This window comes from Pollicipes pollicipes, unplaced genomic scaffold (genome assembly GCF_011947565.3).
Source record: "Pollicipes pollicipes isolate AB1234 unplaced genomic scaffold, Ppol_2.1 Scaffold_6138;HRSCAF=7277_pilon_pilon_pilon, whole genome shotgun sequence".
Classification (NCBI taxonomy): domain Eukaryota; kingdom Metazoa; phylum Arthropoda; class Thecostraca; order Pollicipedomorpha; family Pollicipedidae; genus Pollicipes; species Pollicipes pollicipes.
The window spans coordinates 21817747-21886561 of NW_023596818.1; the positions used below are offsets into that span (position 1 = coordinate 21817747).

The window sequence follows — 68815 nt, forward strand, 5'->3', positions numbered from 1 at the left end:
GCATCATATCTTCCCTGCCCGGATGAAGGTTGGCAGCACTAAGCCTGCGTTGCACCTCATGCGCCAATCCAGCCTTTAACGCATGGGCATTGCCCAATGTGTGTCCCCATGGCGTGTTCCCAATGTTTATTTTCCGCCCCCTTTTATGATCACATTCATCCCATCCCCAGATCGCATACTCAATGTGCGTTTGTATTTCTCCCAGTCCTCCCTCTATCCCGCGTCCAACTGGGCGTGTGCATATATGCACACCGTGCGCGACAGCTGATGGCGCCTGCACTTCCAGCCCGGAGACGCCGCCCCGGCGCTGTGCCACCTGATCTCCGCCAATCACCTGATCCGCTTCGATGGCACCGCCAGTCAGCTGACGCGGGCCGGAGACCACGTGCTGCTGGCCGACCCGGCGGCAGACGTGCTGGTGAGGGGCCCCGGGCGGGGTCGCCGATGGCGCCCGGCCTCGTCACCAGGCTGGTGGCCAACAGCCGGATCCTACGGCACGCGATGCTGGAGAGCAGCTGGGGAGCGTATGGCCCGTGCTGGGGCCTCTAATTTAGCCAGCCATGTTGGTGTTCGTCAAAGTCACATTGAACACCTGCCATAAACAATCACCAGCTAGATGGAAATTTGGTGATTTGGCATTTCTTGGGCGGTTAGATTCACGACGTGGATTTTTTTTAGCCCAAAGAGGGCAACTTTCCCAGATGAGTTGCTCCCAGTGTTGTCTTGTGTCAACACGTATTCCCGCTAAATACCGCTCTGATGGGGACCGGTTAAAAGACGTTTCCAAGAAGTCTCCCATAGTCCGCGGCATCTTGTCGTACTTATTAAGCTTCCACTAGCCCGCTCGCATCGATTCACTTCTATGCTTGCACGAATCATGTTTATTTTCAGGTGCAGATTCGGTCGCGCCAGTGCGGCGGCTCTGACCGGCCGGTGTTCTGCACGTGCGCGCTGACGCTCCGCTGCCAGGGAGACCTGGTGACCGTGAACGCCTGCGGCACCGGGGAGCATGGCCGCAGCACCAAGCTACAGGTGTCCTCGGTCAGAGGGCGGCCGATCACGCGCGTCCTACAGACGCGATCCGACGGCGAGTGGCTGGTGAGGCGCAGACGGCAGCTGCTCGCGGGCCGCCGGGGATGACCAGTGTGCCGGTGGCGGCAGAGCAGATATCAGTCGTCTCGCCGGTGTCCAAACGAATTCGAAGTGGAGGAATGTGAATGCCTGTCTGATGCGGGCATCTAAACTACTTTGTAACTTCGAGCGACATGGTGGGCTCAAAATAGTTGGCATTGATACACATGACGAGCTAGGAGCCTGGCCCAAATGTCAAGAAAGTGAGTTCCATTTACCGACGGTGCGATTGTGTCCGCAACCTCTCTGCAAGTCCATGCATGCGTTAGGGGCGCGTTTCTGCCATCTAAATACGTTGGTAACCTGTGCCATTAAGAACGAGTCCTGAACAAAACCCGGCGCCTGCATGAGTCGTAAAACTCATGTAAGATTTATAACGCAATCTCGTCGGTGCCCTGCCTTGAGGCGCGTGCATCACTGCGCGCTTCTGCTGCCGTCGTCGCGGCTGGAATGTTGGAGTGGTCGGCTAATCTTACCATCAGCGGGTGATTTACTTTCATGTTTTAAAACGAGTTTTGGGGATGTATGACACTAGTCCCTGGGGGGCGACACGATGTGGGCGGGCGGCTCCGGACAGGGGTGGGTGCGGCGGTATGGGCACTATGGCACTACCGAAATGGACGTCCATATCATGATGTGGATGCCGACCACACCATGATGCGCGGGTTGAAGACGTCGGCTACTAAGCAAGATAAACGATGAAAAACGTGGGCAGCACATCAAAGCATTTTAATAAGAAACCCACCTGGAGGGATGTGGGAGAAATATAGGACAGGCATAGGACAGGCAGGGTGGGTGGCGATATACAGTGAGCAGGGATAAACGGGAAGAGATGGTAAGTGTACCGGAAAAAGATGAGCCTATTCAGGGGCGGGTCCAGAGGGAAGGTACGGGGCTATGCCCCCCCCCCTTGGCTCACTAGCGCCCAATTGCCGGCCGAACAGGTGCAGTTGCTTTAATCACAAAACGCAACGAAATTGGACGTCTTTGGACTTCCAGGCGACCAAGAACAGCTGCAAGTGAAAGAGTAGACAAAACAATTATCCAATGACTGAAAAGCTGTTACCTGGGAATTTTAAGCCTCATTACGCTGTCCAGGGGCCATGTGCTGTTTCTGAGAACTTACATGTCCACTTGCAGGGACATTCCGATCGCTAACGTGCCCTCCACGTTGCCCTTGATTTTTGCATTTGCTCGGATGGCGCTGCGCTGCCGCTGAGCCCTTCGTGCTGGCGTGCCGAGGCGCTCTTGGCATTCAGGGGCCTTCCGCGGACTCTTTCCATTCGCCAGAAAGGCTCTGTACGCTGTAGCCGGGGCCCCATATGCTAGCCTACCGGGTATTCTTGGTCGCTCAGGGGCCCTTACCTTCGGTCTCGGCTAGCCTGCCGACACACTCGATTGCCGACGGCTTCTCTCCATTGGTCTAGGGGGCTGCCAATTCTCTGTGACTTGCTTAGGGCCCTACGCTTTTGTCTGGGGTCTAATCTGTTAACCTGCTTGGGCGTACTCGGTCGTTCAGGGCCCATCAAAATGGGTCTTGGGTGCTTTCTATTTGAATAGAAAGCACCCAAGGTTTTGAGTTGATTTGTATTCTAGTTGAAAATTCTTTTGAATGGAGGGCCCCTACGCACTTGTCCGGGCCCATCTGTTAACATGCTTGGACACATTGGGATGTTTGGGGGCCCTGCACATTGGGTTTTCTAATGAAGGGCCCCACGCTCCCATCGGGGGGCCATCTGATCATCTGCTCGGGTGCACTCAATCTTTTGGGGTCCTACACACTTGGTTTTGGGGTACTTCTGATTGTGAATGGGGGCCCTACGCTCTTGCCGGGGGCCTACATGATAACCTGCTCGCGCACATTCGACCGCTCGGGGGGCCATTTACAATCGTGTCGCGGGTATCCGATATTTGAACGGAAGGCCATACACTTTTGTCGGGGGCCCCATCTGTTAATTCGCTCTGCCGCTCTGGATTGTTTGGGGGGCCCTGTACATAAGGTCTGGTATTTGGATTTGGGGCCCCGCGCTCCTGTCAGGGGCCATCTGATAACCTGCTTGGGTGCACTCCATCTTTCCGGAGCCCTCCGCATTGGGTATTTAGTCCTTTTTATTTGAATAAAGGCCCTTACGGCTCCTGTTGGCCCCTTCTGACAAGCCCTTGGGCATATTCCATCGTTCGGGGGCCATTTACATTGGATCTTGGGTGCTTTCTATTTGAATGGATGGTCTTGACGGGGGGCCCATCTGTTAACCTGCTCTGGCGCGTTCCGATCATCCGGGGTCTCTTCTCCACGTCGTGTCGTGGATATTTCATATTTGAACGGAAAGCCCTACACTCTTGACGGGACCCTATATGTCAGACCTGCTTCGGGCATACTCGATAATTTCGGGGCCCTCCATACTGTGTCCTGAGTGCTTCTTATTTGAATGGATGGTCCTATGTTTCCTGCGGGCTCATCTATTAGAGCTGTTCGGGTTGGTGGCGATACAGAGTGGAGGCGGGAGGGGGGGGGGGGGGGGGGGGGGGGGGGGGGGGGGGGGGGGGGGGGGGGGGGGGGGGGGGGGGGGGGGGGGGGGGGGGGGGGGGGGGGGGGGGGGGGGGGGGGGGGGGGGGGGTGGGGGGGGGGGGGGGGGGGGGGGGGGGGGGGGGGGGGGGGGGGGGGGGGGGGGGGGAGGCACCGGACCATGGCTCCCATGAACCACCCCTATGGACCATACCATGGGAATCCATAGGCTCCGAAGGGGGCCCATAACCGTCCGAACGGACGCAGTTTTCTAGCAAACAAAAAACTGGACGTCTTAGGCCTACAGACGGCGAAGAACAGTTGCAAGCGAAAGTGAAGAGTTCACAAGGCAACGAATTTAACTATTCGCCGATTCAAAAGGTGGTAATTTGGGGAATTTTGGGGTTCAATACGCTGTCCAAAGAACTTACGCTGTTGCCCCGGCTCTATATGCTTATTTGCCGGTCAATCTGATCGCCATGGAGCCTTCCACGTTGCCCTTGATCTCTTTGCGTTCTCTCGTGGGTGATCCAAACGCTGGTGTTGGGACATTGTCTTCTTCCATGCCTTAGCAATCTTGATCGATTAGGTTTTCCTCCACGGAATCTTCCATTCGCCCGAAAGGCTCTAAACGCTTTTCTTGGGACTACATATGCCAGGGTACACTCAGCTGCTCAGCGGCCCGTCATATTAGTCTCGGGTCTTTTTCAATTGCTGGGAAGGCCTTGTGCCGTTGCTGGGGCTCATATAAGATAAGGTACCGAGCTACTCCATGCTCGGGGGCCCTCTTATTTGATCGAGGACTCTTTCGTTTTGATCTCACTTGTGCAGGACTCTTCACGCCTATCGGGGCTCTTTCTTCTAACTTGCCCGAGCACTTTTAATCGCACAGGGGTATTCATTCATGGTCTTGGGTAATGCCCCTTTGCTCAGAAGGTCATGTGCTTGCCAAGACCGTATCTGTCAGCCTGTCGGGGCGCTACGGATCGTTTAGGGACCCGCAGCGTTGGTCTCAGATTCTTTTTGCTTGCTCTGAGGACCCTTTACTTTTTGACGGGAGCCTCTTCGTTAGCCTCCAGCAGCACCCATGATCGGTCAGGTTCCGTCCATATTGGCCTTGGTGCCCCAAAACATCAGTCGGATATGCGCCGATGAATTCTTACGCGCAATTATCGAACGTAATTTTACATGCGGCCGACGACGTACGTGTCATTGCCCTCGGTCTACGAGTATGTCACATTTATTAAACGTTTCCATCACGCTGTTAACATATGTTGAATACCACGCATTTTTTACTCCTCTGGAACGAGTAAAAATTTACGTATTTCTTATCAGCCATCAGCTGATTACATCACCCAACCGGCTTCCCGTAAATAAGCTAGGAATCGGTTCCGTACTGGGTTTGATGGTATTTAGCAGCCAGCTTGAGTTTATTTTGCCTGTTTTTTCGAAGCACTTCACCTCAAAATCACAGGCTGGGTATTTCACAGAATTTGTGTTAACATGTCTGGAGAAAATAATTTAGTCTCATGTATGTCCATACGTGGCATGTCTACCATTATAGGGCTGCGCTCAGCGAGATGGGCTTCCGCATTTATTATGCGTATATATATATATATATATATATATATATATATATATATTATAACCTATTCATTCTAAAATTTAATGGACGGAATGCGAGGATATTTTTGGGGGGAGGTGCCAGACTCTAGGGGTCCACAATGCTGTGTGCCCCCCCCCCCCCTCCCCTGACAAAATCCTGAATCGCCCCTGAGCACCTTACCGCGTGTGGTGGATCGAATACAGACAGTAACAAGGTGACGGTGCTGACACCGACAGGTGACGTGTGAGTCGGGTCATGAGGCGAGGCTGCACACGTTCACGGTGGTGTACCCGGGCGCCGAGGGCGATACCGGCCTCGCGGTCACGCTCTCCGTCCGGGGCCGGGTTGGCCCAGACCAGGGCCTCTGCGCCGGTGGAGGCGGCCCCCGCGGCACCCCTGCTGACCTCAGGTGAGCGCTGAGATTGGCCACGCCGGCCAGTCGGCGCCAGAGACGCAGCCGACACTTTAAAAAGAGAGAGACTTCCATGAGAATTAGCAAAGCGCGGTGTCAACGTTTTGAGCACAAAATTTGCACGCCGCAGCTGCGTTTTTTCACGCGCACCATGGTTTCTCTAAAAGTCATGGTCGGGTGCATATGGGTGTTAGCACGTGGCCCCCAGTTGGAGGATCTTTTGCACCTACAAACTTGATTTAGGAGTCAGATACAGTAATCACGCGTCGTTCTCAAACGATTTAGTTGAGCAGGGATATATTACATACAAATATCACAAACAAATGTGATGTATTATATTGAGGCCGTGGTGAAATTTTGGCGCCGCCACACGTAATTAATCCTTTCTCGGTTTTCAATCGACCATCATGAACCAGTTTTTGACATTGCTGATGACGCAAAAAGCTTATACTGCCACTTCCGTTACGATTTAGCTGCACATTGACGCGTGCAAGTGTCGATTTGTGATGTCAAAACCAAACCCTAGTTTGTCTTCATTGAGAATCCCATCTTTTAAGCCTGGAACGTCCTAGACGTATGGTGCAGGCTGGGTGTGTTTTGTTCCCAGAAATATCGCGAATTTCAACACGTATGGCCGCAACACTTCCACGGTGCGCGGCGTACAACTCAGAGACGCCTGTCGTTTTGTCGCTCTCAGCATGCCTCCTCCCGTGCAGGATATCGGCTGAGGGTGGCGGACGGTCGGCGGCCTCCTCTGATGACCCGCCGCGCTCGCCGGGCTGCCTGTGCCAGCGCGGGGCCTGCGTCCGACCCCCGCCAGTCGTCCGCTCCCTGCTGCCGACCCGGGACGTGACGTCATCACTCCTGGAGCGGAGCCCGGCGCCCCGGACGAACGTGACGTCATCGCTGCCGGGGTGGAGCGTGGTGCCCCAGCAGGAGCTGCCATCCTCACTCCTGGAGGGTATCGTCAGAGCCAGGAGAGCCGTACGCACGAGAGCGCCGGCTGAAGGTGGCACGCCCGGAGAGCCGCGCCGGGTTACCAGGCGGCGGCGCGACCTGCCGACGCAGGACAACCTGCCGGAGCTGCCGTTCGACGACCTCTCCGACCACCTGTTCCGCCAGGGGCTGGCGCCGGACCCGACCTCCGAGGCGGAGGCGGCCTCCGAGCGCGTGCCAGAGCTGGCAGACGCCGAGCAGCCGGCGGCACCAGCTGACTGCCGGGGGGTCGTGGCTCGCTCGCAGATGGTGGCCGTCTGCGGGCTCTACCTGACGCCTGGGTTCATCGACACGCTGACGGATATCTGCGCCGCGGGTGAGCACTGCCGTGGCGAGGTCGTGGGTCGTGGTGCTCGGGCCAGACTTGAAGTTTTTGATTTAATGTGAATTGGCGCACAACCACTCACGTTACCTGTAATGTGGAATTGGAGATCCGATGAGAGCAGATGCTAGAAAACAAATGGCATTAAATAAGCCAGCAGGGAACTTTGAACGTCTGTGCTATGAATATGTGCGTATTTGTGTAGGCATTTATGTATTCTAAGATTCCTTGATACCATGACTTTTCCGGATTTGTGTCCAGCACATCACGGTACAACATTACCGGAGCTGTTATTTGATAATGTTACGCATCTTCAGTTGCTATCAAAAACCTTAAAAGCACGATTTGCGCAACCGAAAATGCCGACAAGATGTGAAGATAAAGACGAAGCACGAATATAAATGTGCATCAGGCGCAAGCTTACTGCACGTCAAGTCTCCACCCAGCTGTCCTCATCACTGAGAGCACTTTTAAGGGCAGGTGGTGAGCGTCTCTCAGCCGCGCCGACCGGCAGCTGGCTCCAATGGGACCGCGCCCGGTGGCAGCGAGCCCTCTGCGAACGTGCTAACCGGCATGTTCACAGCTCCAGCCGGCCTGCGTCGGCGAGTGGCACGGAGGAATACCGGAGACCTGGGGCGGACCTGTGGCGTGGTGCGGGGCCCAATCCGACGCCGCAAAGCCTTCGGTACTTCGGTCATGCCCGGCGCTTCGATTCTCCGCTGTATTTGGCTCGATCCCAGACCCGGACTACCCGACTGATCCTGTCCCGACGCCGCATCCCCGGCACAAAGAACTATGGCAGCAACACACCGAACTCTTTTGCTCTTGCACAGGATATTTGTGGCGGCACTTCCCCATACTAAACGACGATGCACATGAGGGAATGGGCGGGTTTCGGCGTGAAATTTCGAGATATTCCGGGTGAAGTGAGCCCACAGGTGACAGAGGGACATTGGCAATCCATTGTACCTCTTGACCACTTCACTGACGTAAACTCATGGGTAGCCACGTCATTGGTGAGGTGCAAGGACAGCCAAACAACGCTTCGTTTCGCTCAGAGGCACGCCGTTGATGCCGACTGCGCCCGACTGCATCCGAGGCGTTCGTATCTCTGCTGTTGTGACCCAGCTCAGCTCCGGGGACGGGATCGGACGCGGCTGGAACGCGACGATCGCAGGTCCGACGCTGGGCTGTCCCGTCGCCATGTCACCCGGCGGTGGCGGCGGCGTCGCCACACCGCTCAACTCGGCTGCGATGTTCCAGCCGACTGAGGCGAAGAAGTCGTGGAAGGAGCAGAGCCTGTTGTGAAGACCCCGAGCCTCTTCGGGTGCGGAGCAGATACTGAAATGGCTGGCGTCATGTAAAGGCGCTTGAGCTGCCGGAGGATGTCGCGTCCGTCAGATCAGCGGAGCCGCTGTTCGAGAAAGTCGCGGCGCGCTCTCACCAGCAGACTCTTGATAGAGTTTTACAAGCGGCAATAGTCGGCTTTGGCTTCGGGCGTGCGGAGATCTCTCCAGGCTGAGGATGCCGCGTCACGCCCCGCTGTGGCCTCTCTCCGCTCAGAGTTGTTGGTTAGCTATGGACAGTCTGCTCGTCCAACCCTTCTACTTCAGACAGGGCAGCGACGGTCCGTGGATGCAGTCCAAGGTTTCATGAAATAGGTAACCATGTCATTGGTGTCATCGCCGTTGCATTTTGCTATCCCAACAGAATTATGTAGATCAAGACACTTCAATGGCTCTTACACATTTCATCACATTTCGGCGTATGCCAGGGGCGGCGCAGCAAGAGAGGGGGGAGGGGGGGGGGGGGCGGGCAGGGAGGCACTGCTGTTCCCCCCCCCCCCCGCTGGCAGGCAGGGAGAGTATGTTTTTGCCTCTCAAAGTTTTGGGAGACCTATTTTTCCGAAGCGAAAGGGAAAAATAGGCCTCCCAAGAATTTACACTGTATATAATAGCTCCACAGAATTTACCAAAATTTACATCAATTTACATCAAGCATAAATGAACTAGAAAGTAGTAAAACTCAATCAGAAGACCCTTTCTTGCATCGGAAACACGTTTTCTGGATTATGAGGCTACCTTTATGAATTGGCTTGCACCTCATGCTCTAGACCAGAAGGTCTTATTTGGCATTCGGGAGACGCTTTTGCTGGCTTGGAAGATTCCTTATGAACTAGGCAGCATTCATTCTAAAATAGGTGGCACCGTTCAAGCATCCTGTTCTAAACTACGAGGCGTTTTATGCATCAGGAGATACTTTCCTGGAACTGGAAGTCCTGTTCTGGGGTAGGGTGTCCGTTCGTCGGATCCTTGTAACGGATTTTTAATGGTCAAAATGGCACAACCCCCGCCTCTTGAATATCACACTGCGCAGGGGATCAACCTGCGAGCACCCCATTTTGACTAAAATAGACCCCGAACATCCTATCCGACACAGCCATGTCTACAACACACCGTGCTCGGCAGACGCCGGCGTGGTGTCCGACTCGCCGTGGCCGTCGCTGCTGCTGCCGGCGCTGGAGGACCGCTGCCAGGTGGCAGCACTGTCGCCGCCCTCGGGCTGGCCGGCGGCGGCGCGGGCGCGTCTGCGGGCGGCGCTGCAGTGTCCGGAGCGGTGCGCACCGGGCGGCCGCTGTCGCCGCGGTCGCTGCCTCTGCTGGCCCGGCTACAGCGGCTACATGTGCCATCGGCGGCCAGGTACGGCCGCGGACGGCTGGACGCCGGGCGACGCACGGGCGGCGGCCCTGCTCGGCACGAGCTGGTCTTTGATGGCGGGAGCTCCTCTGGGGAGCACACTCAAAACAGAACGAGCCAGTCCCGTGAGCCGAGCTTACCTACTGGGAACTTCTTAGAGCTAAATGTGGAAGCCGTGCACATTGAATGATCAGGTCCAGGCTACCAGTAGGGGTCCTGAGAGGGGTGTTTGACGTGCTGGGGACGATATGGCCCTCAGAAATGTTCCTGGTCGGAAAACACTTGTTTCAGGTTCACTGACAGTCGGTCTTGGAATGGCCTCAGGAGAGAAGATGGGCTTTGGGCTTGATCTAATCGGGCTTGGTCTAAGGAGTATCTCTAACGTAATATACAGGGGCTTGCATTAAATCCTTTTCGTTCGTCAATGGCCATTTCAGGGCCATCAGATGAAGGAGATTTATTGAGAATTGTGGAACAAGAATTCGTTGGCGGTGGCATTCCGAAGGTGCATGACTATGATTAGTTCCAGAATTCAGGATGAAGTGTGATATGAATGAAAATATTGGTGCCTGTTCACTCTTGACGGTAGGCGAAGTTTGCCTTTAATTCGCAAGCGCTGACCTAGGGCTGTGTAAAAAGTCATGTCCTTCCTCGCCTCGTCAAGATTGCTTAGATCGGTGCTTGGTGATAACGCTGTCATTCCAGGAGCCCCGCCGCTGCTGACCTCCGTCGGTGAGTCGGGTCTGTGTGACCTGGCCAGCTCCTCGTGCGCCTCGGTGCCGGTTCGGGCACTCCATTTCCGGCCATCGGTCGGGCTCCGGTGCCGGGTGCAGCGGGGTGGCGACCGGCCGACGCTGGTTGCCCCTGCCACCTATCGGTCGGATGCAGAAGTACGGTGTCGTCTGCCGGCCGCCTTCCTGCAAACACTGCGCTATTCGGATCAGGTCGAGCCCTGGACCATCCAGGTGGGAGGTGGCGTCAGCTGGGCGTGTGTGAAGAGATCTGCCTGCTTCTGAGAGTGGAAATAAGGCTCAGTGAGTCACGTATCTGTAACTTGCTCCCAGCTCGTCAGCGCTTAACACGATTTTGATAATAAGTTACGGCACTTTAGCTCAGTGCAGATGTGGTTGGATGCTGTGGCCTACGACGCCCTTCTTCAACAATTCCTAACGGTTGCATTGGCTCAGATAATTTGCCCCAAAACCAGCCAAGCAGTACAAGTGTAGCCACTGGAATGCCTCTACCATGCGGACGGACGACCAACAACTACGGATCCGGACGAGGACGGAAACGGCAGACGACCTTCTATTTATCGACAGAATACGGTGGCACTGAATACCCGTACGTGTATGACCGGTATCGCCGTTCCTAATTCCCTGGATATGCGGCCAAGGTGTCTTACAACGGTATGAACTGGAGCAAGTCGATTGACCTGACCTTGTACAACGGCGCTTGCCTGCTCTGCCGCGCCGGACAGACCAACGTCACGTGCCGCGCGGCAGACGGCTGCTGCGTTATCGCCGGTGAGGCGAGAGGCTGGCGCAGCGCCACGCTGATGGTCGGTCGGTGACTGTAGCTGGAAGGTGTGTCGCGTTAAAAGCCAGATTTGCTAGTTTTTGTCACACGGGTTGCATTTACCAAGCACTACCACCATTACCACCAAACACTTTTTTTTCCTTTTGCGTTTTCATGACATTGCATATGGGCTGCATTCTTAAATAGGCTGCAAGTAAGGTGTTTATTCGGATTGCTGCTAAGCGTAGCTTGAACTGCTATCTGGGCACCTTGAGCTGCTATCTGGGACTGCTGGCCAACTGTAGTTCTACGGGCGATTTTTGACGATCGATTTTAGTGTGCCACGCACTGGTGTGGCAAGACCGTCCCTGATTTAACCTAGCTCTCTTGGCTACTTGCCAAATAGCAGTCACCAACGAGTTTCGTTACCAAACTTACGAGTCACCTTGCTGAATCGATGAGCCACATCACTGAACCGACGGGTCACATCACCATACCGACGAGTGATGCAAACCCACAGCTGGCCGCGGGTCGGTTAGTAGCCTACTCTTTACCAGCCCACCTGCTGTACAGTAAAATTCAGCCAAGTTGCCGTCGCCGCAGGCGTGGCCTGCACGCAGCGCACATGTCCAGGGTGGTGCATAAAATAGACTAAGGCTTCAGGGCGGGACGTCTGCAGCCAGGCAACATTGCTGCCGTTGTTCTGTTCACGACCAACACTCACGCTTGTCGTACGCCAAGGGGAGACACGGGGGCAGACGAGCATGCCATTTGACCGCGCCACGCGCCAGTGTTACCGCACGCTCTGCCGCCAGGTCGCTGTTACCGATCCGGAGATACGAACCCGAAGGACCCGTGCCTCTACTGCGGCTCCAGTCGGAGTCGGTGGACGGCCAGAGACGGTGAGGACCAGAACAGCGTTGCCGATATGCCGGCATGCAAGCACACGAAGGACAAGCCAAGTGCATCTATGCTATGTCTAATGGACATGACACCTGTGCGAATTCGGGCGTAACGCGCATGCTCCTATGTGTAGTGATGAGCGCCTTACGCTCAATTATCCAAAATTAGGTCGATGGTAAACGTCGCTGACGTTAGGAGAGCACAATACAAATGTTCGAATTCATTGCCAACGCACTTGTGCTCCACCCATAGGCCAGCAGCTATCTGGAGACTTTCTCTTGCCATCACCTAGTCCGTCAGCCGAACAGGTTTTCAGCTGGGCAGGTTATCAGCTGGACAAGTTATCTGGAGACTTTCTCTCACCATCCCCTAGTCCGTCAGCCGGACAGGTTATCAACTGGGCAGATTATCTGGAGACTTTCTCTCGCGAGCACCGAGTTCGTCAGCCGGACAAGTTATCAGCTGGACAGGTTATCGAGACGGCGTCACATGAAGGGTGAGTCGTCAACATCACGGACTGGGCGGATGACTGGTGCTTATCTCACGAGTCCGGATGGACTCCAGAGCGGCTGACCAGAGGCCACCCCTGCAGGTGCTGACTGCGCCGCCCCCAGCCCACCAGTCACGTGCCAGACGGCCGGCTGCCGGCACGGCATTTGCGTCGACGACAGCGGTGGCGCCATCTGCGTCTGCAACCGCGGCTACATCGGCGCGCGCTGCCAGGTCAGGTCATACCGCGGTTTTGCTGGCATAGACTAGGGAACCATCGAGGAGAGGACAGAAAGCTTCCGTCAATAACCGCAGCGGTGCCCAGTCTCTGAAGCTGAGCTACGAGGTCGCTTTAGTTGTGATGCGCCAGAATATGTTATGGCGCAAAACAAGACATCGGGGTCATTCGTGAGCCCGTTTTGGCGCCTCTGCAGTGGTTAGGTTGTCTGTGGTACAGGAAAAGATTTGAGCTTTGTGCAGATCACGCATGACGCATGACCAGTGCTTGGTGCGGATTAATACGCCCATGCCTTAACGCTTGCTCCTTTTGGAAATGACCCCTCATCAATCACGAGGGAAGTTTCTAACGGGTTAGCAAAAACTTGAGAAATCTATCGATATTGACTTGAGCTCTTATCTCTTCCATTTTTCCCTCAAGATGCCCTTGAAAATTACTTCTTGTGTTTTTTCCTTCCCTCGCGGAGTAGGCATCCACGTAATATTTCTGTAGCGAATGAAGAAACTGGCACCGAGCGGTTGCGCATGCCATCCGTTGCATGTAACCGACGAATGCGGTGACCGCTGCCGTTTTGCGCCAGGTGCCAGAGGATATTACCGACCTGAATGTGATGGAGGAGACGGGCGACGAGATGCTGTATGGACTTCCCGGTGACCCGCTGGAGCGTCGATGAGGACAGCAGGCCGTGTTGTTGAGCCCTTAACACACGTCCGTCAACCGTGTCCCGGCGAGTGCCGGTGCTGGCTTACCCGGGGAGCGCACACTCACTGGGCGGAAGGCCGCAGATCATTGGAAATGTGGCCAAACGTGGTCGAAGGCGTCAGTTGGTGTTAAGCGCCAGGGATCATCCAGTCGTTCGCGATGGTCCTCCGCGCAGGCGTCCCCCCGCCGCCGTCCGGCAGCGCTGGGACGTGACCGTCGCGTTGTTGCGGTGAGCACATCGTCTGAGGCGGGGCGCACAAGCGCGGCCGGCGCCAGCGTCCAATTCCCTCCCCTTCGGGAGCGGATGGGCGGGACGGCGGGCGGACGGGACCGGCCGAGAGCGTTGCTATCGGAGAGCACGGAGGGGCAGCACTGGCACGTGCGCCTCACAGGCGCCAGTGACATGAGCACGCCAATGTGGGCAGCGTGATGACTAACAGACTGGCCGGCGTCATCAGCGCTGCTGCTCTGGCGGAGACGTCAATGGAAGGGGGCGCTGCTTGCTTCAGTCGGCAAGCGTTCAGCCGCCTCTGGCCATCCACTGCTTCTCCCTTCTGTTGGTGCGGCGATAACGCACGTCGTGCTCGCAGTGGTATATTTACATACAAAACACGGATAACTGTCTAGACAGCAGCACGTGTGTGTCATGGCTCCGAGGACTGTTGTACACGCGAGACGTACAAATAAACGCGGCGGCGTGTCGCGTGTTCCATTTTTCCGTTGCCGGCGAAATGTGAAACATAGTTTTACTAGTTGCACATACCTGTCCACCGAATTATCCGGGCTCGTAGAGAGCCGCGGAGACACAGACAAAATGAGAGTTAGTTGCGGGAGACGAACAAACCGGAAGACGCTGCGGCCAGCACGGCTCAGCGAATACACGCCCCAGCTCCCAGATATATAAAGTATTTCGCCTTAGAAATAGCTCAAAAGCTGCGCAGAAGCCAAGCGGAAACGTCCGAGACGACCTTTCTTGTCCGTACCTTTCCACTAAATGGGTTACAAAATGAGCGCAAACAAAATTATAGTAGAAAATAAAGCGCACTGAATCTTTGATTTCATATCATCCTGGCAGGAACACCGCAACGCCGTCAGTCACACAAGCATGGACTTTGATCTGAGGCCGCTTTGCTCGTGATAGCTAGCGTGCTATTATTACAAGCGTCGCCAATGGCACACCACCACGAACCTAACGGACTCGAACTGCTAACATCTTGTGTCTCGTACGAGAGAAAGCGCACATGACGTCACGACCAATGCACTTTCTAAGTACATCGATGGACTGCATCAGGTTTCAGCTGCGCGGCAAACAGCGTTCAACAGTCCCCCTTCAAAAATATCATTCGTTTATCGCAACAGCCGTGCCGACGTGCTACCTTGGCCCGACGGAAGACAGATGTGCAACCAAGGACACAACCAAGCGCGCCGGAGGCAGAGCGCAGCACGCCTATGGCTGCCTCGCTGTTGCTCCTGCCATCGGGGCATGACTATTGAGGGCTGGCTGAGCCTTGCCGGCCCTCGGTGATCTAGCACAAGGTTCTCGACGCCGAGGCGGAACCAGGCCTCGCTAGCACGTCGTCTGGCTCCGCTAGCTTGTCGTCTGGCTCCGCTAGCTCGTCACCCGGTTCTGCTAGCACGTCGTCAGGCTAGCTGTCGGTCTAATTGAACTGCTGCAGCACACTCTTCACCCTGCCAAGACGGAGCCCACGGTGAGCAGCATACATCGTGGGACGGAGCCGGAATACAGCGCGGAAGACGAAGAGAAGACGGTGCGAAACAGTCAATTAGAAACAGAATATCTGGCCTCCCCTCAAATAAGTGCTGGAAGCCCACCATCAGCAGCGCGTACTTAATGTGGGCTTCACAGAGTTCCTCGCGGCTGTGTCACACATTACCCATGCGAACCACGTCTGACAGAGCGCTGTCATCCCGGACATTGTCAAAGCCAGCTCTACCAATGCATCGCCCACCACCTCCACAACCAACCGCATCCCAGAACGCCGCACGGACGGCGGCATCTAGTCCCAGACGTCTCGCGCCGGACCGCTCCGAGGCCGTCTCGAGCGTCCCCTTCCCGCCGGCGCCGACGAGGGGCGTGCCTGGCCACACACCTCTCGTAGAGCGCAGCATCCTCCGTGTGCTGCAGCTGCTGCAGCAGCTTGTAGACGCCCATGCGGCGCAGGCGGGCCTGCCGCTCGCGCGAGCCGTCGTCGCAGCGCCACACCAGGTTGTTGACGGCGAACACGGCCGCCACCCGCAGCCGAACGCTCGAGTGCATCTGATGGCGGCGAGCGCGCAGGGCGTACAGCACAGGCGCAACATGACGGCGCTGCCAGATGGTGCTGGGGCTGTTCAAGTGCATACGTATACCATGGGGAATACGAATTGACATCACATAATTCTTCAAAATTGAGCGTAAATACTATATAATCACAAACGACAGCACACAAACGTAGACACCCTGGGGGTGTCTACGTTGGCATCAAAAGATTGGCAACAGCCACAGTTTCAAACCTGGATCTGCTGTGCCTTCCTTTCCCCGCCACCTCATATGGATCAGACTATGTGCTTCTGGTGGCGCACCCATCGCGAAAGAAATGGTGCAATTCTGATAACAGCTCAGCTTCCCGTCTTACCATGTAGTTCATCAGCTTCTTTAGCACGTCCTCGTTGCCCATGATGAACTCCTTGGACTTAGATCCGTCGGCGATATTGGCCAAGATACAGATGGCCTGCTCCTTGACCTCGGCCGGGTGGTCGCTCTCCAAGGTCAACACGATCGCCTGCCGGTCACCCGAGGTCACAGGGGTCAGCAGAGGTCAGACGGCACCCGGCCACAGGGGTCGAGAGCTGGCTTAATCCACATCCCACCAAAACACGGAAGGACTTCACTGAGCGTGGAAACGTTGTCTCCGTCCGTCACCTGAGCAGTTTGCCGACGTAACCTGGTCGGTGCGGGCCGACCGGTCACGTCTGGCAGCAGTGAGACCTGCCGACCTGAAGTGAGCCCCCTGAGACCCGGACCCTGGCGCCGCCGCCGTCGACGCGGCCGCGTGCTCGGGTCCGGCGCAGGGCCGCCCCGCGCCTCCGGTCGGCAGGACTCTTCACGGACCAGACAGTCCCCACCACAGCGGGCAACCCACCCGGCCCCTCTCCCGCACCTCCCGGCCCGCTGACTGGGTCCGGCGCAGGGCCGTCCCGCGCCTCCGGTCGGCAGGACTCTCCACGGGCCAGACAGTCCCCACCACAGCGGACACCCCACCCGGCCCCTCTCCCGCACCTCCCGGCCCGCTGACCGGGTCCGGCACAGGGCCGCCCCTGGCCTCTGGCCCCGTGCCTCGCCGGCCGCGCCAGCCGCTACCGCCTCACCTGCATGACCTGCGGGCCGTGGCTGTCGTCCATGAACTGGTCGACGTGCGGCTTGGTCAGAAGGTTGCGCAGCAGGCCGAGCGTCTTCATCAGGATGGCCGTGCTCGGGTCGGACAGCAGCCGGAACAGCTCGTTGGTGCCTAGCCGGCGCAGGATCAGCCGCTTGATCTTGTGGTCTGCCTGGTACGCCATGTTCTGCGGGCGGCGCCGGGCGGGGCGGCCCGTCAGCAGCGGCTCACCGCACTCTGGTCATGGCTGGATCGGGCACAGGAGTTACCCCCATCCCCACTGTGGCGTACAGACAAGCGCAGCAGCGCGCGAGGTCATGGTCGGCGCCGGATCAGTACTAGAACGGCGAGCCTCAGAGTCCCAACGCCGAAAAGGCTCGCTTGCGGAGACTCCGATATAATGATATCATAGACAACTGTCTTGCGACAAACAAGTTTTCAAACAATTCAATGCACACGGGTGATAAACGGGAAGTAACGACGACTACCGGCTCCACTAGATCGACCTTCGTTTAGAGCCCAACACCGCATGGACAGGGTGCGGCAGTGTTGAGCCCACCGGCTCATCAGTCAGGCCAGCGGGGCCAGAAGTCAGCACTGAGAGCCCAGCGGCCGGTTCGCCGGCAGGGAACCATCACGGCACTGACAGCCCTGCAGCGTGGCCCGCCTGCACAGCCGGCCCACACAACACAGCATGTCTGTGGTCCGCCCACACCCGTCCGCCTGCCCCAGCCAGCACCCCAATCGTCTGTCACGGCCCGCAGCCCGACGGTCCCTCAACAGCCGGCGGTGAGCCCGAGAAAGCAGTCCAGCAGCCCAGCAGCCCGGCGGTGCGTCCACAGCCGGCGGTCAGCCCAAGCCCAGCAGTCCGACGGTCCCTCCACAGCCGGTAATCAGCCCGAGCCCAGCAGCACAACAGCTCAGCAGCCCGACGGTCCCTCCACAGCCGGCGGTCAGCCCGAGCCCAGCAGCCCAGCTGTTGTCGCTCCCCGCAGAGGTCGGCCCCGACCCCGGCGCTCAACGCTCGCCGGCCGGGAGGTGCCCTCACCATCAGCGCCCAGATACCGTTGAGCCGGATGGCCGGATCGTCGCTCCTGGTCAGCTCGCAGAGCAGGTCAACGCCGCCGTGCTGCACCAGCGGCTCCTGGAGCACGGGACCGGTCAACAGCCGGCCGCCAGCGACTCGCGCCGCCCGACAGCGCCCGACGCGTCCACAATCAGCACCAGTGCACAGCCATACCGGTCCGGGACAGAGCCCACCGCCCAGGATAAACTGACGAGCTACACAGACAGCGTGCATGATGGAGTACTGAGACATAAATGTGGATCAACCCAACCACATCAGCTTGAATACATGATGGCTGCACAGTATGTGCTGCATAGTGTCCTACATCACTACACATACATCATACATAATATCAAAAGCTGTCTTACTCGCAACAGGCAAATGCGTTCGACCACAGAGTTGCGGTTCAAATTTTAGCGGGATTCCGCGCACTTTCTTTCACCTATCCGATGATCGTCGAAAGCCTGACATTTTCGGTATGTATCTGTATCATGTGTTCCAGTAGACGTATCATCTGTCCCACCACCCCGACCGGTCTGTGATAACGTCCGTCACTTGAGCACCGACTTGTTTCGTCCGGTGAGTCGGCGGTCCAGCAATGCCGCCCCACCTTGGACGGCGAGAACTCCAGCAGCAGGTTGCACAGCGTGGAGGAGGCGGCCACCCGCACGTCGGGGCTCGACTTTTTGTGCCTGGCCAGGTTCATCACCTGCTCCCACACCACATGGTCCTGGAGGACCACAGAGGCCACAGGTCAGGGCACACCAGCGCGAAAACACGCCGGAGACGCGCTTCCCACACCGCGTGGTCCTAGAGAGCCACAGAGGTCACAGAGGTCGCCAACGCGAGTTCACGCCGGAGACGCGCTGTTTGACCACAGCGCCCTGGTGAGACAGATGACTCGCGGGGCGCACAGCGCACTGTTCATGTGGCGGGGCCAGCGGTGTGATCCCTGCGATGAAGCCCATGGGATCAAAATCAGAACAAAATACTGTAAATACTAAAAAAAAAGGTAGTAAATGCACAGAAAGCGGCGGGCCTGTGGTTGCCAACACGCATTATCGCCACTAAGACGGTGCAACCGTACTCACAACACTGCCAACACGCCAGCACGTCAGGACACTGGCCGCCGACGGGCCGGCGCGACAGCTCGACGTCAGGACCCTGACCGGAGATGGGCTGGCGCGACAGCTCGACGTCAGGACACTGACCGGAGACGGGCCGGCGCGACAGCTCGACGTCAGGACACTGACCGGAGATGGGCTGGCGCGACAGCTCGACGTCAGGACACTGACCGGAGATGGGCTGGCGCGACAGCTCGACGTCAGGACACTGACCGGAGACGGGCTGGCGCGACAGCTCGACGTCAGGACACTGACCGGAGACGGGCTGGCGCGACAGCTCGACGTCAGGGCACTGACCGGAGACGGGCCGGCGCGACAGCTCGACGTCAGGACACTGACCAGAGACGGGCCGGCGCGACAGCTCGACGTCAGGACACTGACCGGAGACGGGCCGGCGCGACAGCTCGACGTCGCCGGACGGGATGACCGAGCCGCCCCGCGGATCGGTCGGCGGCCGGGCCACCCACCTGCAGGGCGGTGCGCAGCGTCTGCACGGAGCGCGAGAGCGATAGCAGGCAGCGGAGCGCGGCCAGCTGCAGGCTCTCGCCGCCGTCCTCTAGCGCCGCCAGCAGGTCGGCCATCAGGCCCGGCGTCTCGATGATCCGCTTGCGGATCTCCTCGTCGTTGGAGCCCAGCGAGGCGTACACCTGAGCGGCGGGCGGCGGGGCGTCAGGCGCGGCCGTGGACCGGCGACGCGCCGTCCTCATCCCAGCGCCGTCCTCACCCCACCGCCGTCCTCATCCCAGCGCCGTCCTCACCCCACCGCCGTCCTCATCCCAGCGCCGTCCTCATCCCACCGCCGTCCTCATCCCAGCGCCGCCCTCATCCCACCGTCGCACTCATCCCACCGCCGTCCTCATCCCACCGACGTCCTCATCCCACCACCGTCCCCACCCCAGCGCCGTCCTCACCCCAGCGGTGTCCCCACCCCAGCCGTCCTCATCACCGTGATGTGAAAGTTTTCGACGCATGTAACTGCTAAGATCGTAACCGTCGTGATCCCTTAAGCTAGTCGTGCATGCATAAACCGAAACACAGGCGCATGCCATCGAGCTCAAGACCCGTGGCAGCCCTGATTCCGGCTCTTGCCATTAGTTTGTGCGCTTGTGCAGCCGTAGTTCGCCACGAGTGTCACAGACAGCACATCAGTTGACGTTAGCCCCGTCTGTTGATGCGACACACCCGTGGAGCACGAGAGGACGCTGCCAGGCGGGCACCCGGCCGCATTCGATGCGGACAGCTGTGACACCGTCTTGCCCATGCCCCTTGACACAGCTCCAGATGCGGCAGGCAGTCCCCACCAAGCCTGTACTTCTAACCAGCCTGCCCGCCCTGAGGCACGAGCAGCGGTCACTCGCATGGAAGGCACCAACCTGCAGCCTGTTGGACCTCCCTGCTCTCGGCTGACGGACTGTCCGCGCCCAGCCCCGCCCGCCGGCTCCCCTGGGGGCGTGGCGTGACCGGTACGCCCCGGGGCCCCAGCGCCGGTGCACTGACCCTGAAGGCGGCCTTCTTCATCTCGACGGCCATGCGCCGCTGGTGGGAGCAGGTCTTTGGGTGCGAGGTGGTCGGCTGGTAGCGCAGGTACTCCCGCATGGTGGTGGTCACGTGATCAGTGATAGAGCAGATCCGCTGCAGGTCTGCAACGGCGCCGACGCGGTCAGACGCTCCGCAGCGCGGCAGCCGTCGCCGATGCGTCGCCGGGACGCTGATGATGGCGAGCACGTGATGCTGTCAACTACAGCCAGGCTCGAGGCAAAGATGGCTAACATTGCGTTCCTTAAGCCACGAACACCGATCTTATCAGAGTAGCAAGGTGGATTGCGAGATGTTATCGATGCCCCGGCCAAGGTAATCTGTTGTCCAGCGCTGCAGCTGTTTAACATACCAACACATGATTATCCGTGGTCACCCAACAGTCCACATACCTACGGGATTCAGACCGACTCATTCTGCAGCACGCCGACGCCGAATTTACCGCATAACACTAGTCCAGCATTGTTACGGGTCGGCTGGCTAAGGGCACAAAATGCGAACTGATCTATTCTCTATGCAACTAAGACAAAAACAGAAGCGCAAATTGACTGTAAAAAGCAGGCAAAGCATTGCGGTATTAACACGACCCGACAGGGACCGGTCACAGCACCTGCAGCCAACAGCCACTGAACAATGTGGACGCTCCCCCCTCTCCCCCCCCCCCCCACACACACGCAGGCGAACACCAGTCGCCTGCGAGTCACAGATCGGCACGGAGCATCGCACCCTCCACAGGCTGCGGTCGCTCACCGAGATCGACCTCGGTGAGGTAGCCGAGCGTGTCGGCGGCGAGCACGCGGTCCTCCAGCGGCTGGAAGGGGCCGCACATGCGCACCAGACACGGCAGCGCGCGGTAGACGAGCCGCGGGTCGGTGGCGGGCAGCGCGCCGGCGCCAGCCCGGTGCATGTAGCTGAGGCAGCGGGCCGCCTCCAGCTGGACGGCGCTCGGCTGGTCTCGGGACGTCAGCACCGTCAGCAGGTCCGGCACCGTCCGCCCGCTCAGCCTGCCCGTGCCGCACACGGAGTGAGGAGACGCTGATACACTGGGCTGGCCGCTTAGACGCATGCGGCGGTGTAGCGTGTGACCACGCGACAGATCTGGACGTGGGGGTGCTTTGAGGCCTGGTTGATGGAAAAGTACCAAACAGAAGCGAGGATATGTCAATCTCCCATTGGCAAGCCCTACAATACAATGCTTTGCTTAAATACGTGACGCTACAATGACAAATACACGGACGCCGCGGACGCTTCCCAGGCGACCACTAGTTTCCCAGGCCCCACGGCCGCACACCAGAGGAGGCGCTCGCCCGTCGCGTGCCGTTCGGCGGTGCGGCGCCATATCTCACGTGCAGTGGGCGAGCCGGTCCGAGATGGCCGGGCTTCGGTAGCAGAGCGAGGCGAGCAGACGGAGGCTGGGCAGCCGGAGACAGGCCGTGCCAGAGGCCAGCAGCGCCGCCGACACCTCCACCACGCCGTTGGCCGCCAGCAGCTCCTGGTGGCGGCTGCTCTGCGGGCGGCGAATATACGGCGCGGTCAGACACGGCGCTGCCAGATACGGGCGCTGTCAAACACGGCGCTGCCAGACGCCGGCGCCATCAGATAAGTGCGTGATAGACACAGTCGCCGCTCGGCACAGCCAGTCCAGTCAGATGGGTGTAGTCAAGATGGGAAGGGTACGGGCGAACGCACCCACAGCAAGTCAGCAGAGCGACACACTGAGCTACATACGGCTCGCAAGCGCCCACACCATGATGGCAACACTACTTTCTATGAGTGTGGCCGATATGCTGGCTGGTAACGTGCCTGTGCGAGTATGGCCAGTATGGTGGTGACGTACCTGGCAGAGTATGGCCAGTATGGTGGTGACGTACCTGGCAGAGTATGGCCAGTACGGTGGGGGCGTGCCTGGCAGAGTATGGCCAGTATGGTGGTGACGTACCTGGCGGCGCATGGCCAGTATGGTGGTGACGTACCTGGCGGCGTATGGCCAGTATGGTGGTGACGTACCTGGCAGAGTATGGCCAGTATGGTGGTGGCACACTCGTCGTCGACCACGGCGCCAGTGACGCTCTGCGTCAGGAGCGGCACGGCCGCCGGGTCGCGGCACAGCTCGTCGGCGCGCTCCGGCAGCTGCAGCAGCAGCGAGCGCAGGCAGCGCAGCAGCGGCGTGCGCAGCTCGGGCGCCGCGCTGCGCAAACCTGCCGCGTGCGCGCCCCGCCGCCGGTCAGCCGTCACACCGGGGCAGGCGGGCCCCGCCATCACACGCGGCCAGCAGCGGTCAGTGTGGCGTGTGGTGCGGAGCTCGGTCAGGTCAGGGGACAGGCGACAGCGCTGGTTGGGTCAGGGGGCAGGCGACAGCGCTGGTCAGGCTACCAGCGGCACGACTCGGACGCGAGGAGCTCTGACAGGCCAGGAGCGACGGACCAGTCCGAGCACAACTGGAAGACAACCTCAGTCTGCGACTGCATCAATGAGCGCAGATTCAGTGTGGCATGTATGTCTATATCCGCGTGTATATATATATATATATATATATATATATATATATATATATATATACATATACATGGTGGACTATCTCCCCCGACTCAGCGTTGACAACCGAGCACGATGTCGGGTGCTCCAGGTATGGGCGTCGTACCCGGCGACTCCAGCCGAACCGCGGCGGACCTACCCTCGACCAGCAGCGGCAGGATGTTGGCGTCCACCAAGGCGAGCGCGTGCTCCCGGGTGCCCTTGGCCAGAGAGCCGAGCGTCACAAGGATCTCCACCTGGACCTGAGGCGTGGCTGGCCGTCAGAGCCGGCGGCGTCACGGCGGTGTGCTGAGAGCGCACAGTGGCCATGCCCAGTGGATGGGGGAACACCAGCGAGCGCTAGTGCAGCTATAACTTTACACTTTAAGTGTAACACAACGTTGCATTCAAGGTGTAACTATTCCATACATAGCAGAGCTGCAGGTCCATAGCAGCTGCAGGTCAACAGCACAGGCAATGTGCATGATATCCATCTAGAACGATCTGACGCGTGTCGGGCACGGACCAATCGCTACATGGATAATGATCGGACATAGATGACGATCGGACATAGGTGACGACCGGACATGGATAAAGATCGGACATGGGTGACTACCGGACATGGATGACGATCGGACATGGATGTCGATCGGACATGGATGTCGATCAGACATGAATGACGAACGGACATGGATGTCGATCGGACATGGGTGACGATCGGACATGGATGTCGATCGAACATGGGTGACGATCGGACATGGATGACGATCGGACATGGGTGGCAATCGGGTATGGATGACGACCGGACATGGATGACGATCGGACATGGATGCTGATCGGACATGGATGCCGATCGGACATGGATGCCGATCAGACATGGATGTCGATCGGACATGGATGACGATCGGACGTGGGTGACGATCGGACATGGATGAACATCGGACAAGGGTGACGACCGGACATGCATGACGATCGGACATGGGTAACGATCGGACATGGATGACGACCGGACATGCATGACGATCGGACATGGGTAACGATCGGACATGGATGACGACCGGACATGGATGACGATCGGACATGGTTGACGATCGGACATGGGTGACGACCGGATATGGATGTCACCGACGAACGCAGCAGGCATACTGCAATCTCCATCCCAAACGCACCGGGCCAGTGCTGCACAACAGCGTCCTCCACCGCTCCAGCGCGTCAGAGTCGCCCTCAGAGCCGCACAGCCGGGCACCGACAGCGCGCCGCCGCCGGGTTCCCGGGGGCCACCCTCCGCAGCGGCGGCTGCCGTCACGTCACGTCACGTACCCTGGTGCCAACCGTCGGGTCGGCCACCCCCGGCAGCAGCGGCGGCTGCCGTCACGTCACGTCACGTACCCTGGTGCCGACCGTCGGGCCGGCCACCCCCGGCAGCAGCGGCGGCCGCCGTCACGTCATGTCACGTACCCTGGTGCCGACCGTCGGGCCGGCCACCCCCGGCAGCAGCGGTGGCTGCCGTCACGTCACGTCACGTACCCTGGTGCCAACCGTCGGGTCGGCCACCCCCGGCAGCAGCGGCGGCTGCCGTCACGTCACGTCACGTACCCTGGTGCCAACCGTCGGGTCGGCCACCCCCGGCAGCAGCGGCGGCTGCCGTCACGTCACGTCACGTACCCTGGTGCCAACCGTCGGGTCGGCCACTCTCCGCAGCAGGTGCGGCACCATGCCGCACTCCACCACGTGCGTCTTGGTGCGGTTGCTGCCGATCACCAGGTTCCGCAGACGTCTGGGGTACGCGGAACGGTGGCGTGTTAGGGGCGGTCACGTGACGCTCTAGCGGGAGGCCACGAGGCGGCCTCGGCATCGGCCGAGCATGGCGAAGAGCAACCCAGCATCCATGCTGGTGATCAATGGATTTTAGTACATGATGGCAATGGTCCACTTATGTAAAGGTGAGCCAAAAGGTAAGGCATGTGAATGGGTCATAATGGAAAACTGTGACATATCTGGCATGCCAGGGTACTTACTCAATTGCTCCAAAGCATTTGTCGCCGTCATCACTGAAGAAATTGTCCAGGAACTGGCGATTTCCCTCCACAGCCTAAACAATTAGGACTTGTTAGGTATATTTGCCAATGTTGTGGAAAAAGATTAAGTTCACATATCATAGTGTAGTGAATAAACTTCCCAACACATGCCTCTTGAAGCATTTAGCAACAACACACATTGCATCCAAGTGTGCACATAAGCCTGGTATCCACATCCCCACAATGAGATGGAGATGAGATGGGGGCAAGGGGGGTCAGACACTATCCTCCTGATTTCATGTGATGGCACACACACTGTCTTGTATCTACCAAATGACAATTGAACAAAGGAGTTCCTAAGGAAGAGGGATGTGGTTTTCTAGATCCAGCATGGACATTTCTGACACTACCTTGAGCCTGAGGTAATAATTATGACTGGAATTTCAAGAATTTTGGCATGGAATAATAGTGTGGGCTGGCATGGTGGCTAACATGATCAACACACTGGAATTGTAAACCCACTTCACCAGCCATACCTGTAACAACCTTGCAGAAACAGGTTCTGCATAGCTTACAAGGCTGTTTACCCCATACATCAGAGGTGAAATCTTTTTACATAACTTTCATTGGGTAATGCTTTGGAAGCACACTATTCATCATAAAAGGTCACCTCCTTCTGATGACTCACCTCCAGCATGGCTGTATATTTCTTAAGATAAGTCAAGTGATGTCTTCAGAGGTTTAGACAGCATCCAATCTGAGGCCAATACCAAGTAACATGCTTTACAATCCTTCTGACTTTGTACTTGCAGCAACCTGGCATACACCAGTCTGAAAATGCAATGCAGGGTGTTGTTATCTGATGTAGTGCACACATGGGGGCAGATAATAGGCATGAATCCAGTGTTATCTTAGGCCAATCTGTTTCTAGTTATCCGAGGGCTTGTGGTGTTCAAGGGGACTTAAATGTTAATTGGCTGGGCACTGGGGGGGGGGGGGGGGGAAGAGGGCATACATTTATTGGCCTGGCTGATGCCTAACCATAGGAAACTAGGCATGGTACAAGGTAGCATTTAGGTGCCATCAACACCTCAGGCCCCAATTAAATAAGAAAACCCAAGACCCATAGGGACAGTGCCTGAGTGATGGAGCGATGATCAAGGATGCCAAGGCTGATAAACAAAAAGACTCCATACAGGGTCCTTGCTTAAGCACAGGGCTCTCCACACAGACAGGGAGAATCCAAGACCAATGTATGCACATTAATTACCTTGAGGGATGAAGGGCCTCTTGGCAGATAAATGAATAGGGCCTGACAACTGATAACAGCATAGGGTCATCAGAGCAAATATAATGTGCCCAAAACTAGTGTAGAAGCCTCTGCACAATTAGGAGTGCCAGGCAGGCTAACAGAAAGAGCCCTGACAAGATTCCCTGGCCTCCACAGGTAAGATTGAATGGAACAACCCCTGGACCTATCTAGAGGGCCCTCAAGCATCAGGTGCCTTCTAGAGGGCCCTCAAGCACCAAGTGTTTGCTTACATGCCCCCCCCCCCCCCCCACCCCACAGCAAAAGCACAGGGCCCTCAAGGCTCAGAGCAAGTGGAAAGAACCCAAGACCAATGTGAATGGCCCTTGACCAACCAAGAGCGCCCCAGCAGGTTAACATAAGCTCCCTGTAATAGTGCATATAGTCTTTCAGACAAATAGGAGGAATCCATCATATGTGCCTGATCAATCACGAGTGCCCAGGCAGGTTAGCATATGGGGACCAAGAACCATGTATGGCTTTCTGAGCAAATGCAAATAAATCAAAGGCAACATGGAAAACTCCTTAGTAACATCATCAGCCAATCACAAAGATGTAAAGGGCCCTACAAGAGTACATGGTCTGGCCAGGCTATGAGCCTTAAGACCTTCCAATCAACACCCTACACATCAGTTCTCATGTATGTATGCCCATAGGTCCTCCACCTTTGCTTGTGGCTCTTCTTGATAACCTGATGGCCCTAGGACATCTAATTTTGTTGTGCTATGCATTTGTAAAGAAACTGTCTATTTGGCCAGCTATAACAGCACATGGCCTCCTCAGGACCCAAGCAGGGGCCATGACTTATGGTGCCTGAATCTGTGACTACCCAAACTGTCAGCACTTACCCAGCACCCCACATACATAATGCTCATAAATTAGCAGACATGCCCATAGCAGGCCATATGCACCTATTCAGCTTTGCAAATCTTGGGGGACTTGTGGCTGTCCACCACAAGTTTCAACCTTCTAAAACCCCTATCCCTAGTTTGCAATCTGGGGTCTGTATGAGGGACATCTTTCATTTACAACAATGAAATTACAACATTTACACAGAAAAAAGTGAAAGCATTTAGATGTTCATCGTTATTTTGAGCATAGTTGAACAATGCTTAAGCGGAACACAATGAAATCATTTAAAACGCAAGATCCCACTGTTATCAATCTTGGGCCATGCAACTCTTAACATTGCTGATTCTTAAAATGTGTACATGGTGACGACGCATCTGTGCACTAATGTGTACCTACCCCTCCCCCAGTGCCTACCTCTCGCAAGCCCCCACCGCCCTGCCCTCCCCGAACTTTCTAAACCACCTGCCCCTTCGCTCAAACTCTACATGTTACACACACACACACACACAGCCTGCCTGAGCTGGAAACGCCTCAATTATCTGCTCTGTACGATGAGCACAAAATATTGCACAAAAGCCCTACATGACCAACAAAAGCAAATCAAAGGTTTGCTGTTTCAACCCCTTTCAAAGTCCAATCCCATCATTGGTCCAAACCTGGTGACGCATGCCGGTATCATTGATCCAGATCACTATAATCACTTACAAGTCCTGAAGTTTAACCATAATGTATGATGGAACAGTTTATCACGTGAATCAGAATGCATTCCGACTCAAAAATGTTACGAAAGATGCATGAACCCGTGTAAATGAGAAGTTTTAGGGCAGTTTCAACAAACTATTGCTGCACCCGAGGCTATCTAATAGTTGCACCCAAGGCCATTGTTGCACCATTGGTTGTACCCACCGGACGACTTACTTTGTCCATCACTATTGTGTAGAGTGACACGGCGCGGCTGCGACAAGTACTGTTTATGGTGTGCCGGGGATTTTTTAGGCTTGGTATTTAGCGACACTTTTTCAAGATGGCGATAATTCAGCCATGGTCGCAATGTGATTGTCTGGGTAAGGCATCTTTGAAATGAACATTGGTGTTAGAAAAGACGGAATATGAGGTGATAACCTGGTGAGGATTAAATAGACTTCCTCTGCATTATCTCACTGTTTACATAACACTATGGTGCAACTCAGTGATATTGGATGTCCTCCCAAGTTAAGGAGGAGGTGGATAATCGGTAACAGAAATGTGTTTATCCAATTTCAGCCATCTCCCAGATGTCCAAAGGACCAATTCTCACTGTTAAGCCACCATTTTAGTTTCTGCACCTGTAACCGAAAAGGTACCAGTGGTGATACAGATGAGATTGGGTTTGCAGTATAGTTGTAAATTAAGTCACTATAATCTCTTCAAATGCATGCCACCTTTGCTGACTCAGTGAAGGCAGCAGCAGCAAGCAGCTGACTTACTCAGGGTAACAAAAATATTGGGTAATACCAAGCTGGTGCTACTGTGCTGACCCTTTTGGCTGATTGTGGCTGTCTGGCTGTGTCTGGATTAAGAATTGGCAATGAATTGTTTGCATAAGAATATACTGCTGTGGTTTAGTTTTAATGTTCAACTGTATATGCACAATGACAGAAAGAGTATGGTAATTTGTATTACAGATTAATTTTAACTGAAGAAAAAGAGGTAGAAATTTGAGTTGTTTTATTCAAAACATAATTGGAAATTATATACATTATGTCAATCAGCTTGTCATCTTACCCTACATGTCATCTGAGAAAAAGTCTTTGGTAGTACCATAATGGTACCAAAAACACTGTTTTGATCACGGACTATGTTTATGGACCCATGAATGCTAAGCAGAGAGCTAGTGTGTTAGAGAGGCTGATTTCATCATTTTAACTGCTACTAATCTAAGTAAGAACCAGCTCATGGTATAAAATTAACAAACATTTCAGTCCACAAGAGCAGATTAGGTCCTTGGACAGGTAATGTCTGCACCCAAGAAGTATTAGGCTGGCTCTGTTGGGTTGGCTTGTAATGTGCTGTGGTGGTTTGGTCTTGTGGTCTGACCTATAAATAGCATTAGCACCAGTGATGTGTTGTGATGGCTTATGTGTATTGCATGAGATTTATATGGGGAAAGGCATTGACTCATTGCAGTTTTCAGTGGTAAAGGAGTGTAGAGTGCATGAACACACAAATTTGTGCATGCTGCCATATTGTGCACCTTAGTGCATGATAGTCTAAATGGAAAAAGATTGTCATACCAGTTTTTATGGAAAGGGATCATTATATGCAAAGAGTACCAGGATATTTACATACTCCATTGATTTGGGATATGCATTTGCTTCCCTTTGTTTCAAACATTTTGTTATTAATTTCACTGCATTTTATTTGTCAAGGGCTGGTTGCTGCTGCGATTGCTGGCTCAAAGGCTATTGGTATTTGTACATATGGTAATTACTACCTTTTATGTCATTGGAAGAATGTGTGCAACATGCAGTTGGGTTCCCCATTATTTTCATCTTTTGATTGCCACCTCACATCCATTCAGTATTTTTGGAAATGCTTGCTGCCTTGGGTAATGAAAAAGCTGGTGCACAGGGCCCAATTGTGTTGTCAACAAGTCAGGTATCTGCTGTGGAAGCATTACCAGCAACCCTCATTGATTTTGTTAATTCACAGGCATGAGCCAGTAAGTGGTGGTGTGGTGACACCTGCGGAGACACCACACAGCAAGGGCCATGCCGCGTCAGAAGCAGGCGGCCCCGGCGCGTCGCACGGAAGAGGAGCGCGCTGCCGACTCGTGGTCGGGTCAGGACCTGCTGCTGCCGGGCGGCGACGCCTCGGCGGCTGGGCCGGCGGCGCCCGACCGGGCGGCGCCAGGCGAGCGGGGCACCGCGGGGCTCGGTCGACCCGCCGCGGGCTCGGAGTCGCCCGATCTGTCCGCCGACAGCGAGAGTGGGTCGACGCTCAGCGACAACGAGGTGATTACTCTGAGCGACGATGACGACGGCGACCAAGTGATCACGCTGAGCGACGGCTCCGACGGCGGCGCTGCGGCCGCGGCGGCGGTGACGCCGGCCCGGCGGCGATCGCGCGCCTCGCGCGGTGATGCCGAGTACGACCGGCTCGCCGCCGAGCTCGCTGAGTTCGACTTCTACGTGCCGGTGGCGGCGGGGCGCACCGCGTGCTCGTCGCCCGCGCCGCTCGGCTCCCTCGAAGTGGTGCTCGCGGAGCCGGTACCGACCCTGCCCGACGCCGACCAGTTCTGGGTGTACGTGAGCGGCGAGCAGCGGCGCGCCGTCCTCTACTTCGAATGGAAGGTGCGCGGCGACGGGACGCGGGCGCGCCAGCGTGTGGCGCGCACCGCCTGCTTGGAGGCGGCCGCCGTGCAGCGAGAGCCGGTGTGGCGCACGCTCTCCGGCTGCGGCGGCGCCGTGGAGGTGGCGCTGCGTCACTATGAGCCGACGTCGGGCGTGCTGACCCTGGGTCTGCTGCTGGCGGAGCGCGTGTTCGTGGAGCTGGCGCACCCGAGCGAGGTGCCGCGCCGCGCCAACGCCGCGTTCCGCGCGCTGATGCGCCAGCTGTTCGGCCTGCCGGGCCGCGAGTACGAGTTCCGGCCGTTCGGCCCGCTGGACGTGGAGGCAGTGTACGGCCGTCTGACGGAGCAGCGACAGCGGGCGGCTGCCGAGCCGTCCGACGAGCCGCTCCCGCCGGACCCGCAGCACCCGCAGCTGCTGCCGCGCCTGCGGCCCTACCAGCGCGCCGCCGTCGCTTGGATGCTGCGTCGCGAGCACCGGCCGCCAGCCGATCCGGCCCAGCTGCACCAGTTGTACGTGCCGCTGCCGCTGGGCGGTGCCACCGTCTACTACTGCCCGCTCGGCGGCTGGGTGGTGCGTGAGCGACCGGCGGCGGTCAGCTCACCGCCCGGTGGCATCCTGGCCGACGAGATGGGCCTGGGAAAGACGGTGGAGATTCTCTCGCTGGTACTCACCCATACCCGTCAGGACGTGGAGAAGGTGGAACCCCGGGAGCCAGTGGACCTGCTGGCGTACGAGGCGTCCGTCAAGTTGGAGGAGGCGTCGAAGCGGCGGCGGCGGCCCAAGCGGACGTGGTCGCCGTCCGACTCTGAGGATGACACGCCCGCTGGGATGGGTGGCCAGGCCGAAGGTCGTGCCGCCAGGCGCGCCTCGCGCTCCGCCGTCAATGGAGGCGCGCCGGGGGAGCGTCCCACCCGGCAGAGTTGGGCTTCCGGCGGAGAGGCCGACGCGTCCTCGGACGACGACGACGACGTCGTGTACGTGGCGCCCACGGTGAGTCGCGGCGAGCGGCTGAAGCGGAGGCAGGCGCTGCTCGGCGAGCCGGACAAACCGCGGGTGGAGGCAGCCCGCGCCGCCGCCTCCCCGGTCACCCCGCAGCCGCGCCAGAAGGCGACCGCCAAGCCGTGCTCTGGCATCCCAGATGACGACACCGTGGCCAATTGTATCGAGGACGTGATCGTGCGCGAGTGCTACGGCGGCGCGGCGCCCAAGGACTATGTGCGCGGCCTCGGACTACTGCCGCACTGGGCTGAGTTCTCGGAGCGGTTGATGGGCTCGGGCAGCGACTCTTCGCCGGAGGCTGACGCCGCGAAGCAGGAGAAGGCCGAGGCGAAGCCGGAAGAGGCGGACTCGGTCGCCGACGCCATCGAGGACGTCATCGTGCGCCTCTGCTACAACGGCCGGCCGCCGGCGCGGCACCGGCGCGGCGTCGGCGTGGTGAGGGCCCCGCGCGGCCGCCGGTCCAAGGCACCGCCCTCAGACACTAAACGGCTGGCGCAGCTGCACTACGAGAACGTGCTGGCTGAGATGTCGCCGTTGTGCGCACGGCCGCCGGCCGAGGAGGTGGACCCGAGCTTCTCGTGCCTCTGCGGCCGGTGGCGGGACCGCCGCTACCGCGTGCAGTGCGGTGCGTGCGACACGTTCCAGCACGCCGCCTGCGTCGACTATAAAGTGGAGGACCCGCTGCGCGGTCCGTACTGGTGCCCGCAGTGCTGGACCCGGCGGCCGCCCGTGCGCTCGGGCGCCACGCTCATCGTCTCGCCCTCGTCCATCTGCGACCAGTGGGTGCAGGAGATCGGCAAGCACATCCGGCGCGAGGGCCTGCGGGTGCTGGTGTACGCCGGCGTGCGCAGCGACCGCTACATCCAGCCACAGACGCTGGCATCGCACGACCTGGTGGTGACCACGTATACGGTGCTGCAGCGCGAGCTGAACTACGCGGCAGTGGGCCGCGCCGGCGGCCAGGCCGGCAAGCGGCGCGTGCAGCGCTACCTGCCGCCACCGACGCCGCTGCTCTGCGTCGACTGGTGGCGCGTCTGCCTGGACGAGGCGCAGATGGTCGAGTGTCCGACGTCGCGCACGGCCGAGATGGCGCTCAAACTGAGCTGCGTCAACCGCTGGTGCGTCACGGGCACGCCACTGAGCCGCAGCGTCGGCGACCTGTACGGCCTGCTGCTGTTCCTGGGCGTGGACCCGGTGTGGTGCGAGCTGTGGTGGAACCAGTGCGTCTACTACCCGTACCTGCACGGCGAGTTGGCGCCGCTCGACCGGCTGCTAGAGCGCTGCCTCTGGCGCACGGCCAAGGCCGACGTACTGGACCAGATCGAGGTGCCCGAGCAGTCCGAGCGGCTCGTGCTGCTCGACTTCTCGCCGGTCGAGTCCTACTTCTACCGGCGCCAGCACGAGGAGTGCTCGCGCGCCGCGCTCGCCCGGCTAGCGGCGCTCGGCGACGACTCGCTGCAGCTGCACGACATCGAGCGCTCGGCCGTCAACCAGCTGCTGCACCCTCTTCTGCGGCTGCGCCAGGCCTGTTGCCACCCTCAGGTGGTGCGCGGCCAGTTCATGCCGCTGCACAAGTCGACCATGACGATGGAGCAGCTGCTGGAGCAGCTGATCCGACGCGCCACCGCCGAGGCCGAGGAGGCGCACCGGCAGCGCACGGCGGCGGTGCACGGTCTGGCCGCGCTGCACGTGGAGCGCGCCGAGTGGGAGGCGGCCGCCGACCTGTACCGCACCGTGCTGCGCGAGGCGGACGAGCTGCGGGACCGGCTGCAGACCGACATGCTGCAGCGGCTGCACGCGCTGCACAACCTGGCCGAACTGGTGGCGGCCGGCCGGCCCATCCCGCCCACCACGCGCGACCACCGGCTGCGCGCCGAGGCGGCCGAGCTGCGCGCCGCCTACGTGGGCCGGCACTCGGCGGCGGTGACGGCGGCGCGCGCCGCCGCCGCCGAGCTGACGGCCGAGGCGGACGGGCACGCGGCTCGGATCGACGCCAGCGTGCGGCCTTGGTTCGCGGCCGTGCTCGTGCGCTGGGCCGAGGCGCGGCCCGGCGAGCCGGTGGAGCGTGTCACGCAGCAGCTGCGCGACCTGTCCAACGCCGACGGCAACGCCGAGAAACAAGTGGACACGGGCGTCACCAAGCGCACCACGACGCTGAAAGGCCGGACGCCGCCCAACACCATGATCGGCCGCTTCAGCAGCGCGTCCGGGCTGCAGTGCCTGCTGGTGGCGCGTCTCAGTCAGCTGGCCGAGCTGCGTGCGCAGACGCAGGAGGCGGTGGCAGCGCTGGCGGCGCTCGAGCCCACCTGCCTGGTGGAGGCAGCCATCGATTGCCACCTGCGACCGAGCGGCGGCGCCGCCGACCACTGCCGGCTCTGCGCCGCGCACGATAACTTCCCGCTGTACGAGCGCGAGCTGTTCTACATGGTGCAGGGCCGCGTCGACGGCGGCGAGCTGAGCGGCGTTGAGGGCAAGATCAGCGTGCTGGGCGAGCTGCAGCGCGGCAACTGGGGCGACAACGAGACCGAGCGCGTGCTCAAGACGCTGCTGGCCACGGCGCGCCAGCTGGGCATGGGCCAGGAGGTGCTCCAGCTTGGCACGCACCACATCAAGATGCTGGAAGCCATGAAGAAGGAGTTCAAGAGCCTGCGCGTGCTGTGGATGCGGCTGAACGACCGCGTGTCGGCGTCGGACGAGCTGGAGATGTGCGTCCTGCGGCTGCGCGCGCGGTTCGCCGACGAGCCGGCACCAGACCTGCCGGTCAGCCGGGGCGGCCAGCAGCTGCCCACCTACGTCATCGAGCGACACGAGGTGGAGGCGCACATGGGCCGGCTGAGGGCCGAGCGCGCCGTGGCCGAGAGTGAACTGCGCCGCAAGCTCGGCCAGTGCCTCTACCTGCAGAACCTGCAGCGCTCCGGCACCGACTTCCGCGACGGCAACCCGGACTCGTGCCCCATCTGCGAGAACACGCTGGGCGACCGGTGGAGCGTGCTGCAGTGTGGCCACTGCTTCTGCATGACGTGCGTGCAGCGGCTGGTGGAGGAGTTCTCGCTGGGTGGGCGGCGCGGCCGCCTCAAGTGCGCCATCTGCCGCGAGCTGACGCGCCACGCCGACATCGCGTACGTGAACGCCGACCGGGCGGCGCCGGCCGGCGACCCGGTGCAGGTGTCCGGCAGCCACAGTACCAAGGTGGAGGCGGTGGTGCGCTGCGTGCTCACCGTGCTGCGCGACGAGCCGGCCGCTAAGCTGCTGGTGTTCGCCACCTGGACGGACGCACTCGACCTGATCGCGGCCGCGCTCGACCAGAACGGCGTGCAGCACCGCAGCCTGCACGCGCCCAACCGGTTCCAGCGCAGCCTACGCGAGTTCCGCGGCCGCGACGACGTGTCCGTGCTGCTGCTGCCCGTGCACTCGGGCGCCAACGGGCTGAACCTGACGGAGGCGACGCACGTGATCCTGACGCACCCGGTGCTGGACCCGGGCGCCGAGCGTCAGGCGGTGGGCCGCGTGCACCGGATTGGCCAGCGGCGCGCCACTGTCGTGCACCGGCTGGTGGTGCGCGACACGATTGAGGAACGCGTGCTGGCGCTGAACGCCGGCCGGCCGGCCGCGCACGCCGCCGGCCAGGCCGAGCGCGGTCTGACGCTGGCCGACCTGCGCGAGCTCTTCAGGGATTAGTCGGGGGAGAGGGGCGTGCGCTGTGTGTGTGCTGTGTCCACTGTGTGGATGTGATGGAGTGGTGACGCTCACTGTGTCGGGGAGGGGATGGAAAGGCGTCCGTCGGGGGCCCGTTTTCCCTTTTCAGTGCTGTCTGGAGGCACTGTAGAGACAGCTGTGACCTGTGTGTTCTCTGCACTGGCAGAATGACGGGGCTGTGGAGGGGACCCGTCTCCAAAGTGACATCGAGGACACACGGTTTGGTGGTGGAGCTGGACCAAAGGTTCGCCCTGTGGCTGCAGGGACAGCGGCACCTCTGCCCTGCAGGGACGCCGCGTCCGAGTGCGCTCTGTGGCTGACGTGTGGCCGTGAGCAGGCCGGTGGCGCGCGCGCCGGAACCCGTGTCGGGCAGCTGTGATGGAGGTCTCGAGGACTCCCGCAGTTGTACACGGCCGGCCCAGCCAGACCCGCCCGCGCCGGGACCTGTGTCGGGCAGATGTGATGGAGGTCTCGACGACTCCCGCAGCTGTACACGGCCGGCCCAGCCAGGTCCGTCCGCGCCGGGACCTGTGTCGGGTGGCTGTGATGGAGGTCTCGAGGACTCCCGCAGCCGCACACGGCCGGCCCAGCCAGGTCCGTCCGCGCTGTTGCCTGGAGGCAGGGTCGTTTGAAAATCCGCCGGAGGGGCGATGCCGCCGTGTTTGGGAGGCTCAAGTGTGGATATGCCAGTTAGTTAGCTAGTCCGTAACTATGTGCCGGGAGATGTACCCAGTATGTTATTTACATTGACGGTTGTACGTATGCCTCTGGGAGGATACAACTTATTTCTGCAGAGCGGAATGCGGAATACTGATGTGTTACGCCAACAAAGTGTCAACAATTGATGTGTATTTATACTCATCACACGGACGTTGAGTGCTTCACTGGATCTGCATGCTGTCTTGTGGTACCTGATTTCAGTATGACTCACGAGTCGTGCCAGTTGTTTATTTTCTTTTGCATGTTCAATAAGCTCATTGTTCATAAATGCCAGCGTTTTCTTGCGAATGTCATATCCTTTACAGTGTCATACGAGGCGCTTCATGAAATACACTGCCCGTCACATGTCCGCCACAGCTTTTCTACCAGGGCCGTACATCACAATCGGCTGGCCTTTCGCGCGCGATCAGATTTGCGACTCCTTGCGGAGGGCTTTCAAAGCACAACGAATCGGGGCATAGTGCCTGGTGTGAGGGAAATGGGGCTGGCTCTCACGACCTGGTTGTGGGATTTAGAGCGGCCCAGGCGTGATTAATGTGCTGAGCTAGGGAACCGCGGTGTGCCCGCGATCGTTCAACAGACGTTTTAGCCGGGGCGGGGATGTCGCTGGGGTTCCGGTCGCTAGACTTTGGTTGGGGCGAATCGGACGCTGTTCGCAATTAACGATTTTGATAAATTAATCAGCTAATTGCCATGTCGGTTGATTGAGTCATTCCATTCTGACCACGCATGCTGACCGTGTCTCTTGGCGTTCTCACCACCAGATTGGATCATTGATGTGGTGGTTTCTCCTTTCACGCTTTTCACAGGGGCACAAGTTATGGTGTGCACGCGGTTGTATGGGGTCATAACCTCTCAGCCCCCACCCTGCCCGCCCTTCTTTCGGGCTTATTGCTATGAGACGGCTTCATTCACCCACCGATCATCTGTGCCGGGAGTCGGGCAGTACTGCTTGTGAGCACTGCGGTGACAAATTCATGATGATCAATGATCTTTGTATTGATCGAAGGTTTTGCAAGGCGTTTGGGTCAGGGTTCTTGCAAAGTTTGGCTTGCTGCGAAGACGCTGATCTCATCGTTTCGATGGAACGATCCCAAGATAACGGACAATTTTTGTCAGCGAAGTCGATGTTCCGTGTAGTATCACAACATGGTCGCCTTGTGTAAGCCTAGCCCTAGCACGGCAACATGGCCGCCCTTTGCAATCCTAGCCCTCGCACAACAACATGGCCGCCCTGTGCAAGCCTAGCCCTCGCACGACAAGTTGTCATTTGGGCCTGTGATGAGCCCATCAACCAACCGTGCTTTCTGACAAGAGAGCCCCGATACTGCGTCCACCTTGGGAGGGGCAGGTGTCCGGCGCTGTTTCAATAAGGGTCTGACCCACATGCTTGCACCGCCACAAGCCGTGGTTGGCTGATCGACTGTTATCTCTCGGGGAGTCCTATCGCGAACGTTTCCGTAATGCATGCCCACATCACTTCCCAATTCTCAGAACAGGCCTGCACTTGTCTGGCTTTTATTTCAGCAAGGCCTGTGACGGCTACCATTTCGATACCGATAGCGACGCTGCGCCTATGCTGCGTTCGGTTCAGTCGCCCGTCTTTTCGAGACACGTGACCACAGACACACTACGTTGCAGGATCTGTGGATGCAGGTGCTGTGCAAATGCGAATCAGGCACTCAGCAAGGCCGTTGCTAATGGGGACGTAGGACTCGCAAGGGTGTCCGGGGGCAGCGTTGACCTTCCTGCTGCAAGTGCTTGGGCCCCAAATGACCGGTGTGCCCCTCTCGGGTATCGGTTTGGCCTTGCCAGATCACCGGCTGACCCTCAGGCGCTGAATGCTGTCGGCGCTCCTGGCACAGAGCACGGCTGCCGGCAGCACGAAAAGCGCCAAGCCACGACTCTACGAAGGCGGACAGGACATGAAGGCAGAAAAATCACGAGTTCGCTAACGAGAGGTCACATTTGGCCCCGCGCTACACAATCTTAGCAGCACAGACGAGCGACGATAGTCTGCAATCAGTCAGCAGCCGCACGCACCAATTGACATCGAGCGGCGCGCCAGAACCAGCACGACCTCATCACGAGACCAGCGAGGAGTCGACCTAACCCGCCTGACGCGCGGCCGCCCGGCGCCGCCCCGCCGCCGCCGCTCAGTGTGTCTTGTCGTAAGAGTCCTTCTCCTTGTAGCCTTGGACGTAGCCGTCGTTGCCGTGAATGTCCTCGCGTCCGGCGATGCCGCGGCCCTTGCCCGTCTCGTCGAAGCGCTCCTTGTGCTGGCCGGTGTAGCGGCTGGTGTCGGTCAGGCGGCCCACCGCTCCGGTAGTGACCGCCTTCTGCAGCACGCGGCACCGGAGGCGGCGGTGAACCCCGGGCCCGGCACACGAGACGCGACGAAGCGGAGCTGTTCGCCGCGTGCGCTGCTCGTGCTGCAGTTAAGGCGTGTAAATATTTACACCTGGCTGTGAGGGGAGCGCCCCAGCCAATACACGATCGTTTATCGCTGCCGGGAATCAATGAGGTGGCTGACAGACTCTGCAAGTCAGAGGTGGCCCCTGAATTGACCAGAATCGATCACCATGGCGACATATGTACACAGCAGCAATGTCTGTGGCGCACGCGCAAGCAAATGACATTGTCGAATATCACTAACGCGAGATAATAACGCTGCACCATTTTGCAGAGCATGCACATGATCATTGTGATCCCTGCTGGAGGCCACGAAAGCTAAAATTATCTCCCAGGTCAGCGCACTGGACATGACATGAGAACAAAGAGGCTTGGAAATGTGCGATATACAGGAGATTGTCACAAACCGTGGCTCCCTTTGTTCCTGGATCACCGCAGTCGGTCAGTTTGGTCTGTATTTCGTCCAGGTCCACCTTCTTGGTCGCTGCTAGGTCAGCCAGAAATGTCTTGAAGTCTTTCAAGCCGACCTTCTTCTGCCTGCGGACAGGTCATGTCACACGTCAGGTTGTGGGACGTACACTTCATTTACCATTTATTGCGCGGTTACCTGCGAGTTTAGCTCAGCGCATTTAGTATGAACCCCAATCAGCTGCAAACGGTCCAGCCATGTGAACCTGGTGCAAATTAAAAGTTCGCTTGTTTCACTCACTTGCAGTGGCCGTGTTGAGTGTGTGCGCTAACCCGCATATGATTCGCTGCGGTACTTTGTCGTCACTCTCGTGTAAACGTTCAGGCCAAGCGTCCCGTTATCGCCCCCCCCCCCCCCCCATTTCCGGCCTGCTGAGCGGACCCCGCCCCCACGCGGTGCGGCCTACCCCACGGCGTGCAACAGGCGCCGCATGCGTGTTTGACGTCCCCTCCCCAGCCCTCGGTGCCGTGCCGTCTGCGTCTGCCGGCTCGGTTCACTACGCTGGCCGGCGGCGGCCGGAGACGGTGTTGTGCTCGCGGCCGCCGTGTTACAGCCGGTCGATCGCTGCCGTGTCGCGCTCCAGCTCCTCACGCGCCGGCCAAGCTGTTTGTCCAGCCTTGGGTCGATGGGGGGCCCGCAGCCACGCTAGCAGCTGTCCGAGACCGGCCCCGCCGCGGCCGCAAAGTAACGGCACGGGCGCACCGGCGCACTCAGGACGGCGAGAGCAGACACGCCGCGTCGTATCTGGTCGGCATCATGCTGCAGACCTCCAATCGAAGTGCAGACCACGAAATTACGAGGAATTTGTACGTACGGAAGGGATTCTTGAGCCGAATGTTGCAAACTTCCCTCAGCGCTGCGGTTCTCTGCAGCACTCGTTCGTTCGCTGGAGGGCGGTTTCACTCATTGCAGTGCAGTTGGTTTATTTAGCCGATTGTCGTGCTGACATTTTGCTGAGTCAGTTAATAAACGCGTGCAAAATGCTCGTAGCTAGAGCCAAGGCTAACTGCTGACAGATCATCGGCCACACGGAACACATTGGGCTCGCATGCAGATCGTTCTGTCAGTAGCGTCGGATGTGAGCTATTTAGCGAGATGCAAAATTCAGCAAGATGGGCACAATTCGAGCCTTTTATAATTAAAGGAGATTACCTTACATTGAGGTGATGCCAGGCCAGAAAATAATCATGACAGGGATCGCACGTTTTCCATAATAACCGCAGCTGGTTCCAGGGCGGGTAGATCAAAGTAATAGACGTATTATTGTAAGAACATTTTTTCTGGAGATGGATTCATCCGCACGATATTACGTTTCAAAACATGCGGTGACGCCACTACGTCCTTCCCACTGAATCAGCTGACACTAGGCTCTCTGTTTCCTGAGATGCCAACATAAAAAGCCCATTGGTAGCAATGACCGTGTGAAACAAGTAGTTTCGCGTATTACTAAGATATGCTGTCGTAACATTATTCAGACAGGTGCGTAGAATAGGGAATTTAATCTTAAATTGGTAATACAGTCAAGTGCTTCGTAGCGCAGTATTAGGCAGTGCCCTTGATGACGTACTCATCTTATTCTAGAAGTATTGAGATCTACGTTCTGGCGTCAATAAATACAGACAGTGGACTTCATGAGTGGGAGCGTAGCTTCCGTCGTGATGTGGGCTATTTGCAGCAGAAATAAAGAGATAAGAGCGCATTTCATTTCAGGAATGAAACCCGTACAAGCCATTCAATTGTTTAACGTGTTAATCTCATTTGCACATCGACAAATGATCACACATAATTACATGCTACATTATGCATGCGCTGTGTCGACATGAAACGTCCACGCAAAACCATGCAAGTTCGGCGGCTCCCGGACAAAACCTGTGTCATTGACTCGTGCTCTGCCTTACTTGAGCTTCCCAAAGTGGATGCCAGTGTCCGTGGTGGTGAGGCTCTTGGTGAACACGCCCGCCTGCTTGAACCACTTGTCGATGTTGGAGAGCGTGATCTGCGTCACCGGCGACGCCGACGCCTGACTGTGGGTGATGCCGAAGCCGCAGAACTTCTTGAACTGCGACTCCAGCGTGGGCGCGGTCATGATGGATCGCAGGGTAGCCGCCGCTCACGTGCCCAGATCCAACAGCCGATGTTCCAGTCCAACGTCAGCCCGCACTCAGCAGACCCACTGCGTGGCTGGTGCGCCCTCCACACCCGGTCTGCGAGACACGCTCCGCAGTGTCGCCCACCCCCGCTGCTGCCGACAGACCGACTACGCGATAAGGGCGTCGACAGGCTGCGCCAGCGGGCGGGGCGGGGGCGTGGGCGGGCGCTGCGCCTGCGCCCCCTCCCCCACTCCAGCTCGCCAGCCAACCCTGACGCGTTCCACGCCGCTGCAGCCGGGGCCTTCGTCACGAACAGGAGCCCGGTGACTTCACGGCAGGGTCGGGTTCGGGGCTCCACACAGTGTCCCTATCGTGACGCCGCACTGGGCTCCGCGACGACATGGCAGGGTCGGGTTCGGGGCTCCTCAGTGTTCCTAACGTGACGCCGCACTGGGCTCCACGGCGGCAGCGGCAATAACCAACCCATGTGTCAGCAGAGCATCATTAAAGGTGTCCGAAGGGAGACGGAGGTGGGGTTTTGACATGTTTGCCCTTGGGAACCGCGAATCGACCAAGGATGTTGATCGGCATTCAGCCCGCGTCCAGTCGATTCGACGCGGTCGATTCGTAACGCCGCACCCATGTCTGCCTCACACCCCGCGGCTCACGTCATGCAGTCATCGGTCATTGCTAGCTGCAGGATTCAGACAATTTGTGTGCTATGCTAATTGGTGTTATGATGGGCAGTTAAAGAAGATGCCGGTATAGATGCCGGTAACAAGCCATATTTTTCTATCGACGTGAGGCAACTGATAACGTCTGCTACAATGCCGCTGATACCAGGGAGCTTGATGCAGTTTACAGAGACCGCCATAAATTATGCCAATAGTAGGTGCATTTTCGCGGCATGATTGGACCTCAATCAGAAAAGCGCAGGGAGGGATCGATACATAGACGCGATTGAACTTGAGACTTCAATTCTTCTACAGCGGAGCTTTGTGCCTTTTGGAAGCGGCATTGCCTCCTCACCTCCTCCCCCTAAGTTTGCATCAGTTCTCTAAATACACCACTCAGATCACTAACACGACCGCAAGACCGCTAAACGGCAGCAACAAACTGTCCCTTGATAGAAATCAGGTCTTTTCAGTACACAATGAATGCCGTGAAATTCCGCCTGAATGGTTGGTACATCTTCGGCAAAGCGCCTCATATGCACCACTGATACCAGGCAGGTTGGCTGCAATAAATACGTCATGGGAACATTGGACGACTAGCCATCAACGGGGCGCTGCTTCATTGCCGGGCATCGCTGCTCGTACGCCAAATGTCACACACAACGCGCCTGGCAGCACCTGCAGCTCATACGACAGTACGTATCGTGTCGTATGGTCGTCAGGCATGGCGGGCTCATGTGAATGGGCGCTTGTGAAATGAACGACGTCCAAGCCCTTTACGTGAGTCTAAACTGGGGGTACGGACACCAGGGCACGAATTTTCTTTATCGCCTGACGAGAACACATGTTTGTGACTGGAATCTTCTGACAACATTTTGACCCGATGTACCCCTTGTGTATCCGTGGCGTCAAGAAACAATATTAAGCAATAAAAAAGATTCGTGGTGACAATGGAAATGGAATCAGAAATGGCGACAGTTTTAGAAGATGTTGCCCCGCTACTAACCTTGCAAAAATGAACACAAGTAGACAGTGAGCTATTGCAAACAACAACAGGATAGATACATGATAAACGTTTCCTTACAACTTCGGGAGATAAGCATTTTTGGGAGACCAATGTAACCAGGTACAAGCAGCAGCTGAAGCTGGCTACATCGCTGACAAGAGCACGCCTTGCTTGGCGCTTAATCCCCGGTCCTGCCCGCGGCTGCTACGAACCCATTTTTCTGCTTTCCGCTCGTTGGACATAAGTTTGCAGGCTGCAATAAAGCATCCGAAGGTTCACTTGCACAGGCTTCTCGCATTTTAACACTCGCAAAAAGCGTGCATACTGGCCACAGCTATTCTCTGCATGTCGTGTGCAGGTGCGCCCATAGCACCACAGTTTTCCGCAGCATGTGTGTAAGCTGTCTATCATTTTGTGGCTTTGACAACCTATTCATCTTCACCATAACGACAGACTTCGAAAAGTTAGGGAGAACGCTACGGCTGCAAGTGATAACTTGTAGCACATTCCAAAGCCGAAGACCATATCGTCTCATGTCTGTGTGCGCTGTAATATAGCTTGAATTTTTAGCGTTATTAAAACAGTATATCATTTGGCGCCGCTGCAGGGTTCGGCACCAGTGAAGGCTTCCGAGCAAAGCTCATTTTGCGGCAGATGCAACTGCTATTTGATAAGCTGCTAAGCGGCGACAGGTAATACGCATGCTTTGAACTGTTTTCGCAGCGTTCCGCTTTGATAAGAAGCCTGAAGTGTACTACAGAAGCCCCGATCTCTCCGTTACTGTAGAGCTGAGACAAATCAAGCCGTATTGGCACAACTAAAACCCGTCAGAACGCCTAGGTTCGAGGTTATAGCGGTCAATGACTCGACACTGATGCACGGGTGTCTGTAGACGATCAAATATCGCAGCAAGGCGCGGCGCCGGCGGCGACGGAGTGCCACCTCAGACAGTCCGTTCTCAGCTGACCACTGGCAGACGGCAGGGCGTGACGTCCCTTGACCAAGCGGTGAAGGGGTCAACTGACTCCGACGTAACCACGATTTATTTGTGGATGTGACATTTATTATTTCTAAATTGAGCTTGATGCTGGATTGGCATGCCAATTACATAAAAGGGGCAAAAAACAAAAGCTGTGATTTGTTCTGTAAAAATAGCAAATGCTCTTCTATGCTGTGAAGGGTTATATTTGCCGAGCCCAAAAACTTAAACTGCGCTACACTGATACTGCATGATTATTCTTGCAGTGGGACATAGTGGTCACACAATATTCTAATATTTTAGTTCACTAGAGATTTCGCCAAGCAATGAAAGGTAAGTTTGAAGATTTCAGTAAATTTCCAAGGTTTCCAACTTTAACAATGCTCAGCGATCTGTCACTGTCCATCCAATCTTCAAACTAAATGCAAAGCTACTCTTTCTGTGCGTCTGGTGCTGATAGTGTGAGGGTCACGGCCATTAACCTTCATCCAGGCAAGCGTTCACACAAACTGCAGAACAGCCAGGCTGTATTGACACTCAAGCACATCATCACAATACCGGAACGTCGCAAAAGAGCTGGCTAACATTTTGTACATGATACGCCGACACAGTGCCCTCACAGCCCGTTCGCGGCCCACCATTGGCCACAGAGTGACGCCAGACACCGGCTCGCAGCGGCGGATACCGGGCGTCGCTGGCGGCGTGACGTCACCGCCGCGGAACGGCTGATGTCACCCCCGAGCCGCGCCAGCCCGCACGAGTGCCGTGACATCCCCCGGCCGGCGGCGGTGACGTCAGACGTCGGCCAGCAGGTCGTGCAGGCCGGGCTGGCCGGGCGGTGAGTCCAGGCGGCGCACCTCCGGCGTGGCGGCCGTAGACACGGCCTCCACGTCCACCTGCGCGCCGGCGCTCGGTCAGCGCCGCGGGCGGGAGGACACGTCCGCGACGGGCGGCGGAAACCGCACCCACGGGAGACGCGGCACAGCGCCAGAGATCACAGCAGTGGATCATTCATTCAGAGTTTGGCGAACAGCACGTCACAACAAACGAGAGCACGGCTCCGTCGCGACGTTAGATGCCCGGCCCAGCAAAACTCGCGCTGTGCACAGCTAAACCCAGAATGAGGCGGGGACAAAGAAAGGTTTTGCTGGCGTTTTAGTGCGGCGATTGCATAAACCGAATACGAGACCACAAGCGAACAGCTAAATGCAGGGATACTACGCGTCTCGTAAACTTCCACAGCTTCAGACCAAATGGCAGGTTCCATTCATCACCTTAGGATCATAACCGTTTCGTTTCGTGTGGCACTGAAGCCACCAATGGGACATAGGCAGGAGAGAGGGGTGGGGAAGGGAGGGGAGGGGTCTCGCCGGCCGGCACACTCACCTCCTCGTGCGAGCTGGGGTTGTCGGGACTGCCGGTGACCGGGCCCAGGCCGAGCGCCTTGCGCACGGCAGCTGTCGGCGCCAGCTCGCCCGGGGCCGTCTGGCGCGCCATCGCTGTCAGGCGACCCACTACCGCGTCCGCTGCCAGCGACCCGGACACGAGCGGCGTCAGCCGACGGGTGGCGGCCCGCGGCGCACGGCCGGAACAGCTCGGTCACCGGCCCCTCGCTCTTGGCAGACTCAACACAAAGCGTTTCACAAGTCTTCTTAATACCATATGACAGAGGTCACCGCAGCGTAATTGTCGCACACGCGCGGCTTTCCCATTTATTCCATTTTTCCCCTCATCCCGAATTCATACGTTGTATGTATATACACGCACATCTGCGTTGCCCTCCCTCCACAGCTAAGCATTTTCTCGCCATCTCCATCCCCTCCCATCTCTATGCCGGCCCTGTCCCCTGCTGGGAAGGCGCCGCCGGTCCCGACTGACCCAGCTCTGTCCCTTGCTTGGAAAGCGCCGCCGGTCCCGTCTCCCCGACTGACCCAGCTCGGTCTCCTGCTGCGAGGGCGCCGCCGGTGCCGTGTCGGGCGGCTGACTGAGGCGGCGCCGCTGTATTTCGCTCAGCGAGGCGATCAGCTCGGACGTCTGGTCCAGCCGGCCCGGCGCCTCCTGGCCACGTCGCTCCTCACTCTCTGGGGCACACGCAAGAGCCAACGGTCAGACCCGGCACCAGCGAGACTCGCGTGCATGTAGCGAGCCGTGCTGAGGCCGAACGCCGAGGAGAGACAAGTGGACTTTACGCGTCAGCTCTAACGAACCTGCTGCCATAGAGTGGAAATGTAGGAAGGCCACCACGCGAAAGCTTGTAATGTGAGATTAATACGAAGACGACGCTCGACACTCGAAACTGCATCCTCACCAATTGCATCCAGAAAGCTGACGTCGATGCCGAGGGAGGACAGCGACTTGAGCGCCGCGAAGTCCACCTGTTGGCCGGTGGGCGCAGCCGGGGCTGCCACGGCGGCCGCCAGGGCGGCGCTGACCAGGCGCTCCTCCATGGCCAGCTGGCGGTGCTGTTCGAGCACCTGCTGCGCAGGTCGATGCCGTCCGTCCGTCAGGATGTCCAGCAGGTTGTCCACCATCTCGGTGGCCATGTAGCACCCATCCGCGAACTGGCGCACACTGAAGGCGGAGGCAGGCGCCATCAGTCCAGCAGATGAATGCGGACGGCTATGCAGGCCGGCAGACTGAACAGTGGCAGTAAGACACCAACCCTCTGTTTCACACTGTCCTGTATCCCTGCAGCGCCTCGCTTCCCCGCGGGCGTGCTGCAGATGTCCTGTATCCCTGCAGCGCCTCGCTTCCCCGCGGTGCGTGCTGCAGACGTCTTGTATCCCTGCAGCGCCTCGCTTCCCCGCGGGCGTGCTGCAGGCGTCCTGTATCCCTGCAGCGCCTCGCTTCCCCGCGGGCGTGCTGCGACCGTCAGCCATCAGGCGGCGTCGCGGGCGAACCGACCGAGAATCCCTCTGAGCACGCGTGCCAACGGCGGGGTAGGGTCGTGCCGGGGCGGGGTACGCGCCGGCGTCGCATACTGTTACAAACAGAACCTCCACAGCAACGCTACACATGCCAACGAGCTTTTAGAATGAAACGCTGCGCGCCAACCAAAACAAAATCAAAGGCAATAAAAAGATGGCTGGCGAACCGGCCAGCTTCAACAATGTCATCAGTTGGCTGGGTACATCACTCGACAGCAGGATCGCGACAGCGCAGAACTGCACGAACCGAGAGCGCAAACTCGGGGACGGACCAGGGAGCCAGTCTGAAAGCCCGTCTCCAGTGCACTTAACACAGGACGTGCGACGCATTTGAATTGGTCCTTAGAAAGAGATTTCCAGGTAGATCGGAAGGGATAATGATAACCATATTTCCACAGAATTCAGTCTGTGATCAAAGGGGTCACACATCTTGTGTTACATCATCCAGCTTTTGCAACTGCTCAGTTCACTTAGCGACATCCTAGGCTGTCAGGTACCCCCTCCCCCCCCCCTAGGTAACCAGGAGAGGTGTCCACCACCGCGGTCGTCCCAGGCCGGTTGTTCTCCAGCCTGCCACACGGCACCTTACCTCTGGGCGCGCTGCTCGCAGGTCTCGTCAACGTGCAGCATCTCACCTTTGGGCGTACTGCTGGCACGTCTCGTCGCCGTACGTCTGAGCCAGCAGCTCGGACTCTTCCACGCTGATGTTGGCGAAGGCGGAGTCGTAGCAGGGCCCGTACGAGCCGTACGGCCCGTGGTGCACAGGCTTCACTGCAACAGGATAGAGGAGGCGCGTCAGCAGCACGCCGGGTCCCAGGGCGGCCATGAACCACTCCCGATGGTGGTGGCAAGAGGCGCCATCGTCCAGCCCTTCTCCACAACCCGATCAACAAGGCCTATGCGTACCGGTGCAATACACATGTATGTGCCGAAACAGCTGACGTGCCTCCATTCTCGCCGGCCCGCTCGTCTGTCCACGTACCGGGTTTGGTGATGTTGCGTTTGTCCTCCCTGAATCCGGCCGGGTGGGCCGTGCCCTGCGAGAGCCGGCCCGTCAGCACGCCCAGAGACACGGGCTTCTCCTCGCCGCTCTCCCCCTCCGCCGGGGTCAGGATCGACAGCGACGTGCTGCCATCTGGCCGCTGACGCAGGAACCCCAGCTGCCGACAACGGCCACGGTAATGAGCGCGAAGTGCAAGCTGTGGCAATATGCAATGACGGCGAGTCATAGCTCGATTGGTCGCCGGAAAACTGGTGAGTGCCTAACCAACCAATCACCTAAAAACATTTCCACTAAGGTGGGAGCAGCATGCTGCACATATGTCACGTGATAACCTGTTCAATCTGAGGGAGGCTGGACCAATGGTTAACACGGATGAGATAGTTGCTAAAACGCCGCGCTACAATACAAGGGCATGCGGCGGTCCAGCGGCGCCGCCATGTCCAGAGATACGACGAGGCACCTCTGTATCTCGCGCTGATACACAGCATCAACCAGGCGACACGCACAGCTGCCGACCAGTGATAGCGTTCACAGATCACGGGTGCTAACCAGTTCAGCATCAGAATAATGCGAACTGACAGTACAGCAGTACACCACCACAGACAGGCTGATCAGCCGCAGGTCACAGCCGCGAATGCCGGACGAAGATGACGCATGGCACGCGTACGCCGACAGACGGGGGGGGGGGGGGGGGGGGGGGGTGTAGTGGAGACGCCCACCTTGGGTACCGTTGTCCGGGCGGCCAGCCTCTCGGCCGCACGCCGAGCGGCCGCCTGCGCCTGCTGCAAGATCTCCTCCGCCTCCGCCTCCTCATCCACCGGCTCCGGCACGCTGGCCAATCGCAACGGCGCTCACGTCACCGACGGCCAATCATCGCTAACCCTCATTGAAACAGCCATATCCGCCGGCCAATCATGGCGGCGCGCACTTCACCGACAGCCCATATCATGCCACGTAACTCACACGATAAAGCGCTCTATGCAATGTTAAAAACAATCACGTTAACAACCAATCACACTGTAACACGAATCACATCAAGAACTACACACAGGCGTGGCATTACGGCAGGCCGATCATATCCGTGACAGCTGCGACAGCTACAAGGCAGCATGCCACCCATCATCACCGAGAAGTTCTCAACCTCTGTGGTCCTCGAACCTCATCGGTCCACGACAGAGCGCAGTCACAATTCTTTTCAAAGTCAAAGCCGAAAGAAATGAAGCAGAACGCTTCTTCAGTGCAGCTCTTGGGCTCGCGAATCAGAGGCACATTGAGCGGTGTGGTCTACATGTCAATGCTCTCCCACTATGCCGTAGAGCAGGCGTGACGAGGTCCCAAGGTATGTTATGCGTCGCAGAACACGGGATGGCCAGCAATTCCGAGATACCGGATCCGAGCCTTAACCGAGGAAAGATCAAACCATCTAACCCGGCTGCTGATAGAAGCGGGAGTGTCATTTACAATTTGCTTATGCCGTCTGTTTATATGTGTTACCTTTCTTATGCATTTATTACTCGTTCACAGCTAATTCACAACAATTTATCCACATGCAAAATTCGCGAAACTGCGAAAACGTTCCATTTCGTGGCGGACGGCACAATCGCGCCATGTCGATAGCCCATCGTGCTTTTAGGCGCGCCGCCAGTCGGGGTCGCTTCGCGCAGAGTTCAGCAGCAGATAGAACAAATAGCAGGGTAGTACCCCTCCCTCACCTCCGAGCATCCACACATCACATAAGTGATGTGAATGACATGCCGAGTCCAGGCAAGAATGTGCTCTGGTGATTCCTCCGCGCATATTCGAATTCCTTGGTTCGTGAAGCCTGCGTCAAAATGGCTCTTTCTCCGCCCCTGGCCACGCTCGGCGCGGCTGCTGCGACATCGCCGCGGACCACAGTCCAGGTGTGACAGTGACCTGATCTCAAACTGTGCCCTGAGCATCACGGTGGTGCAGTGCAGGTCATCACATCGGAGGCTCCTACCTTTTGCAGGCGCCGAGCGCTGCGCCGCCAGCTAGCTTTTCTAATCTAACGTACGGCCGTTTGAATATGAACCCGCTGCAATGGACAAACAAGCACCAATCACCGGAGCGTTCCACACGGCCTGGGCGAGACAGTCAGCTGGGGGGTCGTCCCGGAGGCGCCAGCTGACGGGCGGCAGCGGCGAGCGCTGGTGGGAGGCCGGCTGCCGGCTGCAGCGCCGCCAGCGTCCGGGGTCTCACACAATCAGGCGGCCAACTGGCTCGCCCAGCCGGCTCCGACGGGCGGGCGCCACCAACAGGGCCATCGTTTCAACAGCTGCACATGCCACTGTTACACCGCCGCACCGCCCCAGCCACCGACCAGCCGTGTTTGGGGCAGGTCCATCACACAAAAGCTACCAATGAAAGCAATACTGTGTCAGTGACGACCCTCAGGATGCAAGCCAGGCACGACCGAGCCCAAACTACGCCTACAAGCACCGACAAAAGCGAACGGGCCGGCGCTATCGTCAGCTCAGCAAGCTGGGGGCGCACAATATATGTACACATGGGATTCGCGGCCCATCATACATCGGACATGCGATACTCATCCACAACCTTTCCACAGTTAGGAGTGCTCAGAGCTGCTGACTTGTATCCCCAGTGTATTGGTTATTGTATGCAGCATAGAACCGAGCCAGGTTTAAAACCAGTTAAATGTGTATGTAGTGTAAATAATGCAGCCTGGATTCTATTCGTGATAGCTAGCAATACACTCGGGCTTTAGTGACCTTTGCAGACCTCTTCTGCACGTAACACCCACAATGAAGCGCCGAAATGTAGGTGTCTCGGCCCGACCGCTCCGCACCCAGAACAGCGAGTCTCGGAGGTGACTCCGTCCTTAATGAGTGGCAGATGACCGCCACAGTGATAGCCAGCAGCGTCCTTGAACGAAAATGGCTTGACACAGCATTGACGTGTGACCTATCTGTCATGGTTCACGTGTAAACCACTCGTCTCTCTCTGGACCGTGGCCTGGGCCGGGCCCCTCTCTCCTGACCTCTCTCCACCAAGGCCCTCGCCCCTGCGCCTCGTTAGTTCCCGGCATGTATCATCTATCTCCTGAGCCGTGACCTGAGCAGAGTCCTGAGCCACTGTCAGGGCGTGACCTGACCTCAGCTGTGCCCCGGGCGCGTGCTGACCTGAGTCGCTCGGCGACCGGCTCGGCGGCCTCGGCCGGCGGCGGGCCGCGGCGGCGCCGGCTCCACCTGGAAACCGAGCACGTCTGCGCCCAAGTCGATCATGGCCGGCACCACCGACCGCAGCTGGCCAGCTTGTCTGGGCTCATCATCTGACGGCAGACGCGTCATCTCATCATCATGCTCACACCAATATGACTGGTCATTACATCTGGACTGGCTGTGTGAGGAGGAAGAGCAGAAGGCCTGCGATCGCCGAGGTGGACGCGGGATACATCGCAGCGGGCCCGGCCACCCAGGGCAATCCATCGACACTGCAGACCCCGCGCCACACGCTCGTCTGTTCTCGCCCGTCGGGCTCGGGACAGCAGCGATAAACGGAAGCAAGGGGGGGGGGGGGGGAGGTCGACATACACGTCCCATACCGCTGGACTTGATTCTGAGCACGGAATCCCAAAACACGCTCACTTCATGTGTGATGCAGGGGCCGGATGTCACGGAAACACACACACAATATACGAATGTCGGACCGCCAAGACAACTTGTTTGGTGACTGGTGACTTAAGGCTCTAGTCTATGCATGCCATCACAATGCGCGTGCACAATGCTGCCACGCTGGGACGTGGCAGCCAATACCGTCGGCGAATCAGAGCTGGCCCGGAGGGCCACACGTCTATTTCGATACGTCACCACAATCCATGCCACTTTTAGAGGACAAACATACAGACTCCATGTTTTTTAAAGACCAACGCCCCATGAGTCTCTGAAGGCCGATAGCCCGGCCAGCAGCCATCATGATTGTCACCCCTGTCCGGCGACGTGTGGTGAATCGGAGCCGCGTCCCACCTTGGAGCCGATGTGCAGCAGCCGCTTAGCCGCCTTGAAGTAGATGGTGTCGGCGCGGTTGTAGGCCATGGCGTTGGAGCACATCAGCCGGAAGTCCGCTCTGTCAGAGCGGTGAGAGGTGGCTCAACTCACAGCAACGAGACGTGCGGCATCCGATGACGCCGAGGAGGGAGTGGTGAGAGGCGGCTCAACTCACAACGAGACACACGGCATCCAATGCCGCCGAGAAGGGAGCGGTGAGAAGTGGCTTAACTCACAGCAAACGAGACGTGCGGCATCTGATGACGCCATGGAGGGAGGCGGGTGAGAGGCGGCTCAACCCACAGCAACGAGATGTGTGGCATCCGATGACGCCGAGGAGGGAGCGGTGAGAGGCGGCTTACCTCACAGCAACGAGATGTGTGACATACGATGACGCCGTGGAGCTTAGGTAAGCTGACTAGACACCCGCGCGTTAGAATGACAACACGAAGTCACTCAAACCAGATTCAACAAAGCCACACTCGCGAACAACAGGCTTGCCAATCACAATCACAAGCCAGTGCTATGGTGGGTGCAGGCGTCATCGCAGGACTATAACTTCGTTTGAATTCAATATTACGCATCAGAACAGCAAAGCTCCTCCACGCTCCAGACACCCAGAGCTCACTGTCGTATACTGAGCACGGCGATTTAAGGAAGGGTAGGGCTGAGTCACGGATCCGCACCGCCCCCACAGTGCCGTGGCCCGGGCCGCCGGCTCTGACCTGGAAGGCGGCCAGGCTGGGGTAGCGGTCGGCCTCGATCTTGGTGCGCATGGTACTGAAGTCCATCGGGTGGCGGATAACGTTGGAGTAGCCGGGCGCCAGCGCGTCGGTGACGGGCGCCGTGAAGAACCGCTGCGTGTCCTTCTTCTCCAGGCCCTTGAGCAGGTACTCGAGGAAGCGCTGCAGCGAGCTCTTGGCCGGCCGCTGCTCCCGCTCGGCAGCCTGCGGCCAGCCGGGCGCGGCAGCCGGCATCGGCGCCGGCGCCGGCGCCGGCGGCAGCGAGGCAGCGGGCACGAACACAGGGGGTGGCGTTGGTAGTGGGGACGGAGATGGAGGCGAGGACGGGAACGGGGTCGGAGACAGGGACGTGGGCAGGGACGGGGATGCGGACGGGGACGGGTGGCGGGGACGGGGACGGGGACGGGGACGGGGACTTCAGGCGTCGGCGTCGGTCCGTGCGGCTCGGGCCGGGTGGCGCCGTATCCTGCTCGGCGAGCGGCGGCACGGACGGCGGCTCCGGAGAGGAGGCGGTGCCCTGGCTGAGCGGCTCGGTGCCGGAGCTTAGCCGCGACGTCTCCTCCAGGCCGCATGCCCACACCGCCTCCAGGTGACGCCGCTCCTGGCCGACCGTCACACAGCCGTCACCATCACAACAGTCACCGTCTCTGATATCCAGCAGGGCATGCCACTGAGTGGCGTTTCTCCTGATGGACATTAGAAGCAATGAGCTTTCCCAGTGGCAGGAGCTTAACTCACATGTTTTGAACAATCTAACACCTTAGCCCACTTAGGCAAATAGGCCCACAGATGAAAATGTGAAGGACTGACCTTAAAACAAACAAACTCGGGCATACAAATGCCAGTCAAACGCACATGTACCTTCTTGTGTCTGTGACGTTCCCTGTCTCTGTCCTTGTCCTTCTTCTTTTTCTTCTTGTGTTTCTTCTCCTTCCGCTGTGTCTCAGCCTCATTGATGGCGGCCATGCTGAACCTGAGTGGGGCGACCGCCGGCGGCGGCGTCACCGAGCGGGGCTCATGGTCGGGAGTGAGTGCGACGCCCACCTTTAACACCAGCCGGAGGCCGGCTGGTCGGCTCACCGGCATTTCTGCAACCAGCCAACAGGCTTTGTCAGGCAGCTACTCTGGTGCTTATGTAGGATAACCAAATATGCAGACCTTTGTGGTTGACTGCCCATGCTTTTAAATGGTCATGAACAAGCACTGGTGCTGATCATCACCAACAAAGATGCAGTAGCTCAAGCACCATTCCTACACATAAATGTCCAACAAAACAGCTGGTGATTACATGATCACACCATGGAGCTGTAAGCATTGCCCCCAACAAGTGTCTGCTTCTGAAATAGATGAACCTTGGACCTTCATAGGTGAAGTGGAAGTCAAAAAAAACACACAGTAAAAGCAATGTAAACATCAACATTTATTTTGCATACATAACCTCTCTGATCTGGTTGCAATGGTAGTAGATGCATTTGGCCTTGGTCTGGTGCAGTGACGATGGCTTGTGGACCAAAAGTTTTGGGTGAAATATGAACTACCAAGAATCACCAATTTTAAGATCAATGCCTGCAAGTTCTACTTTCGTAGAAGCCTAAGGGTATGCCTTCTCACATTAGACATGTGAAGTGCAAAACTCACCACAGGAAACAAAAGAGCTGGCCACAAATTAAACAGGACTTTTACTAGCATACCATACATTCAGTGTTCAGTAATTAGGCACACTGTAACCTGGCCACTTTGGAATTTCATTTTCAAACAGCTGATCTGAGGTGATCACTCTTAGGGTGTCAAAACTCAAGCTTCTGCAGACATTTCAGAGCTCTCTTAAGTGGTTCAGTGAGCATGGAGGAAGTTAGAGGCTGGCAAAATGCATATAAGTGCCAAAAATTCTCCACACACAAAAAAATTATGTCATATGTATGATGAAGGGGGCAGACCTCTCTGAGCATTCATCATAAAAAATCAAATGAGCTGTTTTTTGCTGATGAATAAACAAAACAGGCCTACCAGGGCTTAAGGAGATCGTGTCCCCCTACCCTGGCTGGATCCCTGAACAGTATGGCTGCTGGCTACATTTTTCTATCCTCAGAATATGATAAGAGAATCAAATGGTGCCCAAAGCAATCTCATTTGAAGTGACCAGCACCCACTTTTTACTTATTGGGTCCTGTATTAACACAGCTCTTAACTGTCCCATTACTGCTTGCCAAGGTGACAGTCAACTGGGGAAAAAATGTTAGCACACATACTGGTGACACCTGCTTAGATCAGTATGGTAGTGATGCAAAGCTAGAGTATGCCCTGTAATGACTGGGGTGGGCATCACCAGTGCCATTCCCCAGCAATCACTGAAGGTCCAATTTGGGAAACATGGCCACCAATGCATTCCAGCTACCTGCATTCCTGAAGGCTATGAAGCCAGCCTAAATTTTGGAGAGTGTAGCATCCTGATGCATAGCCACCTTCCATATAGGAGAGTGACTGTGTGTAATACATATAAGCCCTCCATTCTGGGGGAGAATACTCAGAGGTTCCTGTATGACAGGCATGACAGTGTTGCAGTGTCACATATCACATTTAGGTCTTCTGGCTAATTTATGGTGTCTTTCCTCTTGAGCCCTTTTGTACGCAAATGGATACAAAAGGGCTCAAAAAGGATGCAAATATAGGGAACCACGAACATACCTCCAATAAGGCGCACAACAGCGATGATAATGCGTACATATTCCACCCACCTTCATAACGCTCCCGCCTATCAGGACCTATCAGACTTATGCTTTTTGTGCTTCTTTTCCTTGCCCATCTCGCGGTCCCCTCAGCGCATAAATGCCTCCGTCAGGACACGTCCACCCGAACAGCGCTAAGCCCCTTGGCACAATCTTGGGTGTGCATAAAGCTTATCACTTATGGCGCAGTGGATGCATTTTTGACGCAACATTCATTGTTTTGCTTGTTTCACACCATTTATTCATCAAGGTGTTAGAGTGCCACAGTGGCGGCATAAGCCATATTGCCACCAGGTGAAACAGTTAAGTTCGAAGCTAGTTGGGTAACAACTTGGATGTTATCACGTAGACGGTGTTTGTTGTAGCAGCGAGGGCGACGGATTTTTGCTTTCGCTGGACCAAGGCTATCCAACGACCCAACGTCATCCAGGCGCCGGACCCCAACGACCCAGCACCGGACCCAGTGCCATCTGATGTGGAAAGTCTTCAGAACATAACGGAAACGTAAAACCGTTTTTTAATGTACATTCAAACCCAAAAGCAATCAAGACGACGTGGAATATGGAGCAAAAGCTTGTAAAACACAAGTCTTATTTGCCTTTATTCCACCAGATTTAATTTAGCAGCCCAGATTTTCAAGGCGTCGATGCTGTTTGTTTACATTCCGCGGCACACGAGCTCGAGGCGCGGTATGCGCGAGGGGCGGGGGGGGGGGTTGGTGTGAGTTCAGGTACAGATACGCGTTGTTACATTATCTTGAAGCTACATGTACGGTTATAGTAAGTTTATAGCTCAACCAAGGTGTAATCTCCGCGGTCTGCAGCTGCAATGAGCATAATAAAGTACGAACGTGCGGAGCTGGAGAACAGCGATTTAGGGGATCACGTGGGTTGAATTGTCAGTTTTTGCTTTCATGGGCACTTCTAGGTTCCAGCTCCCTGTGGAGTAGGCTGCCACACTTGAGATGAAAATCGTGTGTCTTTTTACTCGCTTAACGGTCGGTCCTATGTTAACTATCGTAGGTTGCATGAGGTGTGCTCAATTGTGAATTTTGAGTCCAAGTTGGGAATAGGTATTTATGGCTTCCACATTCATCATTTCTGCCATGCTATGTGCACCTTTATGACCCATTAACCTGCCCAACACAAAGGCATTGGTAAGAACCAATTATCTCCAGGCACTCACATGGTTTATCCACTTCCACACCAAACAACAATTATATGTGAGGGATGGGCAATGTAACTGTCGAAGTAAAAAGCATTCTGGACCATGGCCAAAATTCTGATCATAACTGGACCATAGGTGTGGTAGTAAGGTCAGTTTTTCATAATGGGAATTTGACAACCACTGGCATCATCACCACAACACCCTCTCCATCATCACCCTGCAGGTCATCTTACAGGGGAAGTAAATATGCCATTTGAGTACCTGTGCTTATCGTTTACTGGGTTGCGTGCTCGGTGTTTGTTCGGTTCGGGTATGATGTCAGTGTCGCTTGGCGGGTTACTGGGCCGAAAATTGTGCACCGATTTCATCGGGGAGACGGTCGATGGCGGCGTTTTCCTCGCGCCCGTCAGCATCGACGAGTTGGCGACCAGCTGCATGCTGGGACCGATCGCACCCGGGAAGGACGTTGTGCTGAGTGTGCTGGCCTGAGTGGGGAATCGGAGATCGCGCAGTCGTGCTCAGCTTAGACACGGCTTTCACCTGGGGCGTCTTCGCGGGCGCGTGCACCGCCGCCGAGCAGGCTTTTCACCGCAAGCTTCCGAGCCTGGCTTGCTGACACCATGGGCAAGAATGTATCCGAGAAGGCCTTCACTGAGTGCGTGGGCACCTCTTGTGGTTCTGACTCAACTATTATCTCATCCGGGGGACTGCTAGCAGTTCTTCCGAACCGACCAGCGGTGCGCCATCTCCGAGGAAGGCCTCACCATGCCGCTGCCCCTGGCGCGGGACGATCTGATCGCGCATGTCCAGCGTCACATCAGCATGGGTGAACCGCGAACCGACTGCAGAGAGGTCCTTGGGCTGGAGCTGGCATCGTGGTGCTAGGCTGAGTTCCTGAGCGGTGCGTGATCGTCATACGACTTGGCTCGCCCCACCGCGCCCGGTAGGTGACGTAGGTGATCTGCACCAGCGAGCTCCTGCTGCTCCTGCAGCAGCTCGACATTATGGCTCGAGAGGTCCGGGACGTCCTGCTCCTCAAGACTTCGCCCTGTTGTTTAACACTGCGCTCGGTTCACCTCACCCGCTCCTGTCGCCGCCCCTCGAGTCGGTCTGGCGACGCTCAAGGCGCTGGTTGACTTTGCCAAGGCGGATGTGGCTGTCTCTGCAGGGTTGCCACTGTTGTGTTGCGGCGCCGTCGCTGGTACATGGGCGAACTTCGGGCCACCTCCGTCATCCGACTCACCGCTGGAGGTGAATCTCAAGCGACGCGACGGCCATCGATGACATGAAGAGCTCTAAAGAGCCCCCAGCACATTGCTCTGAACCTCTTCACAGATGAGCTCAGTGATTCTGTGGAGAACTTCCTCACTGAACCTGATTCGGATTATTCCAGATTGTTGAGGCAATCGGTCCAGCTGAAGTTGAACGCTCAAACTTTTCAAACATGAATTCTGAGTCTGATGTCCAAGATTCGCCATCTCAAATGTCATCTATAAAATCCCATTCGGCGGCAGGAAAACATCCCAGGGTAAGGACGCAAATTTTTTTGCCCGACTTTATAACTGTGTGCATTGTTAGTATGTTCTCATGGTGGTATTCCTATTGTAAGGAATCGAAGTAATATTTCAGTCTATCTGCTAATGTGAGATGTGGATACAGGTCTGCATGCTAATAATGTCATGTCATGTCATGTGCTGTCATGTGCTACTGTGACATATTCTGTGCTTACCACACCACCTGCTCTTCAACTGCGGCGTTGTGCCACCGCCGTGCCTGCAGTCCTCCCGGTTGAAGTCTGTGTCATGGATCAACAAGACAATGACGCAAAAGTCGATCGACGAGTCGGAGAGCATGCTGGAGCAGATCCGCGGTCGCCGCAGCCGCCGGCGCGACACCAGCAGCCAGGACGAGTCGCTGCAGCAGCGCGACGACAGCGTGAGTGGGGCCGGCGCGCGCACACCCTCCGCTCTGGTCAGCCGCTCGCGCTGTGCGGCGCCGGGGCCTGATGCATGCTGGGCCGCATCTCGAGGTCGCACCGGCTGCCTGCGTTCTGTATGGCGCCTATTAGCTCTGAGTAGAAACAGTGATGGGTAACTTTGACGGCAGTGTTTCTTTTTTGTGCACGGGTTTCCTGTTCCCCGTTGTCCCAACGAGCTCTACATGTATTTTCTGGCCCTACATGCGTCCTCTGACCGTCATGTATGCTTGACGTGATGCGGAGCCTGGCTAAGCCAGCCGAACGGGAGCCAGCATGACGCGGCCCGAACTGCCGGCCGCAGAGCGAGCTGGACGAGTTACCCACGTTCCGGCGCGTCGACTCGCACGACGAGGGCCCGTCCACCAGCCGGCTGGACGACGCGGACGAGGGGGCGGCCGGCGACTCGCCGCGCCCTCCGCCGTCGGCCGCGCGCCGCCGTCTCTCCACCGGGCAGGAGACGTTCCGCAGCCACCTACAGCAGCGCGTCAGCATCGCCGAGGTAGTGCGCCGGCTGCGCTGGCCGCTGGTCAGGCTGGAGTTGAGGTAGTGCGCCGGCTGCGCTGGCCGAAAGTCAACCTTAGACAGTGTGCTGGGTGTCCTTCTCCCGCGACGTCGACGGCAGGGATGCGTGTTTCACGCATGTTTTGAGTTCGTGACGTTTGCGATTGCGGTGCGTTTTTTTGTTTGTCTTTGTTTGTATTCTATTGGCGGCGACTGATAGCTATTCTTCAACTCATTGATAGCTGTCAAAAGATGGCTTGACTTGAGTGGCTTGAACGTCGGATCACCACGCGTCCGCTTGCGTGCCATTTGACGGTGCGGCAGCCACCGGCGCCGACTTCCGGCCGCCGGCAACGCGGGTGGGGCGTCCGAGTCGGCCGTAACCAGCCTCCCACCGGCAGATCAAGGGTCAGGGCCGACAGAGCCTCAAGACGAGGCCGCAGCCGCGCACCCGGTTCGACGCGCTGCGTGACGGCGCCACCTCGCGGCCGTACGAGGACTACATGGGCAGCAGGCCGGCCGGCCAGGTAAGAGCCGCGGGAGACGGCGTGCTGCCGGCGGACGGCCGCGCACAGGCGGAACGACGGACGGGGCTGAAGAGCCGGGGGTAGTGTCGAGCAGTGGTGGAGAGGCGGTGGGTGGTGTCGCACAGCTACCCACGGCTAGTGGGCGGTGTTGAGGAGTCGCGTACTAGGGCTGGTCGGTAGTGGCCAGTCGTGGGTAGGCGGCGTGCAGTATTGGACAGTGCCGGGTGGTGGGTAACCCCACACGAGCGATGGGTGGCAGTGGCCAGTCATGTGCAGGTGGTGTGCAGTATGGATGGACCGCGAACGATACCGCACGAGGTGAACTCTGAGACTGGCTACTCGGACGGTCGTGCGCATGCGCGCGCGACAGTGCGGGGCGAATGAGCTGTGGCAGAGGGCGAGTGTCGGCCTTTCCGTCTGGGATAAGGTTCTATCACGTCAAGCCGTGCGCCTTAAGATCGTTTGAGATCGAACGTCAGAGGGGGCCGGCAGCTGAGCGGCGCTCTCTGTGTGGACGAGGGAAGCGAGCCTGGCTGACTATCCAGCGTGTATCGACGCGACCACTGTACTCTGTCGACACAGGCAGTCACAGCAGGTAGTGGCTGGGTGAGCCCGGGGCTTGTCATTCACGCGCCTGACGCGGAGCGAGGCTGTCTCTCCAGTGCGCGTCCAGTGCCGTCGACTGTGGGATGTCTCAAGGGGTGCGTGATGACGCGGCAGGCTGTGGGGCGGTGCAGCTGGTGCCTCTGTGCTGCTCTCGCCCGCACCGCTGTTGCTGCACACGGAGGCGGCACGGCCTAACAGGCACTGTTTTCCTCAGTCGGGTCCGTCGGCGGTCGAAGCGTACGACTTCTTCTGCCGCGTCTGGGAGGACACCACCGAGGCCCAGAGACCGGCCACACCGCCGCCCGATCCCGCAGGTCAGCCACACTCGACCCCACGGCCGGCAGGGTCAGCTGCAGTCGGCCCCACCACCGGCAGGGTCAGCCACGCTCGGCCCCACCACCGGCGGGATCAGCCACACTCAACCCCATCACCGGCAGGGTCAGCTGCAGTCGGCCCCACCGCCGGCAGGGTCAGTCACACTCGGGCCCACCACCGGCAGGGTCAGCCACACCCGGCCCCACCGCCGGCAGGGTCAGCCACACTCGGCTCCACAGCCGGCAGGGTCAGCCACACTCGGCCCCACCACCGGCAGGGTCAGCCACACTCGGCCCCACTGCCGGCAGGGTCAGCCACACTCGGCCCCACCACCGGCAGGGTCAGCCACACTCGGCCCCACTGCCGGCAGGGTCAGCCACACTCGGCTCCACAGCCGGCAGGGTCAGCCACACTCGGCTCCACAGCCGGCAGGTTCAGCCACACTCCGCCTCACCGCCGGCAGGGTCAGCCACACTCGGCCCCACTGCCAGCAGGGTCAGCCACACTCGGCTCCACAGCCGGCAGGGTCAGCCACACTCGGCCCCACTGCTGGCAGGTTCAGCCACACTCGGCTCCACAGCCGGCAGGGTCAGCTGCAGTCGTCCCCACCACCGGCGGGATCAGCCACATTCTGCCCCATCACCGGCAGGGTCAGCTGCAGTCGGCCCCACCGCCGGCAGGGTCAGCCACACTCGGGCCCACCGCCGGCAGTGTCAGTCGCCCGCCTCCAAACGCAAAAGTGGTGCGACGACCTCCGAAAAGGAAGTCGCGGCGGTCATTGGCGGAACTTTAGGCGGCTGTCTTGATACGTGACCTTTATGTGTAGTATGGATAGGCCATCCTCCATCCCATTTGCGGCGCCCCAGTTTTACATCATACATCATCAGACTCCTGTCCGCTTGGTCACTGTTACGGCTTCCTTTTATGCATTTCGCATTGCGGCTGCGGTGCGTTGTTGCCGAAAGGGATACGATGTTCATGAGTCGACCTAGTGAAGGACTGAACTACAGCGAGACAGCCAGTTTCACCTGGAATTTCAATCCGCAGCGCCTTTCAGATGGTGATGTAAAACAGGGGGTCAGCTGTTTGGTTGTATAATGGGACGCCATGTTTCCGTGTATCTTGGCTACACCTCGGACATGTCTGGCCTCATGCCCCGTCTTTCCCACTGTCCATGCTGTGAAAGATTGTGTCATCTCTTACAGCTGCTGGCTGACTGGGCCTGACCTGCGTGTCAGATGAAGGCAGCAGCATATTGTACCTTCTGTTCAGGCTTCCGACCCGACGTGACTGCGTGTGGCCGTGCCCACAACCTGAAGGTGACCTGGCCGAACTGACTGTGACGTATTCCGCAGAGGAGGGCGCCGGCGAGTCCCGGCCGCTGGTAGAGCTGCTGGGTGGTGAGGTGGAGCCGCTCACCCGTCACGTGCCCCCGCTGATCCTCTCGCGGAAGGCACAGCGGGAGCGGGAGGCGGAGCTGTACTTCGCGCCGGCTCTGATGCCCCGTGAGTCTACTCGGCCCTCTCCCCCCCTCCCCCTCACCCGCGCCGGCTCTGTTAGCCCCTGAATCCACCCGGCCCTCTCTCCCTCCCCTCCTGCGCCGGCTCTGGTGCCCCGTGAGTCTACCCGGCCCTCTCCCCCTCCCCTCCTGCGCCGGCTCTGGTGCCCCGTGAGTCTACTCGGTCCTCTCCCCCTCCCCTCCTGCACCGGCTCTGGTGCCCCGTGAGTCTACCCGTCCCTCCCCCCCCCCCTCACCCGCGCCGGCTCTGTTAGCCCCTGAATCCACCGGCCCTCTCCCCCTCCCCTCCTGCGCCGGCTCTGGTGGCCCCGTGAGTCTACTCGGTCCTCTCCCCCTCCCCTCCTGGGCCGGCTCTGGCGCCCCGTGAGTCTACCCGGCCCTCTCTCCCTCCCCTCCTGCGCCGGCTCTGGTGCCCCGTGAGTCTACTCGGTCCTCTCCCCCTCCCCTCCTGGGCCGGCTCTTGCGCCCCGTGAGTCTGCCCGGCCCTCTCTCCCTCCCCTCCTGCGCCGGCTCTGGTGCCCCGTGAGTCTACCCGGCCCTCTCGCCCTCCCCTCCTGCGCCGGCTCTGGTGCCCCGTGAGTCTACTCGGTCCTCTCCCCCTCCCCTCCTGCGCCGGCTCTGGTGCCCCGTGAGTCTACTCGGTCCTCTCCCCCTCCCCTCCTGGGCCGGCTCTGGCTCCCTGTGAGTGTACCCGGCCCTCTCTCCCTCTCCTCCTGCGCTGGCTCTGGTGCCCCGTGAGTCTACCCGGCCCTCTCCCCCTCCGCTCCTGCGCCGGCTCTGGTGCCCCGTGAGTCTACCTGTCCCTCTCCCCACCCCCCTCTCACCCGCGGGCTCTGTTAGCCCCTGAATCCACCCGGCCCTCTCCCCCTCCCCTCCTGCGCCGGCTCTGGTGCCCCGTGAGTCTGCCCCGCCCTTCCCCCCGCATACGATGTACGCCGGTGATCGTGCGTCGACTGACCCAGTGGGTCTGGTCTCAAAATGCCGGCTTGTATGCACTCAAGAGCATCGTCGTTTGAGTTTACCCATGCAGGCACTGGTTTTTCTCGCTAGATTACTGTACCCCCTTCATTTCATTGCGTCATCAAGGTGTGTCAGAATGTCACTTTGTTTCGGCTGACCCCATCCTTCATCGTGCCGGATTGAGTAATGATCGGGAAAATCGAGACCATGCTGCGCCCATCAAGGTAAATTGGACGTTATGCGTCTTGTATACTGAACTCGCCAGTCACTTCGGACACTACGCTACAATGGTCCATAGCCATATCCTGGATGAGCCGCAGCCGTCCGTGTGAGTGACCGCGTTGTTCTCTGCACCCCTGCCATGGAGGAGGGGAGGGAGGGGGGGGGGGGGGCGAGCAGCTACCTCTCCTCTGCAGCATGCTTCACTGTGATGTCCTCTGCTTGCCTTACCCTGGAGAAGCGGCCGCCCCTGCTCCGTGCTCGGTCTGACTGTGTTGCCCTCTGTGCGCTCTGCAGCGGCCCTGGAGGAGCGGCTGCCCCCCGGCGGCCAGCTGCGGGACCTGGCCGAGGACGGCATCTATGTAGCGCACCGGCCGCTCCGTGTATCGCGCAACCTGCACAAGCTGGAGAACCGGTTGCTGCGCCACTCGGGCAGGTAAGCGTGGAGGCGCCGGCAGCAGCGCCGGGCAGACCGGGGGAAGGGGAGGGGGGGGGGGGGCTGCGACGGTAGCGGTTGGCAGAGCTGGGCAGACTGGGGGGGGGAGGGGGGAGTTGTGACGGCAGCGCCGGGCAGACCGGGGGGTGGGGGGCTGCGACGGTAGCAGTGGGCAGAGCCGGGCAGGCCGGGGGGGGGGGGGTTGTGATGGCAGCGCCGGGCAGACCGGGGGGGGGGGGGAGGGGGAGGCTGCGACGGCAGTGGTGGGTAGACCGGGGGGGGGGGGGGGGGGAGGGGAGGGCTGCGACGGCAGCGCTGGGCAGGGGCCCACTGAAGCGCGCAGGGCAGTGCACTGTATAAGATAGCGGATGAATCGCCCGTAGATGAAAATTGCCATCGGCATGGCCGCGTGGAGTTTGGTGGTGTTCACGTCGTGCCATCTGTTGTCGAGTGGTCCACTGACCTGACCTACACTGCGTTGGGTAACGCTGCGGTGACTGCGGCTCCGCATCGAGCGTCTCGGATGCCATTGATAGGCGCGCTGATCCCACCGGCAAGTCCAGATAGCGATCGCGTTAGCGGTGATACCCACCCTGCACGTTATTCTGCTCCTCCACCGACTGAGGAGTTGACTAAGTGAGCTGTGCAGTGTTGAAAATAGTCATAACGTGTTACTGTTCAAGTGATTACCGACTTGTCCCGTGTGATGTCCTTGTCGTGTGACATGGTGCTGTTGGCACCAGGAATCAACCCCCTGGTAGGCACCAGTTGGAACACCGAATGTATATTCTGCGAATATTGACAGGCCTGAATATATCTGGCTCAGCTATATCCATGAGCAGAACGTGAATGAGCCGATGCTGTTGTAATATTCACGTTTCAGGTCTTGGTTCGGCGAAGATGGCCAGTTGATCTGTCTCCCGGACCCGCTCCTAAACCGGCCCTGCCACCATGACTACAAGGACGTGTCAGATGACGTGCTCACAGACTACATTCCAGTGAGTGTTCAAGCGGCAACCGCCAACCATAAGTGCAGGGTATCTGATATTGGACAATGCATGTCTAGGTATTTGCTGAGTGCTCCACATGTCCTCGTGTTAGTGTGGTCCTGTCCTCATCGCCCTAACTCCGAGTCGGAGTGTGTCGTCTGTGCTCACTTCCTGCTCCTCGCCTTTTGGCCAACTCTTGAAACAGGTCATTGGCTTATGCTAAGGCGATGCCCATCTCCAATAAGGCAATATCCCAGTAAAACAAAACATGAAATAGTACGACACTCTACCGATGACTCGCTCATACAATACAGGTGGCAGCACTGTTTGGCCGGCGCCCTGCACAGGCCTGCCGTACCGGCACCGCGGCCCGAACACCGGCCTGGACTGGCGGCTATGGCGTCCTGCCCGCAGGCGTCGCTGGACCTGCTGAAGGCGGAGCCGGAGCCGCGAGGCGACCAAGACCTGCGGCTGCAGCTGCACGTGCACGTGCTGTCGGTGGAGCTGCTGCAGCACCCGCTCTTCTCGCGGCAGCACCAGGCGGCGGCGGCGCTCTCCGAGCTGCACGAGGAGTACACCAAGATGGTGCGTCGGCGGCTCACTCTCCTGCGTTGAGCCTGTGTGCTGCCAGCTGGGCGTACACACCTGCAGAACACACGGACGACGGCACTCGGCCGTAACGCCTCGGTGACCTGCCACCACACGCCGCTGGGAGGGGCGTACACACCTACAGAACACGCGGGCGGCGGCACTCTGCCGTAACGCCTCGGTGACCTGCTGCCACACGCCGCTGGGAAGGGCGTACACACCTACAGAACACACGGGCGGCGGCACTCTGCCGTAATGCCTCGGTGACCTGCCGCCACACGTCGCTGGGAGGGGCGTACACACCTACAGAACACGCGGTCGGCGGCACTCTGCCGTAACGCCTCGGTGACCTGCCGCCACACGTCGCTGGGAGGGGCGTACACACCTGCAGAACACACGGGCGGCGGCACTCTGCCGTAACGCCTCGGTGACCTGCCGCCACACGTCGCTGGGAGGGGCGAACACTCCTGCAGAACATACGGGCGATGGCACTCTGCCGTAACGCCTCGGTGACCTGCCACCACACGCTGCTGGGAAGCCTCAGCTGCCACCTGGACGTCTGTGATGCAGACAGCGGCCGACCGTGTTCTTCACCTTCGTTTGCTATGTTTCGTACAATCCACGCGGTCCCCGCGACACCTCCGTGTCTGTCATAGGCATGGACAAGGGGCGTGAAATGCCCTTCAAAATGTACCAAGGAAAGTTTTTTGCATTTCTGAGGACAATGAAATTTTGCACAGTACATTCCCGACGCTAAATAAACAATACGCCGTAATAGGCGCCGTTCATCAACCTGGACGCGTCTGCCGGACAGCATGACGCTGGCGGTGGCGGGGTAGTAGCGGTCCGTTGCTGACAGTAGCGATTCCGTGCTGACAGTGGCAGTCCCGTGCTGACGACAGCGGTCCCGTGCTGACAACAGCGGTCCCTTGCTGCCAGTAGCGGTCCCGTGCTGACAGAGGCGGTCCCGTGCTGACGACAGCGGTCCCGTGCTGACAACAGCGGTCCCTTGCTGCCAGTAGCGGTCCCGTGCTGACAGAGGCGGTCCCGTGCTGACGACAGCGGTCCCTTGCTGCCAGTAGCGGTCCCGTGCTGACGGCAGCGGTCCCGTGCTGACGGGGCCGCTGCGACATAGCGATGGCGATGGCGAATGTAAGAATGATGTTCAGAAAGAACCAGTATTTCGTCATTATTTCTCGTGCATCGATGGTGGGATTAGAAGTTGCATATCTGGGCATTAAATGTCGAAGTCGTTTGGCAAGTAGACCGGTCTACATGCGTTGTTTCCACCCAAAGTCGGCGGATTTGCGTCGCGCATGCGTGGGACAACACCGGCAGCGGCGAACACGGCGGCTGTGGACCGTGCGGCGCCGGTGACCCCGGCCTCGGTGACGAGGGTGGCGTCGGCCGCAGGTGCGGGACGACACGGTGGAGCGGCTGACGCAGCGGCTGTGGGCGGTGCGGCGCGCGCGCGACGGTGTGCTGTCGGCGCTGCAGCTGCAGCCGGCGGCCGACCCGCCCGACGAGGTCCAGCGCCGCCGCGTCGACGAGTACCTCGGCTCCGTGCAGCGGCTGCGCACGCAGCGTGACGAGGCCGCCGGACGGCAGCGCAGGCTCTGCAGGTCCGTCGCCGCTCCCCAGCCACTTGCTGCGTGGCCGGCAGGGGTCGGGTGCCATGACGGGGGAGTGGAATGTGGGCGCACGTGGTGCCGGTTTCGGATAAGTTTCCGCCGGTCGGGTGTGTTACCGGCAGCTGTCGAGCCGCGGGAACTGTCAGGCAAGCAGGCGTAGCATGGTACTTCCTGTTACCGCTTCAACGGCCATTTTTACCGTCGTCGTGTCTCTACCTCGCGCCCATGTATGTCCCGCGCCCGCAGTCCGCCCACTGGCATTGGAACGGCAGAACAGATATCTGCCCTCGTGACATCACGCTCCGCTGCCTTCTCGCCCCATCACCGGCCCGGCGCCTGCTGTCTCCGTCGCTGACGCCGTGCCGACGCCCCCGCCCTAGGTCGATCCTGCGCCGGTGGCGCGAGCTGAAGGGCCTGCGCGAGGACCAGGGCTTCAGCAGCACACCGCTGCGGCTGGTGGTGCGCGACCTGAGCGTGGACGCCGGCCAGGAGGCGGAGCGCTGGCGGCAGGAGCTGCAGGCCGAGATGGACGAGCTGGAGGCGGAGCACGGCCGGCACCGGCAGCAGCTGATGCAGAGGTGCGTGTGGCTGTACGCGCTCCGGTCACCACGGAGGACGTGGAGAGCGGGGCGGAGCGTGCTGCGCTGATGTCTTCTGGACTTTTGCGCGAGCGAGCGCTTTAGTATTATTGGATCATCACATTTGGTGGTGCTGAAATATGGAGTTACCAAATGCGTCGTTGCTGAGTGGCATCGGACCTGTCAAGAGGTGTTGAGTCTGTGTTAGTCAAGTCCGTGTCAGTTCAAGTGTCAATTCAGGTGCGTCTGCATTGCTGAGACTGTCAGGCGAGACTGGCTGGCCGCCGCCGGCACTGACGGCGCCGTTCGGTCTTTGTGCAGCTACCAGCAGGAGCTGTCCGAATGGAAGAAGCGACGCCACGAGCTGGCCGGCGAGCCGGCCGACCGGCGGGAGCAGCTGGGGCCGCGGCCGTCGCCGCCGCCGGAGTTCGACCGGCAGAAGGTCAGCACCAGCGCCGCGCCGCGCCGGCTGGTGACCTGTGACCAGGACCTGTAACGCACCTCCAGCGGGGTGACTTTCAAAAGGTTGGCGACCTGGGCCTTCTCGGTTCCAATGGTGCAGTTGTTTAGTCAGTCGCTTAGGTACGTCTGAAATTGTTCATTTTGATGACTCCGAAGTCACTGCATCAGCCCGGTATTCATTATTTCATGAAATGGAATAACGATAGGCATATGTCGGATAATCTTGGCGCTTTCTCGATAACGGACCACGGACAGAGAACTATGCGATATGACCAGTGTTGTCCGCGTCTGCCGGAGAATGTTCGGAAGTTGAGCGGTTCTAATCAGGCGTTACACGTGCGAGGCGGTCTCAGCGCCATCATTATCCACATCAGCGCGAACTCGGCGACTGTGAATGACGCCACAGCCGGTGCACATTGAGTCGTGCTGCGGATGTCAAAAATGTCGATCGCCAAGGCTCATCCCTGATCGTGTCAGCGTGCTGGCCGGTTGTAAATAAGCGACTGACCGCGTCTTGGGACGCGAACGTGTGGGGTGTGACCGGGCGCTAACAGTGTGAGCTGGCGAGAGGTGGTGACCCGCTGGCCGTGCGCAGACGCTGGCCGAGGTGGAGAGCCGCGCCACCAGTAACCGGCGGCCGCCGGGCGAGCCCAGGCTGGCGTTCGATCTGCTGGACACGCACCCGGTGACGGAGCTGGCTGACTGTCCCAAGTACGTCCGCCGCCCGGCCGACCCGGCCCGGCGCCGCCCGGCCTCTGCCCCGCTGGCGCCCACTCGGCCGGCCCGACCGGGGGCTGTCCGGCCGCGGCCCCGCTGGCGCCGCTCGGCAGCCGCTGGCGCTTCATTGTGGCCACCGATCGGTGTGGCCTTGTCGACGAGTGCTGATACGAAATGCGTTCAAACGGGTGATTTGTGAATGGGTTGGTTTTGGAGATGTCCACGCGGCCGTCGTGTCCGATCATGACGTCATTATACGGCGACTGTGATTGGACTGCAGCTCACAGCCTGCCACGGAGCTCCGTGTCGCTGCAGCACGCCGCGGAGACGTGGCACGGAGTCCACGGCAAGTGACGGAGGCGGACGGAGACAGTGCCCTCTGCTGGCTGCGTGACTATTTCAGTGGTTAAGCGGGCGTTCCATCTGTGCAGTGGCCGTCCGACTGTCTGTTGTGGCTCCGTGACGCTCTGTGTTGTGGCACTTGGGCCGGCCCCGTGTCGTTACGCTGA

The 68815-nt window shown here is 58.5% G+C and overlaps 4 protein-coding genes across 6 annotated transcripts in view; 1 reads left to right on the forward strand and 3 right to left on the reverse strand.

Annotated features, from left to right (window-relative positions):
* Positions 1-13403: 13403 nt before the first annotated feature.
* LOC119106257 (armadillo repeat-containing protein 8) lies at positions 13404-28038 on the reverse strand. 3 transcript variants are annotated; one of them, XM_037229867.1, is made up of 16 exons: positions 28018-28038; positions 25840-25982; positions 25152-25225; positions 24799-24910; positions 23294-23396; positions 22627-22817; positions 21966-22126; positions 21370-21623; positions 20581-20723; positions 19551-19730; positions 18570-18689; positions 17942-18037; positions 16886-17080; positions 16153-16299; positions 15628-15794; positions 13404-15205 (listed from the first exon to the last, which is right to left on the reverse strand). In XM_037229867.1, exons 2-16 carry the CDS (start codon positions 25846-25848, stop codon positions 15175-15177), a joined length of 1983 nt encoding a protein of 660 aa, XP_037085762.1. In that variant the 5' UTR covers positions 25849-25982; positions 28018-28038; the 3' UTR covers positions 13404-15174. The 3 variants fall into 3 exon arrangements, with proteins under 3 accessions (XP_037085762.1, XP_037085760.1, XP_037085761.1); XM_037229865.1 differs by lacking the exon at positions 28018-28038 and adding an exon at positions 27727-27764; XM_037229866.1 differs by lacking the exon at positions 28018-28038 and adding an exon at positions 26422-26474.
* A 9794-nt stretch (positions 28039-37832) lies between these two features.
* Positions 37833-41184, reverse strand: LOC119106472 (tubulin polymerization-promoting protein homolog). The gene is made up of 3 exons (XM_037230116.1): positions 40839-41184; positions 38879-39008; positions 37833-38398 (listed from the first exon to the last, which is right to left on the reverse strand). The coding sequence occupies exons 1-3, from the start codon at positions 41024-41026 to the stop codon at positions 38216-38218; spliced, it is 501 nt and encodes a 166-aa protein (XP_037086011.1). The 5' UTR covers positions 41027-41184; the 3' UTR covers positions 37833-38215.
* Positions 41185-44452: 3268 nt separating this feature from the next.
* On the reverse strand, positions 44453-55131 carry LOC119105458 (bromodomain-containing protein 7). Its single transcript, XM_037228923.1, has 16 exons — positions 55123-55131; positions 53249-53475; positions 52857-52988; positions 52370-52612; positions 51897-51901; positions 51624-51723; positions 50899-50929; positions 50781-50814; positions 49601-49675; positions 48339-48450; positions 47599-47776; positions 47252-47387; positions 45998-46260; positions 45621-45770; positions 45076-45215; positions 44453-44585 (listed from the first exon to the last, which is right to left on the reverse strand). Exons 2-16 carry the CDS (start codon positions 53471-53473, stop codon positions 44484-44486), a joined length of 1926 nt encoding a protein of 641 aa, XP_037084818.1. The 5' UTR covers positions 53474-53475; positions 55123-55131; the 3' UTR covers positions 44453-44483.
* A 3544-nt stretch (positions 55132-58675) lies between these two features.
* Cc2d2a (Coiled-coil and C2 domain containing 2A) overlaps positions 58676-68815 on the forward strand; it is a 23652-nt gene continuing 13512 nt past the window's right edge. The window contains exons 1-11 of the mRNA XM_037228924.1: positions 58676-58757; positions 59161-59286; positions 60107-60206; positions 61563-61712; positions 63203-63341; positions 64225-64339; positions 64745-64915; positions 66332-66369; positions 66930-67064; positions 67449-67502; positions 68217-68325. Coding sequence (XP_037084819.1) covers positions 59263-59286; positions 60107-60206; positions 61563-61712; positions 63203-63341; positions 64225-64339; positions 64745-64915; positions 66332-66369; positions 66930-67064; positions 67449-67502; positions 68217-68325 — 1035 coding nt within the window. The 5' untranslated portion in view covers positions 58676-58757; positions 59161-59262. The remainder of the gene's footprint in view (positions 58758-59160; positions 59287-60106; positions 60207-61562; positions 61713-63202; positions 63342-64224; positions 64340-64744; positions 64916-66331; positions 66370-66929; positions 67065-67448; positions 67503-68216; positions 68326-68815) is intronic.

Bases quoted from the DNA above. Each gene is read 5' to 3' on its own strand.
- LOC119106257 (XM_037229867.1), bottom strand. The intron at 18,690-19,550 runs GTGGGTGGCCCG...GTGGTCCTCCAG, and splicing joins CGCTGCGCACCGCCCTGCAG to GACCATGTGGTGTGGGAGCA. The intron at 17,081-17,941 runs GTGAGGGCACCT...CGCCGCCCGCAG, and splicing joins ACGGTATCTGGGCGCTGATG to AACATGGCGTACCAGGCAGA.
- LOC119106472 (XM_037230116.1), bottom strand. From the start codon at position 41,026: ATGACCGCGCCCACGCTGGAGTCGCAGTTCAAGAAGTTCTGCGGCTTC. The intron at 39,009-40,838 runs GTAAGGCAGAGC...ACCTGTCCGCAG, and splicing joins ATCCACTTTGGGAAGCTCAA to GCAGAAGAAGGTCGGCTTGA. The intron at 38,399-38,878 runs GTTTGTGACAAT...CGCGTGCTGCAG, and splicing joins CAGGAACAAAGGGAGCCACG to AAGGCGGTCACTACCGGAGC.
- LOC119105458 (XM_037228923.1), bottom strand. From the start codon at position 53,473: ATGCCGGTGAGCCGACCAGCCGGCCTCCGGCTGGTGTTAAAGGTGGGC. The intron at 52,613-52,856 runs CAGGATACGGCG...CCGATGCCGGCT, and splicing joins CCGTGCCGCCGCTCGCCGAG to GCCGCGCCCGGCTGGCCGCA. The intron at 45,216-45,620 runs GTCAGTCGGGGA...GGTCGCTGGCAG, and splicing joins GCAGCAGGAGACCGAGCTGG to CGGACGCGGTAGTGGGTCGC.